Source organism: Mobula birostris, chromosome 10 (genome assembly GCF_030028105.1).
Source record: "Mobula birostris isolate sMobBir1 chromosome 10, sMobBir1.hap1, whole genome shotgun sequence".
NCBI classification, from domain to species: domain Eukaryota; kingdom Metazoa; phylum Chordata; class Chondrichthyes; order Myliobatiformes; family Myliobatidae; genus Mobula; species Mobula birostris.
In genome coordinates, this window is record NC_092379.1 from 5,195,911 (window position 1) to 5,267,999 (window position 72,089).

A 72,089-nucleotide genomic window follows, 5' to 3' on the forward strand; every position below is an offset into this window, starting at 1 on the left:
TCCTCACGGACCCCTGGCACACTGCTAGTGTCTTCCACGTGAAGGCAGATGCAAAGTATTCATTAAGTTCATCTGCCATTTCTTTGTCCCCCATTACTACCACACCAGCATCAATTTCCAGTGGCCCAATATCAATTCACACCCCCCTTTAACTCTTTATATAACTGAAAAAACTTTTGGTACCCTGCTTTATATTATTGGTTAGTCTGCCCTCATATTTCATCTTTTCCCTTCTTATAGCTTTTTATTTATCTTTTGTTGGAATTTAAAAGCTTCCAATCATCCAGATTCCCACACATTTTTGCTACCTTGGCTTTTCTGCAGCCTTTAACTTCCCTTGTCAGCCACAGTTGCCTTGCCCTGCCATTTGAGAACAACTTCTTCTGTGGGACATACCTATCCTGCACCTTGTGAACTATTCCCAGAAACTTCAGACAGCTCTGCTCTGCTGTCATCCCCACCAGTATTCCCCTCCAATCCACCTGAGCAACCCCCTCTCTCGTGCCTCTGTAATTCTCTTTTTTTTGTGTTTTTGTATTGGTGCGTGGACAAGTGGTTAAGGGGTTGGTCTAGTGATCTGAAGGTCGTGAGTTCGAGCCTCAGCTGAGGCAATGTGTTGTGTCCTTGAGCAAGGCACTTAACCACACATTGCTCTGCGACGACACCGGTGCCAAGCTGTATGGGTCCTGATGCCCTTCCCTTGGACAACATTGGTGTCGTGGAGAGGGGAAACTTGCAGCATGGGCAACTGCCGGTCTTCCATACAACCTTGCCCAGGCCTGCACCCTGGAAACCTTCCAAGGCGCAAATCCATGGTCTCACGAGACTGACGGATGCCTGGGGTCATGGATCGTAGACCCTGTTTGGTGGGGTCACCCATGCCAAACAGATCAAAGGGTAGAGGCCAGACTGAGAGTGGTCCACTGGTCCTCCAGGTTTGGGGGTTCAGCTCTGGGCTAACAACCCTGACTGGTCAAACAAAACTGTTATGGAGACAACAATGAAGAATCCTTCCACATCTGAGTGTGACGGTATTCCTGAGTCTCCACCCGGGACTTGCAGGACCAGTGGCAGTGAAAGCCGACAGGAAACTTCTGACATGATGAAGGAAGTCCTGAATGACACCGGAGATGGAGGACCTTCATCGCTGCCCGAAACGCGAGAGGCGCAGCAGGCAAAAAGTAAATAAGATAGTCATGTGGTTGTAAGGAAAAAAGAGAGTTACAGACTGTACAGGAGGGAAAGGCTGGATTCATCAGGGGCAGTAGGTTGGCACCACATCATGTACTGCTCTATGTTCTATGCACAGTCTCTTCAATTCATCCCTGCCATTCAGCCTGGTTAAAAAAAACTATCGGATAACACTGTCCGAGCACATTGAGCAGTACTTTAATTGAGAAGATTGGCACTAAGCCCACATAGCAGCTGTTCAACCAAGTAAGGTGTCATCATTCTCCTTGTCCCCACCTGGAAGATGGACCTTTATCTTCCAAGGGGATGATTCTGAATAGAGACTTGGGCTGAATTCCCCTTCCCAACATCTCCCCGGGTTTGTCGGCTCTGGGTATGTGGAAGATAGCTCTTCGATTGGTTGACATTGGTGGGGCAACTGGAGGACTGGTGTGAGAACAACAACCTGAGTCTGAATGTGGAGAAGACCGAGGAAATCATTGTGGACTTCAGGCAGGTTCAGATGAACCCTCCATCCTTGCACTTACATGGCTCCTCTGTAGAGAGAGTTCAGTGCACCAAGTTTCTGGGAGCTCCTGGTCCCTCAATATCACCTCCCTGAACAAGAAGGCACGGCAGTGCCTCCAGCTCTTAAGACGATTGAGACCAGCGAACTCCCCCCCCCCCACCACGTTAACTGAATTTTACAGGAGCACCATTGAGAGCGTCCTGACGAGCTGCATCTCCATCTGGTCTGGGAGCAGCCGAGCATCGGACTGGAGGTCCCTACAAAGGACGGTGAGAATGGCCGAGAGGATCATAGGGGTCTCCCTACCATCCATCGGGGACATTTATCAGGAGCCCTTGGTATTATCAAGGATCCCACCCATCCATCCAGCATCCTCTTTGACCTTGTACCATCAGGCAGGAGACTCCAATGCACAAAGACAAGAACGGTCAGGATGGGGAATAGCTTCTTTCCTCAGGCCATCAGGCTTCTGAACTCCCGGCCGCATCGCTTTCGAAGTGTCACCGGATAATTTGCACTGTATCCTACAATATTTAATTTATGCATTGTACTTTATCTATCTATGCGTAATTCATTTGTAGATTTAATTCTTAGTTTCCGAAGTTATCGTGTGTTAAGTGTACTATTGTGCTTTACACCCTGGTCTGGAGAAACGTTGTCTCGTTGGACGGCAAACATGTATATAATTAAATGACAATAAACTTGACTTGACTAAGACCTGTGCGGTCTATCTTTCAGTATAGTTAATTCCTTGGCTCTGGGTACGTGAAAGGTAACTCTTTGCCTTGTGACATTGGCGTCGTGGCAGCTACACTAACCTTGCATAAACCTGGGGTCGTTCTCTTTAGAACAGTGGAGGCTGAGGGGGAGATCTGATAGAGGTTTTTGACCTTACGAGAGGCATGGCTGGAGTAGACAGACAGTACCTTTTTCCATGGGTTGAAATGTCTAAGATCAGAGGGCATGAATTAGAGGCGAGAAGGAGTATGTTCTATGAGAATATGCGAGGGAAGTTCTTGATCCAGAGAGTGGCGGCTGCCTGGTGTGGTGGTAGGGGCAATTACATTAGAGGCTTTTAAGAGGCGTTTGGATAGGCACATGGACGATGAGGAAAATGGAAGGAGACAGACACTGTAGGCCGAAGGGCTTGTTCCTGTGCTGTAAAGTTCTATGTTCTTGTCTTTTGTGATGACCTTGACCCCATAAATTATGCCCTATTCTTGGTTGGTGCGGCTGTAACGAAACCAAATCCCCCTCGGGATTAATAAAGTTTATCTATCTATCTATCTAATTTGAACTCCTTTGACATTAGAGGGGCCACAAAGGGGGTTCCTGAAAATAATCTCCAGGAAGAGGTACAGTCGACGTTTCAGGCCGAGACCCTTTGTCCTGACGAACTGTCTCGGCCTGAAACGTCGACTGTACCTCTTCCTAGAGATGCTGCCTGGCCTGCTGCGTTCACCAGCAACTTTGATGTGTGTTGCTTGAATTTCCAGCATCTGCAGAATTCCTGTTGTCCCTGAAAATAATTCCAGGATTGAAAGGCTTGTCGTGTGAGGAGGCACCTGAAGGCTCTGGTACCTGTACTCACTGGAATAAGGAGTGACCTCATTGAAAACTATTGAATGTTGAAAGGCCTCGATAGACTGAATGTAGAGAATGTTTCCTATGGTGAGGGACACTAAAGGCTGATTTACACTTGTGCGTACGGGCTACGCTGTAGGCCTGATTTATACTTTTGCGTAGCCCTGCACCGTAGCGAGCATGTGTAGTTGTGTCTGCGTCGCTCTGCAATTCACCACCAAAACGCTAGTTGGCGGTGGGGTTTCTGTGCCACTGTGTTGAGTTTCTTTGTGAGAGACAAGGACGAGGAAATGCATTTCAAATATTCTTAGATGTCGGCAGGTAGATTTGATGGTTTGGTTCATCGTCTCCAACCATCTGTTTCGCATCAGCGTGCAGACATGGCGAAGAAAAGCAACCGGAAATGCGATGCTACCAAGCGGACCAATCACAGTTGTTACAGTCTGCGTCGCTGCGACGCGTGAGTTACATTTTTGGGGAGGTGCACGTCACCCTACGGCGTAGGGTATGCGGTGCCTATGGCGTACATTTGACGCAATAAGTATAAATCAGAGCACACAGTCTCAGGGTAGAACGGAGGTGAGGAAGAATTTCTTTAGCCGGATACTGGTGAATCTGTGGAACTTGTTGCTACAGGCAGCTGTGGGGGCCAAGTCATTGGGTGTATTTAAGGCAGAGGTTGATAGATTCAAAATTAGTCACAGCATGAAGGGATATGGGGAGAAGGTAGATTGGGGCTGAGAGGGAAAATGAATCGGCTATGATGAAATGGCGGAACAGACTCAACTAACCAAATGGCCTAATCCTGCTCCCATATCTTATGCTCTTATAATTTACTTAAAATTTGGCAGTCTTCATTCCCAGAAAGCTCCTGCTGCTTTTCTCTAAGCCATGTCCAGATAGATTTGCATTCATTGACATTTGAGAGGAGGTTTGCATTCTTTTCCGAGCTTCAAACAGAGCAAACAGACATAACTCAAAATTCATAATAGGAATACTAATGGAAAAAATGTCTTATCAATGTCACCTCCCTGGTGAACTGGTCTGGCTTTTCTCCTCTGGACTTCTCTCATTAACAAGGCATTAACAAGACTGGGATGTTTTTTGTTCTTCACACGATTCTCTGTAAACTCTAGTGTTGTGCATAAAAAAAATCCCAGATCAGCAGTTTCTGAGATACTCAAACCACCCCATCTGGCACCAACAATCATTCCATGGTCAAAGTCACTGAGATCACATTTCCTCCCCCATGCTGATGTTGGGTCTGAACAACTGAACCTCTTGACCATGTCTGCATGCTTTTATGCATTGAGTTGCTGCCACATGATGGGCTGATTAGATATTTGCATTAACAAGCAGGTGTACCTAATAAAGTGGCCACTGAGTCTATGTCCTATGTAATAAAGCATTTGCCTTTTGTCTCTTACCACCTCTCCCTCCACCCCTCCATCCCTCCTCTCTGTCTCCCCCGGCTGTTCCAAGTACAGAAGAACCTGGCGGAAATGCTGTCGCTGAAGGAGAAACGTCCTCAGGTCACACATCTGCCCCATTCTGATGTTTGGTCTGAACAACAGTTGAACCTCTTGACCATGCCTGCATGCTTTCCTGCATTGAGTTGCTGCATCTCGATTAGCTAATCAGATATTTGCATTAAGGAGCAGGTGTACCTAATAAAGTGCCCACTGAATGCATTTTCCACACAGTGGGGCCGAAGTTCCCTTGTAGGGAAGTCAGTTTAGTGAAGCTACTTCTCTGAAGATGTGGGCTTTTCCTTGTGTACACTGGGCACTTTAGAATCATTAGAAAATGATTCTAAAGAATGTGACAGTGTTTGCATCAGCTGGTACTTGATATGAGCATAAGGAAAAAGATTTCTTTAAAAATTTTCTCCTCTACTTCCTGAGGAGACTGAGGTCCTTTAATATCTGCCGGACGATGCTGAGGATGTTCTACGAGTCTGTGGTGGCCAGTGCGATCATGTTTGCTGTTGTGTGCTGGGGCAGCAGGCTGAGGGTAGCAGACACCAACAGAATCAACAAACTCATTCGTAAGGCCAGTGATGTTGTGGGGATGGAACTGGACTCTGACGGTGGTGTCTGAAAAGAGGATGCTGTCCAAGTTGCATGCCATCTTGGACAATGTCTCCCATCCACTACATAATGTACTGGGTGGGCACAGGAGTACATTCAGCCAGAGACTCATTCCACCGAGATGCAGCACAGAGCGTCATAGGAAGTCATTCCTGCCTGTGGCCATCAAACTTTACAACTCCTCCCTTGGAGGGTCAGACACCCTGAGCCAATAGGCTGGTCCTGGACTTATTTCATAATTTACATATTACTATTTAAGGTTCTATTACTATTTATTATTTATGGTGCAACTGTAATGAAAACTAATTTCCCCCGGGATCAATAAAGTATGACTATGACTATAAAATGACAGAAGACATTTTATTTTATTTATTTCAGTGTGCAGAAATGTATTTATTATTGAATGTTTTTGATGAGGATTTATTAACAAACATAAATTGCAAATCTCCTCACCACCTCACATGTCCATTTTCGACTTTGAGGGGCAGAATGGTATAATTAGAGCCCAACTAATTTTAATAGAGGCACACGCACACGCATACATACCCACGCGCATGCACACACGCACCATTCTGAACCGAGCACAAAAAGACAACATGATTCTCTGACAATCGCTCAAATCATATGACGCATTTGCCACGACGTGTAAATTTACAAAATACAAATGACAAATAAAGATTGAAAACAAATTTAGTGCTGTATTTTTAAAAAGTACACAAGACGTTACTGTACTCAATCAAACTGTGAAGAAAATATCACCTCCTTAAGTGAGGGAGAAGGGTCCCAGCATCAACGGAGGACTGTCCGAGTAGCCTGTGTGACTAGAGTCACACACGTATCAGCCACCGTTAACTCTCAAGCATCTTCATCAGGTTACAAGGACACTCGAGAGGGTGAGAGAGCAGCAGTAGTCAGAGCACTCCTTCCCAAACCGCCAAGGCCTCACAAATTTAAAACAGACAAATAAATCATGCAGCATGGATACAGGCTTCAAACGGTGGCCATTAACTTTAGACTTTGCACTCCTGGCCTACCCTGTACTTAGAGGGTATATATATATATATATGTATATATATATATATCTTGTATATCCTTATATCACAATACAATATCACTTGGCAACCTCTTGCCTCAACAATGACTTCAACACAATCAATTTCTACAGGACTATTACATCTTTAAACATATGGTTGCTGATTACGTATTTACCATTGCAATATAAACCTCTTCACTACCCAGTTTAGTGTTGGCCCACAGTTATTCCCTGTCACTGACTTTCCCCTTTCTTCGGCTCTCCCCGCACATTCAGCTATGAAACAATTTTACCTTTCCAACACTTTCTAGTCCTGACATTAGGTCGACAACCTGCAATGTCACTGCCGACGCATCCTTCACTGGCCTCGCCTCACCCACTGACCCCACCCCCTCCCCGAGTGTTCTGGCTTTAATGGCAACAACCAGGAGGCAGAGAGACGAGCTTCTCACCTCTGCTTCGTGTATTACATACAGTTCTCTAAGTAGACAACAGGCAGTGTTGTCAGTTGGGTTTGTGGGTACCTGTTTGGTGGTCCCTGTGTTGAAATTCCACAAACGTCAACTAAAAACGTCTTCTCTGTCTGCAGAGAGCAAGAACTTCAGGTTGTATACTGTACGATGGAACCAGCTGATATATATCCATGAAGGAATCTGGTTCTTTCAGCTAGACTTAAATAATCCAAACACCAGGAAATCTGCAGCTGCTGGAATTTCAAGCAACGCAGGTAAAAGTCGCTGGTGAACGCAGCAGGCCAGGCTGCATCCAATACCGTGTTACAAGAGCAAGAAAGGTTGCAACTTTCTCACTCATCACTTTCCTGTCCTTGATGGCAGATGACCATGTGTGTCTAACTAAAACTGTTGTTTGAGTTTTATTTATGATTACAGGCACAGTGACAGATCTGTGCTCCACCCACATATCATACAGCAAGACTCAAACCCACCTGTGTTATGACCCAGTGTTTTACATTCATCGATCCACGCCCCTAAAACTGAACTGCACATACACAATGGCAGTTTTAGTTAGAGGGTATATATATATATATATGTATATATATATATATCTTGTATATCCTTATATCACAATACAATATCACTTGGCAACCTCTTGCCTCAACACTATACCAAAGGAGCTGCAAGGCACTCCTTCCTTCCACCCTTGGGCAAGGTGATTGATGGGCATTGCGATGTGGGGAGGAAACCTCGCTGCCGATTGGTGCGTTGTGTTCAGGAACTTTGCCCACATTGGCTCAGATATAGGATCGAGGTTGACCGTGTTTCTTTACAGAATTGTTCCTGTAAAACTATCGACAAGCATTCAGGAACACCAACTGGCCGTAAAGCAGCATGGCCAACTCTCCTTAATCTCTATCCATGAAGATCGAGAGGGACACCATTCTGACCGGGTATTGGTGAAAGTCGTGGCACAGGCAAACACGCGGCATGCAAAAGAATTCCTAGAGGCGTGGCTTTCCGCAAACAATTCTGTAAACAGACACGTAGACCTCGATCCCGCTTATGAGCCGACGCGGGCAAAATTCCAGACCACAGCGCACAAAGTTCACCGCACAGCCAATCAGCCACGAGACTTCCTCCCTACATCTCAATTCAGTTTCCGTAATGATAACCAACCAGCGGGTTGAAAGGTGTATGAAGGCCAAGCATTCGGAGGACACACCACTGTTAGCAGTGCACTGATGATGTCTCCTTGTACGGAGAGGAAACGTCTGCAAGTAAATTGCCAAGATTGGAGAAGAACTCAACCTAACCAGTCCCTAATGTCTTGCAAAACCCTTCCTGTTCAGACAACAGACCATCTGAGTATCCACCATTTATCTGGCACCTTGTCTTTTATTCCTCAAGAGAAAGGCTGGAGCTTCTCTCTGGAAAATCTGTTTAGATTTTAAAGTCAGTCCGGTTATATTTCTATTTCTTGGAAGTTAAAAATGACAGAAACAATAATGCAAGTTCAATTGGTTGGAACCTCTTACCAACCATCTATTTACATTAGTAGCATTTTAAACTTCCGATGTGCTTATTGTCTCCAAAATTCCGCCACTTGCCTAAACATGAGAGGCGATTTACAGCAGCTAGTTACCCTACGAGCCCACAGGGCTTTGGGGTGTGGACGGAAATAGGAGCACACCTGGATGGGGGGAAGTTTCCATGTGCTTGCAGGGAGAACATGCAAACCCCACACAGACAGACAGTACCAGGAGGTAGGATTGAACTGGGATCATTAAGGCTGTGAGGCAGCAGCTCTATTAACTCTGGCAGGGACATCTTGGCCGGTGTTAACCACAGCCAATAAACTTCCACTTCCCTTAAATAATTCAGTGAGGGATGCTTCAAAGTGAAGAGATAAAGACATAAAATGCCCCCCCACCCCCAAACTCTCACGCCAGTGATAAAGAGCTGGACTGAGCTAAAACTTCAAAGATATAGACTACCCTAAGTATTAGAAAAAGTAAGGAAGTATTAGAAAAGCCAAAGAAAAACCATTCCACAGAATCTAGAAATCCGAGATTTTGAAAAATCAGAATGTTGCAAAAAGAAAACGTCAGGTCAGGCAGCATCTGTGGAGAGAAGAGGGTTAACATTTCTGAATTTTAATTGTTTCTCCGTCCACAGATGCTGACTGACCCGCTGTGTACTTCCGGCGTGATTAGCTTGTTCCAGCTACTAAGCCCGCCCCTGTTGGCTGCCCTGCCCCACAACCAGTGAGTTACACATTCAACGCAGCTGTGGTGACACGTACTACACGAGAAAGGGAGACGCCAAGAAAGCTGGGATGCAAGACTGGCAATCTCCCTCGCAGTTTTAACAAACTGCAGACCTTCTGGACACTCCAAGTACAGTCTGCTTTGGTTTTTTTTTTGGAGTCTGTAGAGATTAAAACCATCCTCAAGTCTTCTTTGTGCGCACACAAAGAGACAGCAAGTTCCATGCCTCAGCAGAATCCCCGGAGGCGAATGTGGAGATTGGGAGTCTCTGCTTTCTAGGCTGAGGGATGTGGATGAGGGACAGAGAGGAGCAGGAAGAGGGAGATAACATTGCATATTATCATTGGGTTCTCTCATGACCTTTATCACCCACTTCCTGTCTAAGTTTTAGTGGGAGTGTTCGCACATGTAGTCGGGAGAATCCATTGCATTTCCTTAGCACGAAGTTCTCAAGTATTTGTCCGGGATAGAAACTCTCTTTCACACATCGAAGCTTCACATCACTGACTCCTTCTCCAGCGAATCCTTGTGGCCTTCAAGGGACACCTTTACATCTTCCTTAATGAGGGGCGCCCCCTCCTCATCGGACTTCGCTGCCGCTGCCCCGTCCGCTTTCACTTCCGTGAGCTCCTCCACCTGAGGCCGTTTGGCCTTCTCCCTGTCAGCGTACGACTGCAGGAGGCCAGCCCCGAATGCGTCGCCTTCCACGTTGAGAACCGTGCAGGTGCGATCTCTGCATTGGTAAACGAAACCACAGAGGGTACAGGTCAGAGATGCCAATACAATAGAATAGTACAGCACAGTACAGGCCCTTCGGCCCACAATGTTGTGCCGACCCTCAAACCCTGCCTCCCATATAACCCCCCACCTTAAATTCCTGCATATACCTGTCTAGTAGTCTCTTAAACTTCACTAGTGTATCTGCCTCCACCACGGACTCAGGCAGTGCATTCCACGCACCAACCACTCTCTGAGTAAAAAACCTTTCTCTAATATCCCTCTTGAACCTCCCACCCCCTACCTTAAAGCCATGCCCTCTTGTATTGAGCAGTGGTGCCCTGGGGAAGAGGCGCTGGCTATCCACTCTATCTATTCCTCTTATTAGTTTGTACATCTCTATCATGTCTCCTCTCATCCTCCTTCTCTCCAAAGAGTAAAGCCCTAGCTCCCTTAACCTCTGATCATAATCCACTCCCTAAACCAGGCAGCATCCTAGTAAATCTCCTCTGTACCTTTTCCAATGCTTCCACATCCTTCCTATAGTGAGGCGACCAGAACTGGATACAGTACTCCAAGTGTGGCCTAACCAGATTTCTATAGAGCTGCATCATTACATCGCGACTCTTAAACTCTATCCCTTGACTTATGAAAGCTAACACCCCAAAAGCTTTCTTAACTACCCGCTCTATCTGTGAGGCTACTTTCAGGGATCTGTGGACATGTACCCCAAGATCCCTCTGCTCCTCCAAGGCGAGACTCGTAAGGCTCCCCTGGGACAACAGTGAACAACAACATCTGCCCCCGACCCGGCCCTCTGCATCTTCCTCCTGAACAGAGAGGAGACCGAAAGAAAGCAAGACAGAGAGGTAGCGGCGGAAACAAGAGAGGAGAGGGAGGGAAAAGGATGGGGGCAGAAAGCTTCCCCCATTGTTCCTGCACTGTGGTAGTCAGGGGATGCAAAATCTCTTCCCAGCTTCTATGTATTAATCAGATAACCTGACGGACCGATAGGTGATGTGATGACGTTGGGAAGAACATTATTTTTGTGTGGACTATGTCCCTCACCCTCCTTCAGCTTCCCACTGCAACACACACAAATTGGAGCCTACCCAGAATCCGAGGAGTTGCTGCTCCTTCTCCAAACGGAGGTGGGGGGGGCTCATCCTGGACTGCTCGACCTGTCCTAGACTGGTCGGGCTGAGGACAGTGTCGAAGACTGGCGAAGAATCCAGCGCAATATAAATCCTTTGTAGATATGGCAGATGGAGTTTAACCCAGTTAAGTGTGAGGCGTTGCACCTTGGTAGGGCAAATGCAAGGGGACGGGGCACTGTTAAGGGCAAGATCCGTAACTGTGCTGCTGAGCAGGGAGATGTTGGAATCCAAGTTTAGGGATACTTGAAAGTGGCTACACAGGTCAATAGGGTGGTTAAGAAGGCTTATGGAACACTCGTTTTTATTAGTCGAGGTATTGAGTAAAAAAGTGAAAATGTTGCAACTTTATAAAACTCTGGTTAGGCCACATCAGGAGTATTGCGTACAGTCCTGGTTGCCTCACTATAGGAAGGATGCTGAGGCTTTGAGGAGGGTGCAGAAGAGTTTTATCAAGACGCTGCCTGGATTAGAGGGTGTGTGCTATCACGAGAGGCTGGACAAACTTGGGTTGTTTTCTCTGGAGTGCCAGAAGCCAAGGGGAGATCTGATAGAGGTTTACAAGATTATGAGAGGCAGAGATAGAGTAGACAGGGAGTATCTGTCTCCCAGGGTTGAAATGTCTAACACCAGAGGGCATGCATTGAAGGTGAGAGGGGGCAGGTTCAAAGGGGATGTGAGGGGTAAGCTTATTTACTCAGAGAGTGGTGGATGCCTGGTATGATGATAGAGGCAAATAAATCATAGGCTTTTAAGAGACATTTAGATAGGCACATGGATATGAGGAAGATGGAGGGATGTGCAGGGAGGAGGGATTAGTGTTTGGGTGTTTTTGATTCACTTTTAGCTGGTTCAGCATGACACTGTGGGCTGAAGGGCCTTTTCTGTGCTGTACTGTCCTATAGATGTTCCCTGATGGGTTGAATTCCCAGTGACTGTCCCGGAGAGGGTGAAGAAAATAATCTCTAAAGTGGCTTCCGAGATTAAAGATTTGAGCTCGAGGTTTAGGAAGCTGTGGTTATTCTCAGGGCAAAGATAATATTAATGGAGCCATGTGAATGACTGATAAAAGAGAATTGAGGAAGTTGTTTCTATTAACAGGTGCTTGAAGGGGAAGGGAGGATATGATACTAAATTTGGGCAAGAAATGCAAGGGAGATAAAAGCAAATTTTTTTTTTAACTCTCTGATCAGTTAAGAACAGGGTGGAGTTAACTGAATCAGGACCTGCAGAGGGGAATTGAATGGTTACTTCTGAGAAAAGATGGTATTGGGGGGGCGGTTGCGGGGAGGGGGTGGGGGAGAACAGAAGGGGACTGATTGGCTTGTTCTACTATGACCCTTAGATGTACAACAGGGATGAGAAGAAGCTGTTTAAATATACTTGTGGGCACGTGGCCAAGTGGTTAAGGCATTGGACTAGCTACCTGATGGTCGTGAGTTTCAGCCAAGGGAACGTGTTGTGTCCTTGAGCAAGGCACTTAACCACACATTGCTCTGTGACGACACCGGTGCCAAGCTGTATGGGTCCTAATCCCCTTCCCTTGGACAACATTGGTGTTGTGGAGAGGGGAGACTTGCAGCATGGGCAACTGCTGGTCTTCCATACAACCTTGCCCAGGCCTGCACTCTGGAGAGTGAAGACTTTCCAGGCGCAGATCCATGGTCTCGCAAGACTAACTTTATATTTGAAGACACAAACAGATGAGATTATGGCATAGCAGGAGAATTAGGGCTGTGAGTAAAAAACAGGTAGTCCACAACCAGATAGTCTCCTCCCTGCATTGGAGAGGGTTCACGAGGAAGATCCCGGGAATCAAAGGGTTAACGTGTGAGGCGTGCTTGACGGGTCTGGGCCCGTACTCGCTGGAGTTTAGAAGAACGAGGGGCGAGGAGAACGAGGAAGAACGATGGGGGAGGTGGTGGGTCAATCTCATGGAAACCCAGTGAATATTGAAAGGCCTTGATAGCCTGGGAGAGAGGATATTTCCTATAGTGGGGGTGTCTGGGACCAGCGGGCACAGCCAGAAGGACGTCCCTTTAGAACAGAGATGAGGCAGAATTTGCCGGGGAGTGGTGAATCTGTGGAATTTATTGCCACAGATGGCTAAGGAGACCAAGTCATTGGGTATGTAGATTCTTGATTAGTAAGGATGTCAAAGGTTACGGGGAGAAGGCAGGAGAAAGGAGTTGAGATGGAAAATGAATCTGCCATGATAGAATGGCAGAACTGACTTGATGGGCCAAATGGCCTGATTCTGCTCCTATGTCTTATTGGTCTCCTGCATCTGTTTCATAGGTTCTTATCACCACCATCTGGATGGGTGGACAATGCCATTATCCAACAGGGCATTCGATGTGACGGCTGGACTTAAATGCCCGCGCAATCGTTCTTTGATGGAGTTGGAGACACGGGAAGGACAAACGACTTACACTATCCAGTCGACAGCAAGGATCAGCGAGATCTCGCTCGTGGGCAATCCCACCGCCTCCAAGATGATGGCGAGCGTCAGGACGCCTCCCGCCGGAATGCCAGCAGCCCCCACGCTCGAAGCGGTGGCGGTCACCCTGTGGAAGGAAGCAATCACCCACCCGCGTTAGAATGCACAGGCGCAAGACCCAAGTCATCAGCCCCAGGCTTCACCGCGCGTTCTCGCTCAAGCACCGGGAGTGACCCAACATAGACTGAGGTACAGCACCACCTCAAAATGATAGAAACACGCGGAGAAGGATTAGCAGGAGTCAGCCATTTGGCCCTTCAAATCTGCTACCCCATTCAATGAGATAATGGTCGATCCAGACCCAGGTCCACCCACCTGCCTCTTCCCCATAACCTTTAATTCCTCTACTAGGCAAAAATCCAGCAAACAGTGCCTCAAATATATTTTTATGAGGTATCTGCTACTACTTCCCTGGGAAGAGAATTCCACAGATACACTCAACATCATCATTTTGTGCCCTGTTGTATGACATGGGCAATCATGGTCTTTTTGGCCATGATTGTCCTTGGCAAATTTTTCTACATTAGAGGTTTGCCATTGTCTTCTTCTGGGCAGTGTCTTTACAAGGTGGGTGACCCCCCCCCAGCCATTATCAATACCCTTCAGAGGTTGTCCGCTTGGCGTCAGTGGTCGCATAACCAGGACTTGTGATCTGCACCGGCTGCTCATACGACCATCCACCACCTGCCCCCATGGCTTCACATGACCCTGATCAGGGGGCGAAGCAGGTGCCACACCTTGCCCAAGGGTGGCCTTGGGTAAGGCGTCTGATCGCCCTGGGCCCGTACTCATTGGAGTTTAGAAGATTGAAGTGGGATCTCATTGAAACCTATGGAATGTTGAAAAGGCCAGAGAGTGGACATGGAGAGGAAGTGCGGGACCAGAGGGCACAGCCTCAGAATAGAGATGAGAAAGAATTTCTTTAGCCAGAGGGTGGCGAATCTGTTCAATTCATCACCAAGGATGGCTGTGGAGGTTTATTTAAGGCAGAGGTGATAGGTTCCTGATTAGTCAAGGTTGCGGGGAGAAGGCGGGAGAATGGGGTTGAGAGGATTAATAAACAGTCACGATTGAATGGCGGAGCAGACGATGTGCTGAATGGCCTAACTCTGCTCCTGCATCGTGGCGCGAGCGTGCAAACTCCCTGCGAACCGTGGCAGGGCCCGACCTGGATGTTAAAGATGGCGGAGTGAAATGTCACCACCCCACCTGAGGCACTGAGACAACAACCCACTCCCCAAAGCGCGGCGCCAAGTGAATGCTACTCACAGTATGGTGATGATCTGCACAAAGTCGAGGGTGACGTTGTTGAGCTGGGCTATGAACACCGTGGCGACGCTCTGGAAGAGGGCCGCGCCGTCCATGTTCACGGTCGCGCCGATCGGCAGAATAAACCGGCTGATTTGTTTGCTCACGCCGTTGTTTTCTTCCACGCACTTCATCATGAGGGGCAGTGTGGCGGAACTGGGGGCAAAAGGGGAGAAAGGGCGTTGTTAGTGAGATGAAAACGTCAAAAGCTCTCACTGCTGCCACCAAAGAGGAGGTACAGGAGCTTGAAGAACCACACTTCATATGTCATGAACAGACTCTTCCCTTCTTCTGCCCATCAGCTTTCAGACTGGTCAACAAACCCATGAGCCCAGTCTCACTATTCCTCGTCTGCTCTGCTTATTATCCATCTTCTATATTGTAACTTATCGTTATTTGTTATGTCTGCCCTGTACAGTCGCCAGGAAACAACAAAGTTCACGGTGAATGTCGGTGACCGTAAACCTCATTCCGATCGTGACTTAATTCTGATTCTGAACAATTCCGTTGGTAGAACAACATTACAGTACCCGAAAGGCCATTCCACCCCCAGTGATCACAAGGTATAGGAGTAGCATTAGGCCATTTGGCCCATTGCATCATGGCTGATTTACTATCCCTAACCCTGTCTTAGGACCATAAGACACAGGAGCAGAATTGGACTGTTTTGACCCATTAAGTCAGCTCGGCCATTCCATCATCCATCTCAATCGCTTTCCCCTGCCTTCTCCCAGTAACCTTTGACACGCTGACCAATCAAGAACCTGTTCCCCTCTGTTTAAAATCTACACAATGACTTGGCCTCTGCATCCACCTGTGGCAATGAATTCCAGAGGGTCCCCACCAAGAAATTCCTCCTCAGTTCTGCTCTAAAGACGTCCTTCCATTCCGAGGCTGTGCCCTCCAGTCCAAGCCCCTCCCACTATCGGAATCGCCCTCTCCACGTCCACCCTATCCAGGACTTTCCTCACTCAATAGGTTTCCGAGGGAAGAAGTTAACCGCTTCCTCTGCCATCTCACTCCATACGCTGACCACTCTCCGGGTGAAAATCCTGCCCCTCAGGTCCGCATTAAATCTCTCCCCTCCCACCTTAAACCTGTACCCTATCATTTTAATCCCCTTTCCCCAGAAAAAAAAGACTTCGCCATTTCTCTGTTCCTCATGCTTTCTTCACCTCTTTAAGGTCACCCCCTCCGTCTCCTGTCTCCGAAGTCCCAGCCTGTCCAACGTCTCTCCATAAGGTCCCTTAGAATGTTGTACCAACCTGGATGACAACCTCTACTAAATAGCCTCTTCCTGTCGTCCAAATCCCTCTATTAGCTTCATATTTACATGTTTATCTAAAAAGCCCCAAACTGCCTGCTTCCACTGCTACCCCCGGCAACCCGTTCCTGAGCGGGCACGCCTTTGATAAGGCAAACCGAATCTTAGTTGAAGAGATTACTTTATTTTTATTGACATGCAGCGTGGAAGGTGCCCTTTGAGCTGTGCCCACCTCCAACCCCTTCCGATTTAATCCCAGCCTAATCACGGGACAATTTACAATGACCAATTAGCCTACTAACCGGTAGGTCTTTGGACTGTGGGAGGAAACCGGGGCGCCCGGGGGAAACCCACGCGGTCACGGGGAGAACGTACAAACTCCTTACAGCCAGCGGTGGGAATTGAACCCGTATCGCTGGCACTGTAAAGCGTTGAGTTAACCGCTAGGCTACCGCAATGTTCTACGTTCCTCGCTGTTGCCAGAGGCTTCCTGTGCGCATAAAAGCCCTGCTTTCCCACTGCAGAGGTTAGCTATGCTTCCAAAAGCTGGTACAAATGCCTCAGGCCTCCCAGACAAGACGAAAACAGGGCACGCTAGCTCAGCCTGCCTCTCCAACCTACCTGGACGCGGTTCCGAAGGCAGTGGCCAGGGCCGTGAAGATGCCCCAGAAGAACGAATAGGGATTCTTACGGGTGAAGACGAAGTAGATCAAGGGCAGCACGATTAACCCGTGAATCACATGCCCCATGATGCAGCTGCAGATGTACTTCCCAAGGCTGGTGAAGAGCAACAAGACATTCTCCATCTCCGCAATCTTGCCTGCAACCAGGAACATGATACCGAAAGGAGCATACCTGGACGAAGAGAGGGTTGCATTATCGATACCGTAACACGTGCAGAGGTACAGAGAAACGACAAAGTTCGCAGGCCAGCATATTACACCACGCCCATACTTTGGAGTGTTTGATCACTCTGAGCCTGTACTCACTGGAATTTAAAAGAATGAGGGGGCAATCTCATTGAAACCTTTTAAACATTGAAAGGCCGAGCTAGACTGGACATGGTGAAGATGGTCCCTATTGTGGGGGAGTCTAGGATCAGATGGCCCCGCCTCAGAATAGAAGAACGTCCCTTTAGAACAGAGATGAGGAGGGATTTCTTCAGCCAGAGGGCGGAGAGTCGGAGGAATTAATTGCCACGGACCCCTGTGGAGGCCAAGCCATTGGGCGTATTTAAAACGGAGGTCGACAGGCACTTGATTAGTCGGGGTATCAAAGGTTACGGGGAGGAGGGAGGAGAATGAGGTTTTGAGAGAGATGGTCAATCAACCGTGATGGAACGGCGGAGCAGACCTGATGGGCCGAATGGCGAAATTCTGCTCATATGTCTGATGGGCAGCGATTTCAAAGGGACAAGGGGATTTATGGTCAAGGTGCTGAGTGGGCAACCTGCTGGTGACGGACCCAAGGCTCCTGTACCCCCTCCCTAATGGCAGCTGCGGGAAGAGAGCGCGGCCAGGACGGTGGGGCTCCTTGATGATGGAGGCTGCTTTCTTATGGCAGCGCTCCTTATAGATGTGCTCAATGGTGGGGGGGGCTTTTCCTCTGATGCACTGGGCCGTGTCCACGACACCTGTTTAGGCTTTTCCATCCATGGACATTGGTACTTTCACACTGGGTTATGGTGCAACCAGTCAGGATACTCTCCACTGTGCATCTACAGACATCCGTCAAGGTGGGGGATGACATGCCGAAATTGCATGGGAGTTTTTTATTTTTACAAGATTGGATGAACTGATGGTCAAGTACTGCTCATATGTCTTAAGATAGTGATTTCAATGGGGGGGGGGGGTCCAAGATGCCAAGTGGGCAACTTCTGCTCGTACGGTTCTGTAGATCACACAGACATGCTGTCCTCCCTGCACAACGATACCAAAACCGGTGGGAAAACCATGACAGCCCACTCACCACATGATCCACGAGACCAGGATCATGGTGGCCTCGTTGAAGGAGCTGAAGAACTGGATCAGGTTCTCCCCCTCTGGCCCGAGCTTACGCAGGGCGATTCCGAAGAAGATGGCGAAGACCACCAGCCCCAGGATGTTCATTCCGTCTACCGTGGCGGGAACGGGAATCTGGGGCGAAGCCGCGACAGTGGAAGGAAGAGAGAAATAATGCATCTCATTAGTACGATCCACGTCCTCGGGAATTCCCAAAGCATTTCCCGCAGCGTGGTCACAGTAGGAAACATAACAGCACATTTACATACAGCAAGCTCCCGTTAACTGCAAAATGTTAATAACCAGATAACCGGTTTCACAAAACTAATACTTTATACTTGATAACAGAGACATATTCCCAAAGAAAGCGCTCAAACCATTCTAGTTCAAAGTTCAAAGTAAATTTATTGTCAAAGTACGTATACATCATCATATACAACCCTGGGATTCATTTTCTTGCGGGCATTCAGAGATATAACAGGATTAATGAAAAAAAACACCAACAATCAGTGTGCAAAAGAGCAAATGCACAAAAATAAATAAATAATGCTGAGAATATGAGTTGTAGAGACCTTGAGAGCAGCTCCATAGGTTGTGGAGTCAGTTCAGTGTTGGGGTGAGTGAAGTTACCCACACCGGTTCGGAAACCCGATGGCCGAGGGGTAATAACTGTTCCTGAACCTGTTGGTGTGGGACCTGAGACTCCTGGACCTCCTTCCCGATGGAATCAGGGAGAAGAGAGTACGACCTGGGTGGTGGGGGAACCCTGATGTTGGATGGCAGCACTCCATGTAGATGTGCTCAGCGGTGGAAAAGGATTTTCCTGTGATGGGCTGGGCTGCGGCCGCCACATCTTTCTAGGCTTTTCCATTCCTTGGCATTGGTGTTTCTGTACTGGGCCAATGTGCAGCCAATCAGGATACTCTCCACTGTGCATCTATAGAAGTTTGTCAAGGTGGTAGATGACGTGCCAAATTTTCTAAGAGAAATTGCAGGGCAATTTTTACTTTTACAAAATTTTTCCTTCCTTGGGTGTTTCTTGGGATGCAACAATTATGTGCTTCCATTCCAAGCAGTGGATTTGGAGACGGTTGAGGTGGCAAGGATTATCGGTAGACTACCCATACACTTGCCCCTCCAATAACCTTCAACCTCAGTTGCAGCAGGGTCTGAGATTCCCCACAGTTGGGGTGGGAGTTTCTTGGGGAGGCAAGTTTCGGGTATTTTATGCCGCCATTTTAGCTGGTCGGATCCCCAGAGTACAATTCAAGCCCCCCCCGCCCCCACCTAGAAAGCAGCAAATCTTGGTTTCTATTCTCTTCCCAAAGAGATGGATTGGACATGTGATGAGGCCAACGCCATCGTCAAGACAGCACCTCATTGGACCCCTGAAGGACGGAGGAAATGCAAAGGCAATTTGGCACCGTGCCACAGAGACAGAAACGAGGACTCTGAACCAGACCTGGAGCACAATAGAGAAGATGGCCAAGGACAGACACAGATGGCAGAACTTCGTCGCCACCCTACACGCCTATGGCGCCAACGGGCAGCAAGCAAGTAGTAACGTCTCTCTGCATCCACTGACCTGCCTATATCCTTTAGCGAAAGCAAGCTGAAATTATATTCGGTTAAAATGCTGGGACTCTGCGGGGAAGTGAAAGAGACTTCGGAATAAGCTGATCCAAGTTAAGAAAACAACAGTGCGTTCAAAAAGAAAGTTTGTTTCCGTGTGAGCTGTGGAAGGACAAAACCAGAGGAGGTGGCAACTTATTCCCAAGATAGTTATTATGTCAAAAAAAAGGCTGCTATCTTAGGGTGGTAGTTATACAGCACGGGAACAGGCCCTTCAGCCCAACTGGTGAATGATAGCCCCACCCAACCTAGTCCCATTTATTAAGGTTTGGTCCATAACCTTCCAAACATTTCCAATCCGGGTATCCGTCCAACTTTTTAAAAAGTCTATTATTTTGACTGCTTTATAATAGGCAAGATGCCGCCAGCGACCAATGTGACTAATGGCGACGCCCTGCAGACAGTTCCCAAAACAACTACTTCTCCTTCTTTTGAATATACATCTGCTACTAATCTGTACGCAATTGGAGCCCGTAATTTACATTTTGATCATGTGTTTTTGGGCTGACTGAGCGACCTGGTGCTTTTGCTCTCTCTAAGGGAACTCGGCATGGTCAACAGCGAGGTTGAGAGCAGGGGTGTGCAGCCTAATGGCAGAGCATGAACCCATGATCGACTCCAATTCCCAGCCAACTCGCCAATTAAAGCATTGAGTAAGATTGAACTCAACAAGGATGACAGCGGAAGGCGAGCGGGTGTTCAGCGCCATCGGCCTGCATTTAGCTCGTCTTCCTCTCCCTCTCTGCTGCTGGAGGAAGGGGTAGGAATCTTGGGTCTTGGGCGAGGTTTGATCAACATGGTTTGTGGATTGAACACTTCAGTTCACGTTATGTGTTTCTGGTTTCCCCTTTTATATCGTTACTTTGTGCGATTTTGATCGGGGCGGACTGGCTCTGCGGCCGGCAGTCAACGAATGACACAGCGCTCAACTGATCTGAACTGAACCCTCCTGGACTGTTTCAAGGACTCTGTGGTTTGATATTTAACATTCTGTACGTTATTCAACTCAATTTTTGCCATTTGCACAATATAGTCTTTTTTTTGCACATTGGGTGTTTAATATTTTCTTTGAATGTGTTCCATGGCGTTTCTTTGTTTCGTGACTGTCTGTGGGAAGACAAATCTCAGGATTGTCTACTGTGTACATATTTCGATAATAAATGTAAATTTGAATCTCTAACCTCTTCTTCTGGTCACTTATTCCACATACACACCACCATTTGTATAAAAGTAAAGTTGCCTCTGAAGTTCCTAGTAAATCATTTCCACCACACATCAGGCTTATGCCCCAGAGCTCTGATACCCCCTGGGAAAATGTTTCATTCACCTTGTCTATTCCCCTCATGCTTTTATACACCTCTATAAGATCACCTCTTGGTCTCCTACTCTCCAAGAAATAAAGTCCCAGTCTGCCCAACTTCTCCGGACATCCCTGCAAATCCTTCAATAGCAAACTGATGGGGTATAGACGGGGCTCGTCAACCATGGTTGGCAGTTCATCTAGGAGAAGGAAAGGTCTGATCTCAAACCTCCGCTGCCAGAAGTTCCCAACCTGGAGTCCACACAGTTGGCTCACGTAGTGGTAGGGGTCCATGGCAGAACAAAAAGGTTGGGATCCCTGGCTTGAGGTGAGAGGGGAACGATTTAAATCTTCTTTATGCAGAGGATGGTGCATAATGTATGTGGAACAAGCTGCCAGAGGCAGGTATGATAACGATGCTTAGAAGACGATTGGATGGGTACAGGAATAGGAAAGGTGTTGAGGGATGGTAGGGTGTATTCTGGAGTTAGGGTATATAGTAAATATTAATTTCAACAGCAACAAGTCTTCAAACTTGAATATGGATTGTAGATTAAATTTAAAATGGAGCTCGGTCTTCCTGGAGCTGCATTCTAGAGTAAATGGCAGACCAGGAAACACCAATTGACTGAGACGTCTGCGTATGCATGAATGCAAACAACATCCATTGCATGAATCTGACTCGAGAGTCAACAGACATCAGGAATATTATAATTAACTCAAAAGAAGTATGATGAAATCATCCTGTTAGCTTTGCTCTTTAACGTATAAAAATGTGTTGAAATGTTGGCTTGGGGAGCCTTTCTCTTGAGGAACTCCAATGGCTGTCAGCTTGTGTGTGTGTGTGTGTGTGTGTGTGTCCATCCTGAACAGTGACTTTTCTATCTACCAGCTGCATCTCTCTGGTGACTTCAGTCACAGTCACGACAAGGGATACGAGCCAAATGAGGGGAAACAGGACTAGCTTTGATGGTCATCTTGGCCAGCATGGACTAGGTGGGCCAAGGGTTTGCTTCCATGCTGTATGATTCTCTGACTCAATGAGGAAATGACAATATATTTCCAAGTCACAACGCGATGATGATAAATGGAGCTAACGTTTTGGCAGCAGCATGGTGTGTCAGTAAACTAGGCTGTTCTTCTCCTGGATGCCACTGAGGTTCCTGAGTGGTATTCAGGCTGCACTCACCCAGGGAAGTGGGGATTATTCCATCATAGCTCTGACTTCTGCCTTTCTGATGGTCGAAAGGACCAGAGAGTCAGATGACGAGTTACTTGCTGTGCGGTCGGGTCCCCAGCCTCCGATCTGCTCGCAAAGTGGAGACACTTGTGTAAAAGTCCAACTTAGATTTGGATCACAACTCAACAACTTAAGCCTGAAGGCATGTGTCTATACTGCAGGGACTCCACATGTAATTTCCATTACTCTATGACTCTATAACCTCTTGCACTTTTGCACTAGGCGGAGTATAAGATATTTTCCTTTTAGTCATTACCCGTACGTCAATACTTGACTGCAGGCTTAAGGAAGTGCCACACCTTGGGACTGCCGCATTTTGGACAGGCTGTTCCTCAAATGAAATATTATCTTTACTCACAGAAAAATGCAACACAGAAACAAGACCTTCGGCCCATCCTGTCTGTGCAGAAACATTTAAACTGCGTACTCCCATCGACCGGCACTGGGACCACAGCCCTTTATCATCCCACGTACCTATCCAAACATCTCTCAAAACGTTGAAATCGAGCTCGCATGCACCACTTGTGCTGGCAGCTCATTCCACACTCTCATGACCCTCTGAGTGAAAAAGTTTCCCCTCCGGTTCCCCTTAAGTTTTTCATCTTCCAACCTAGTAGTACCACTTAACCACAGTGGAAAAAGCCTGCTTGCATTTACCCTACCTATACCCCTGATAATTTTGTATACCTCTATCAAACCTCCCCTGAATCTTCTACATTCTGAGGAATAAAGTCCTAACCTATTTAATCTTTACTTATAACTCAGGTCCTCAAGTCTTGGCAACATTCTTGTAAATTTTCTCTCAACTCTTCCAACCTTATTCACATCTTTCCTGTATGGAGATGGCCAAAACTGCACACAATACTCTAAATTAGGCCTTACCAATGACTCACATAATGTCCCATCTCCTGTACTCAGTACACTGATTTACGAAGGCCAGTGCGTCAAAATCTTCCTTTACAACCCTATCCGCCTGTGACGCCACGGTCAATGGATTATGGACCTGTATTCTCAGATTCTTCATGGATGCACGTTGAACTTGCGAGGTTCTTTTCATCATGCGTACAGCTGAGAAGCAGCTATCATTCTGGGACGTCCAAACTAGGGAAAACGACCGACTTTGGTGTCTTCACCAACATTTCCCTCTACAAACAGCGACAAATAAATTCTTCATATCACACCACTCTGTGAGATCTTGCTGTGCAAATCTGCTGCCACATTTACCTTTTAACCCGGCGGTGATAATGCCTTAAGTTGTGGGTTGTAGGTGCTATATAAATGCAAAAAAGTTCTGCAGGTATATTGGCTCTGTTTTCCCCACTCACCTTTAACTCTTCGATGGTCACGTTAATTCTTCCAAACTCATCGGTGACATTCTTCATAATTGCTATAGTCCTGTAATTTGTGGCGTACTGGGGAAGAAAAAAAGAGGGTTCATGGACGAGGAACTAGATAAAAACATGTTCACATACAATAATCTTCACCACATTTGTTGTTAAATTTTTAACATGTTCAACATACAAGAAATATGTTCAATGTACAATAATCTTCATCATATTTGTTGTTAAATCTTTACTAGTTCCTAAACATTTGTAATGAAAGAAATTCTTTTGTTATCCTTACATTTGATTTCAGTCCCACAGTAGGATTGTCTCTTAACTATATCTAGAAATAGCCCAGGAACCTCTCCATTAAGGTAAAATTAAGGGAGTTAATAAATATTTCAAGACTTATCAGTGACAACTTCACTTCCACGAGCCAAACATTTACCTCAAAACCTCTCCAATAATCTGAATTTGGTGAGAACGCTTTACAGTGACCTGGGTTCAATTCCCGCCTCCGTCTGTAAGGAGTTGGTACATTCTCCCAGTGATTGCGTGGGTTTCCTCCGGGTGCTCCGGTTTCCTCCCACAGTCCAAAGACGTATTGGTCAGTAGGTTAATTAGTCATTGTAAATTGTCCTGTGGTTAGGCCAGGGTCAAATCGGTGAGCTGCTGGGTGACTCGGCAGGAAGGGCCTATTCTGTGCTGTTTTGGTGATAGATTTCTCCCATCGAAACCCACATCCCCCATCAAGTAACTCTCCAATGAAGAGATCTACATAAATCTGAGAATCAGTTGCTAATATTGTCACTGTTTTTCAGCCTTAGGAGTTGTTGGCTGGGGCCTGGCCAGACGGCTGAGCCAGACAAACTTGTCCCAAACCTGAATGTTTTCATGGAAGCATGCAGCCAGTTCCAAGACACACTGTTGAATCTCACTGGTGAAGTGAACTGCCTGTTACGCTGCTGGTATTTTGGGAACCAATGGAGGTCTTACAGCTCCTTCATCAGGTCAGTAGCTTCCTCTCAGTTTTCACTCCTCTCAGACGTGCAAGTCCAGAGTGGAGACTCAGAATACTGTCACACTCGGATGTAGAAGGAGTCTTCATTGCTGTTTCCGTAACAGTTTTGTTTGATCAGTCAGGGTTGTCAGCCCTGAGATGAAACCTTGAACCTGGAGGACTGGTGGACCACTCTGAGTCTGGCCTCTACCCTTTGACCTGTTTGACATGGGTGACCCTACCAAGAGCCAAAGCATAAAGCCCCGACTCCAACCAATATCGCTCTCTGGGTCATTGAGGCAAACCTCCAACCCCAATGACAAGGTCCTCTTGGAGGGAATTCCATTGGGTTTGGGCTTTATTTGTTTGTGGAGACGCATAGCGGAATAGGCTCTTCCATCTCCCCCCTCCCCCTTCGAGTCGTGCTGCCCAGCAATCCCCCCATTTAATCCTAGCCTTTTACAATGACCAACTGGGAACTGACCCCGGGTCGCCGGCACTGTAAAGCGCTGTGCTGACCACTACGCTACTGTGATGCCCAGTTGGGTGGTCTGCTTCTGAACTGAGAGACTGGCTGAGCCAGTTTAAAAGTCATTTGAAGGTCAGGCACTCTAAGAAACTAGGGAGACAAGTCACAGACATACAGCAGAGAAACAGGGCCTTCAGCCCATCAGTTCCCTGCTGAGCATCAATTCACACCCATTTACACTTAACCCATTTTTAGTCTCCTCACATTCCCTTCAACAGCCTCAGATTTTACCACTAAGATATTTTATTGTAATTTACAGTAAACTATCACCACAGTGAGCTGGGGTGTATAGAGTGTCCAGGGAGGGGTAGCACCTCTGGCGAAGGGGCTTGTTGTGTCCATTCTGGGGCAGCTCCCTCACCTTTGGTCCCCACCGGACACTCCGCTCTCACCTGTGGCTCCAAGTAGCCGTCTGCATGCGACAGCGGCCACCCCTCCGCCGGTGAACTGATTCAATAGACTGGCTAAACCGGGTGAGCGTAGCTGGCGAACTCACATCGCGGTGAGACAGGGACATGCCTGTCCGAGCATGTGAAGTCAGCTCAGGTGGATGAGACCTACAGTGAGATCCAACGGCCAGGAAGGCAGTACTGCGACGCTCCGTGGAGAGCGAAGGGCAGGACAAGGCACAGAAGACGTCACGGTCACCCACTGCAACCAAGGAAGACCCCAGCTCGTGATACTTGTTCGTACCACTGGACCCGGACTTCTGAAGTCAAAACAGTGGAACTACCCCAGTGCTTTAAAAACGGGTAACCTGTCATCATCGAACACAATGAACAACCACTTTTGGGCTTTGGGAGCAAACAAGAGCAGCCTGGGAAACCCAAAAGGTCGCAGAGAGAGACTGCAAACTCCACACAGACAGCACTGAAGTGAGGGTGGAATGCAGGTCACTGCAGGTGAGGAGCAGTGGCACCAATCTGTGTAGGCATGGCTGCCTACTTCACTAAAGTGGCAATCTGCTGATATAAACACAAGAGATTCTGCAGATGCTGCAAATCCAGAAAAAAAAAACACACACACACACACACAAAATGCTAGAGGGGCTCAGATCAGGCAGAACCTATGGAGAGGAAAAATTAGTCTATGTTTCAGGTCAAGACCCTTCATCAGGACTGGCAAGGAAGGGGGAAAGAGGCCAGTATAGGTAGAGGAGGGAGGCGTAAAAGGTGGCAGGTGGCAGGTGATAGGTGGAAGAGGTAAAGGGCTGCAGAGGAAGGATTCTGATCGGAGCGTGGACATGGGAGAAAGGGAATGATGAGGGGTACCAGGGGAAGGTGATAGGCAGCCCAGGGGGTAGGAGAGCCAGAACGGGGAACGGCAAAAAAGAAGAAGAGCAAAAAATTACCAGATGTTAGCGGATATACATAAACTAACAGACATGGAGACACTTCTACTCGTTCCAAAATCTTATTCCTATTGAACAGAATTGAATTCGTTTTCCACATCAAGTTGTGTGTGATGAAATAATTTTGCTACGAATGCAAACTTGACTCACCGATATAAATGCTGCCGAGACAAGGTTAGATGGGAAGATGTTCCTGAAGGAAAACGGGATGAAAAGCATTAAATGTCACTTCCCCAGGCAGTTAATCTGATCAACCATTCCAATTAGCCCCCCACCACCTCCTCTATCTATTACCCGTAACAGCACTGTGAAGATTTTGAACCACTTTTTATAATGTGTAAAACATGTTGGTATTTGTGTATTTATTCCATATTTTTTCCATATCCTTACTTTAAATAACCTTATTTTTATATATATATATTTTATTAATTATTGTCTGTTGTATTTGTTGAATGACACCCAACACACCATAGCAAATTCTTAATAATGAAGATTCCGGTTAATTGGGCAATCAGATAATCGGGCAGCTGCTTATTTGGGATAACTCAAATAAGAACAAAAACTAATCAAGAAAATAGCCTGGATTCCCTTCGTTTATTTGCGACACCCAGCCGCCTAAATGGGACAGGAGACTGTTGCCGAACAGTTTCTAATTAGTGTCAGTCACACGCACATTGTGTGTGGCCTTCAGACACTACACTGAGTTTTAATTAGCATCAGTTGCACGTGCTCGTGTTCAAAAAAGCAGTGATTTTTGCCGCTGATAGTTGGTGGGTAATAAACAGTAAGACAATTCAGCAGCATGTCGCTCACTGCAGTTTCAAGCATTCCCAAACAGCCAGGAGTGAAAATGAAATGATTTCACCTCTTCCAGAGGTTAGGTACTATGAAGAATTTAAAGGTGTCGACAATCACCTTGAATGTTATAATGAAAATGAAGATTTGGAGGATGCAATTGTTGAAAGCATTGTATGAAGGCAATCCATTATCTGCACCAGCTGACTACACTGCTTTTGTTCATTTACAGTCAATCACAATTTATAGCCAAGTGTACACTTGAAGAATTCCTCTGTCAATAACTATTAGGAACTAATACCGTTTTTTGGTAGCGCTCTAATTTATTCATAATTTCATTTACATAATTTATAACACATAATTTATTACTCAGTTAGTGAGTAACTTGTCTTTTTTTATATACCTTTTTAACGATTTTCATGAATCTTCCAGCTAATTTGTGCAGCCGCCTAATTGGGCCAAGACGTAGTGGTCCCAATGTGTCCCAATTAACCGGAATCCACCTCACACGTAAATGAATATGGCAGATAAATTTAATCTTTGACGAAGGGTTTGCCTTAGAAGCTCCTTAAATATGTGCTTTTGTGAACCACATCCCTCTAAAAAGCTGGTGTCAGTCTGGCAGTCTCATCTCAAGAGCAGAATTTGCTTTTCAGGTAGAAACATGGCCCCAGGACAACATCCCATACACCATCAATCATCAGGTCATGTCAATATGATCTTGCGATTGTATGTGATGGATCATAAATATAAGTGCCAGGTATGACTGTATGTAGTGTGTTTTTCACCTTGGCCCAGCGCAGGGTTCCCAACCTTTCCTTTTTGATGCTACAGAGCCTTACCAATAACCCAAGGGTCCGCGGACCCCAAGTTAGGAAACACTGCCCCAAAGGAAGGCTGTTTCGTATAGCTGAATGACAATAAACTTGAACTTAAACGTACAAGACTCACTCCACTGCAAACAATTTGTAGGTACACCGCCCCCCCCCCCCCCCGCCCACAGTTGGCTGTACTTTCAGGGTCCCGTCTTGAACCATAACTGGGGTTAATTTTTCCCAGTGCCCTAACCAGTATTTCAGATTCAGATTCGGCTTTACCGATCACAAGTACACTGAAACACACAGTGGAGTGTGTCGCTTGCGTTAACGGGGCCAACGCACCCAAGGAGGTGTTGAGTGGGGGGGGGGGGGAGGCAGGTCGCACTTTGGGGCCAACATAGCATACCCACAATGCATAGCAGAACACAAACAGCAGCAACAGAACAAGCTGGACATATGCTAAAAAACCAAAACACTTAAACTGAGATCTTCCGAATAGTTTATGATAGTATTTTACACCTGTCTTCTATCTGTATTGTATTCTCTGTTGTGCATTTATTATGGTAGTTAGTCACATGGGTGGGGGCATGGTAGTAGCAAAGGGAATAAGTTACGTATTCATGATTTTTTTTGTCAGTTTAGAGCTGGGGACTGCCGGCTGTCATATCTTTTGCTGACCGCTTTTAATACACTTGAAATCACTTAACTCTACTAACTTCACTTAAGTCTGTTTAATATCACTAGTTTTAGTCTAATCACTTCAAGATTGCATGTTTTGTGAGTTACTGACACTGGATCTCTGTTTAATTTCTGACCCTGAAGGTTCTTCCAGGAGTCAGGAATGTCGAGCAGTCTTAACCACAAGATTTCAGTTTATATCAGAGTACAAACAAACATGCAAACTCGAAGCAAACTAAATAGAGCTGGGAGTGGTGCTGAGAGCTGAAAGGGTACAAAAGACAGAAGGGATGAAGATGGCGCCTCTGAAAAAAAATTATCACTTTTATAGGTAAGAAATCCCTTAAAGATAAATTCGTTAATACATGGTTAAAACAATGACATCACATGGGTCATGTGTTAACATTTGGCCAATAAAAAATGAGAAAGGAGATGAACTTATTTTAGCTACTATACCGCTTTCTGCCAGTGTGTGTGAAAAATACGTGAGTTTGTTTAAAAATACAAATCTTATAAAAAGTATTATTTAAAAAACAGTGATTTCAAAAGATTGAATACACTTCTTTGACTTGTGAACATTATTATTGGAGTGAGCAGAGAACACGACATACAGGATAACTCCCGTGACTGGCGTCCAGCAGCAGCATTGATTTGTTCGAGTAAACACTACATACTGGCTGGACATTGTTTCATACTTCAATGCCAGTACTCGAAATGAACTTGAATCTGGGCTTGACTCTAATATTAAAGCAGATGGCGGAAATACTCGAAGAGCCAGGCAGATGAGACAGACGAGTATAAAACTGCAGCACACCATATTTTGATCAACAACGCACAGGGTCACAAAAGACTGCAGAGGGTTGCAAACTCAGCCGGCTCGCTCACAGGCACAACCCCGCTCCCCCACCCACCCAACAATCCTGGACGTCTTCGAGAGGCGGTGGGTGCCTCAGGAAGGTGGCAGCCAAAAGTAAGGACCCTTTGCACTCAGGAAGTGCCCTCTTCAAAGTTCAAAGTAAAATTTATTATCTGAGTACATGCACATCACCACATACAACCCCCGAGGTTCTTTTTCCTGTGGCCATAGTCAGCAAATCTATAGAACAGTAACTGTAAACAGGATCACTGAACAACAAACTGTGCAAATGCAAATATAAGTAAATAGCGATCAATAAACGAGAGCATGAGGTAACAAGGTAAAGAGTCAGGTGGGAACACCTGAAATAGGATGACTGTAGTTATCCCCTTTTCTTCGAGAGCCTCACTACTACCTGGTCCGTTAAGGGTGAAGCCCTCTCAAACATTGAGCACATCACTGAAGCTCAAAGGGAGGGCAGTGTCCATCCCCGAGGGGCCCCCACCAGCCAGGACATGATCGCTTCCCACGACTGCCATCCGGAAGAGGGCACAAGAGTCCTGGGACTCGCACCACCAGGTTTAGGAACGGTTAACACCCCTCAACCATCAGGCTCTCGAACCAGTGCAGATAACTTCACTCACCCCATCACCGAAGTGTTCCCACAACCTAGGAACTCGCTTTTGGGGACTCTTCATCCCATGTCCTCGATATCTACTGCTTATTGATTTATATTATTGTTTCTTCTTTTTGTATTTGCATAGTTTGTTGTCTTCTGCACTCTGGTTGAAACCTCTAGTTTGGTGGTTGTTCTCTGATTCTGCTGTAGTTACAATTCTATAGATTTATTGAGTATGCCCGCTAGAAAATGAATCTCAGGGTGGTATATGGTGACATATACATACTATGATAATAAAACTTACTTTCAACTTTAAATTGAACATCTTCAAGGTCCCTTGCCATCCAGGACATGCCCTCTTCTCATTGCTGCCATCAGGGAGGAGGTGCAGGAGCCTGAAGACACAAACTCAACAATTCAGGAACAGTTTCTTCACCTCTGCCATCAGATTTCTGAATGGACAATCACTTATTTATTTTTAAATCTATAGTAAGTTGGCGCTTTTGCTAACAAAAGCAACATATTTTCCGTGACATAAGATGTGTTAAGCATGTTATGAAATAGTTTCTCTGAAAATAGTAAAACATCAGATGCTGGAAACCTGGGGGGAAAAGCTTGGCAATTTAGCTGATGTACTAATTATTACCACATGTACCAAAATCCAGTGGAAAAGTTTACTTTGCAAGCCATCCATACAGATGTTTGCAACATTTAAATACATGGAAATAGTCATCATTATGAGTTGTGTCGTATGACATGTGTGATCACGGTCTTTCCATGACCATGATTGTTCTTGGCAAATTTTTCTACACAAGAGGTTTGCCATTGCCTTCTTCTGGACAGTGACTTTACAAGATGGGTGACCCCAGCCATGATCAATACTCTTCAGAGATTGTCTGCCTGGTGTCAGAGGTCGCATAACTAGGACTTGTGATCTGCACCGGCTGCTGGTACGACCATCCACCACCTGCTCCCATGGCTTCATGTGACCCTGATGGGAGGTGTGGGCGGAGGTGGCTGAGCAGGTGCGACACCCTGCCCGAGGGTGACCTGCAGAGGGAAGGAGTGCCTCACACCTCCTTTGGGAGGGATGCATCTCCACCCCGACACCCACATGGAAACAGTCCACAGGGAAAACCGACAGCAGAATATAAAGCATTGTTTTACTGCTACGGAAGGTGCAGGGAGGCAATAAGGTGGAGTGGTCAGTCTGGAAATGCTCACAGGTTCAGGGAGTATCAGTGGAAAGACAAACACTGTGTTTCAGGGTCAAAAACACTTTGTCAGAGCCAATGCACGTCCACTATCGGTTTCACATTGGATAGCTGTAATGCACTGGCATAAAAATTTTATTTGAATATAGTTCATTTAAGCTCAGAGAACTTATACAGTACACAACCTGAAATTCTTACTCTTCACAGACGTCTTCAAAACAGAGGAAAAATCCCAAAGAATGAATGACGGAAAAAAGACGCAAGAACCCAAAAGCCCCCTGCCCCCTCTCACAATCAAATAGCATCAGCCCTCTTATTCCACCAGAAAGCATCAGCCCTCCCATCACTCCTCATGCAAGCAACAGAAAAGCCCCAAAGGGAGAGAGACCATGGTCTACAGCTCATTAAAACCGACTCCTCATCCCAACAAATTGGCATCCCTCTGGCTCCTCCTCTCAGGAACAAGGGAGAGAGAGAGAGATACTTTATACTTTATTGTCGCCAAACAATTGATACTAGAATGTACAATCATCACAGCGATATTTGATTCTGCGCTTCCCGCTCCCCTATATCGGTCCTTCCTCAGCGAGAGGGGAGAGAAACAGTCGCCGTTCCTCCGTGACAGCCCGTAGCCCCACTTTTACTTCGAGCTCCCCCCCCCCCCGACTCAATAATCGGCAGCAAGCTCTCACTCACCATCGACAGAGAGAGAGAGGGCGGTCACACGAGTACAGCCGCACTCGCCGTCGCAGCGTTTGTTCTGGAATGTGGGCTTGTAGCACTGCGTGCGCCCAGATCCCTTCACGTAACCCATTCTCTCACTACGTAATAAATACAATTCCTATTCTGCACTGTACCTCAATAAATAAACACACAATAAATAAGTAAATACCGGCAGAAAATTGCATTGAGATACAGCGTGGAATAGGGCCTTTCGGCCCTGCTGCCCAGTAACCCCCAATTTAATCACAAACAAGACATAATCACAAACTGACATAAGAACATCAGAAACAGGAGCAGGAGTCGGCCATCTGGCCCGTCGAGCCTGTTCCACCATTCAATAAGGTCATGGCTGATCTGGCCATGGACTCATCTCCACCAACCTTCCTTTTCCCCATAAACCTTAATTCCCCCACTATGCAAAAATCTATCCAGCCTTATCTTAAATATACTTACTGAGGTAGCCTCCACTGCTTCGCTGGGCAGAGAATTCCATGTCATTGGAGTAACACACACAAGAGGCCTGCTGAGTTCCTCCAGCATCTTGTGTGTTAACCCCTGATTTAACCCTAGCCACAATGGCAGGACAGTATCAAAGACCAACTAACCCACCAACCGGTAGCTCTTTGGTCCGCGGGAAGCACGTCCTTACAGACAGCGGCGGGAATTGAACCCGGGTCAGTGGTACTGTAAAGCGTTGTGCTAACCACTACGCCACATCTTTCCACACCGTACTGCAACTGTTATGTTCTTGCCCGCTTACTGAAGGTTCAAAGTAAACTTATCAAAGCGTGTGTAGTATATACAACCTCGAGATTCGTCTTCTTGCAGACTGCCGCAGAATGAAGAAACACAACAGAATCCACGAGAAAACACACACCTCAAACATCCAGCGCGTAACACAAGAACAAATGTTGAAAGGCAGGGACAGAGTGGATGCGGCAAAGTTGTTTCCCATGATGGGGGAGTCTAGGACGAGAGGGCATAACTTAAGGATTGAAGGGCGCCCATTCAGAACAGAAGTGCGAAGAAATTTTTTTAGCCAGAGGGTGGTGAATCTGTGGAATTTGTTGCCACGGGCGGCAGTGGAGGCCAAGTCATTGGGTGTATTTAAGGCAGAGATTGATAGGTATCTGAGTAGCCAGGGCATCAAAGGTTATGGTGAGAAGGCCGGGGAGTGGGACTAAATGGGAGAATGGATCAGTTCATGATAAAATGGCGGAGCAGACTCGATGGGCCGAATGGCTGACTTCAGCTCCTTTGTCTTATGCTCTTATGGTCTTAATTGCCCAAACAATGCAAAAAGTAAACAAATAATTCACAGAACATGAACTGTAGAGTCTCTGAAGGAGCCCGTGGGCACAGAGTGGGTTCAGGAGCCGAATGGCCTGGTACTCAAACACCAATGCCTAAAAGATGTTCATAAATCCATGATAACTCTATGAAATAGAGGAAATTTGAGGAAAGACATCCTTGCCATAGAGGGAGTACAGAGAAGGTTCACCAGATTGATTCCTGGGATGGCAGGACTTTCATATGAAGAAAGAATGGATGAACTGGGCTTGTACTCGTTGGAATTTAGAAGATTGAGGGGGGATCTGATTGAAACGTATAAGATCCTAAAGGGATTGGACAGGCTAGATGCAGGAAGATTGTTCCCGATGTTGGGGTTGTCCAGAACGAGGGGTCACAGTTTGAGGATAAAGGGGAAGCCTTTTAGGACCGAGATTAGGAAAAACTTCTTCACACAGAGAGTGGTGAATCTGTGGAATTCTCTGCCACAGGAAGCAGTTGAGGCCAGTTCATTGGCTATATTTAAGAGGGAATTAGATATGGCCCTTGTGGCTACGGGGGTCAGGGGGTATGGAGGGAAGGCTGGGGCGGTGTTCTGAGTTGGATGATCAGCCATGATCATAATAAATGGCGGTGCAGGCTCGAAGGGCCGAATGGCCTACTCCTGCACCTATTTTCTATGTTTCTATGAAATTCACCTTGTATACAAAATTAATGAGGGGTACAGGGTATAGGTAGGGTAAATGTAAACAGGCTTTTTCCACTGAGGTTCTTAATGGTTAAAAATAGAGGTTAAAATGTTTAAGGGGAACTTCACTCAGAGGGTGATGAAGAGTGTGGAACAAGCTGCCAGCACAAGTGGTGGATATGGGTTTGATTTCAATATTAAGAAAATTTTGGATACAGTTGCGGGCTGATGGGATAGGCGGAATTCAAGAGTTTGGAATGAACTAAATGGGCTGAAGGTCTGTGCTTCAGTGCTCAAGATTCTACGAACTAATACCAGAATTATTAGTCATACCTGGAAGTAATGGGAAATTAATTCCTTTCACGCACAAAATGGAGGAACTCAGCAGGCCAGACAGCATCCATGGGAGAAAGTACAATTGATATTTCGGGTCAAGACCCTTTGGCAGGACTCACAAAGTCCTGCCAAAGGGTTTCGGCCCGCAACGTCGGCTGTACCTTTTCCATAGATGCTGCCTGGCCTGCTGAGTTCCTCCATTTTGTGCGTGTTGCTCGGACTTACAGCTTCTTCAGATCTACCCTGGTTTGAAATTCCTTTCACAATTTTGTCCTTAATGAACACATCCGGTGTGACTGAATAATTGTACGAACTGATAAAATCAGTGAAAACTCAACGTCTGTTCCAAAAATGTACATTTTTAAGACCACAATTCGCGATTTCAACATGCAATTTCAAAGTATTGTTGGACTGAAACTTGCCATTCAGCCCATTTTATAGATCACTAGCAGAATTAATCATATTCCAGTTTTCAGAATCAGAATCAGGTTTTGTACCAGAAGCATTATGTCTTTGCAGTAGCAGTACAATGCAATGCACAGTCATAGGGAAAAAATTGTGAATTACAGGTATATATGTAATAGTTAAATTAAACAAGTAGTGCAAAAATAGAAATAAAAAGGTAGTGAGGTGGTGTTCATGGGTTCAATGTCCATTTAGGAATCAGATGGCAGAGGGAAAGAAGCTGTTCCTGAATCACTGAGTGTGTGCCTTTGGGCTCCTGTACCTCCTACCTGATGGTAACAATGAGAAGAGGGCATGTTCAGGGTGATGGGGGTCTGTAATGATGGATGCTGCCTCTTTGAGGCATTGCACCTTGAAGATGCCCTGGGTACTCTGGAAGCTAGTGCCCAGGATGGAGCTGACTAAGTTTACAACTCTCTTCAACTTAATATAGCCACCCATACACCCCACTCCCCCATACCAGACAGCGATGCAGCCAGTTAGGATGCTCTCCACTGTACCTCTGTAGAAATTTGTGAGTGTTTTAGGTGACATAGTAAATCTCCTCAAACTCCTAATATAGCCACTGTCGTTCTTTGCAGCTGCATTGATATGTTGGGTCCAGACTAGATCCTCAGGGACTTGAAATTGCTCATTCTTTCCACTTCTGTTCCCTCTATGAGGACCAAACTATCAGAAATCCAATACCCCTCTAGAGGTTCCTATTAAAAATTAGCTTTACTTGTCATTTGTCACATGTGAAGTGTGTCGCTTGTGCCAACGAGGATCGGCTGGGGGCGCCACGCTTCTGGTGCTAACATGTGATGCCCACAAACTCACCAACCCTTGTGTCCTTGGAATGTGGGAGGAAACTGGAGCACCCGCGGGAAACCCATACAGTCACTGGAAGAGTAAACTCCAGGGGGAATTGAACCACAATTACCGCTGACGCGGTAAAGCATCGCACGAACTACAGCGCTACTGTACCACCCCAAAAGGAGCAACATTGAGAACATCTACACGAACGTTGTCGTGAGAGAGCAGTATCTATCATCTGGGACCCCCACCACCCAGGACATGCTCTCTTCTCACTGCAGCCATCAGGAAGAAAGTACAGGAGCCTCAGGACTCACACCACCAACTTCAGGAAAGTTACTACCCCTCAACCATCAGACTCTTGAACCAAAGGGGATAACTTCACCAGCCCAATCATTGAAATGTTCCCACAACCTACGAACTCACTCTCAAGGATCCTTCATCTCATGTACTTTGGTGATAAATTTACTTTGAACTTTCAGGCAATGAATCCCAAATCATAGTGGACATAATATTTTGGTGACAACACCTGTGGGTGTGTTGGTTGTTAAGACAAATGGTGCAGTTCACTCTGTGTTTTGATGTATACCTGATAAATAATCTTGAACTTGATCTAGAAATCACTGCATTAGCAAATCCACTTCCTCATGAAGCCTCTGATTATTTTGCCTATTCTTTGTTCCTAGCTTCCAAATGTCTACCCTGAGAAACACTTTCTCATTTTCCACTCCATAAAAACCTTTAATGACAGGGAAGACTTCTTTAAAAATCACAAACCGCCTTCGCTCCATAAAGTGCCTTCTTAACCTTATTTATTCTAAGGCGAAGAAACCCAGTTTGATCTTCCATCCAGATCAATTTAGCCACCCAGCTGGCTTCTTCCATCTTCCTTTCCGATCCTGACGAAGGCAACGTTGACTGTTTTTTTCCCCTCCATAGATGCTGACTGACCAGCTGAGCTCCCCGAGCAATTGGTGGGTCAAGGCTAGTGGTGCAGGTGCGAATGGTCCTGGGTTCGAATCTGGCCGGCCCTTCGCTTGCTTTCCGCCCGTGCTAGCAACCGGGCCTCGTGAAAAACAGACAAATGCTAAAGAAACGGTGAGCTCACCGCCTGATACGCGGAAATAAACAGCAGGGATGAAGAGATGGAGAAGGGGTAAGAGATTGGGTGGGGGAGGACAGAGGGGGTAGGGAGCAAGGGAGGGACAGAAGGGCACGTGGAAACATGAATACAAGAGAGAGAGGGTGGGGGGAGTCAGGTAGCACGTATGGAGGGGGATAAACAGTCTCAGGCTCCCCTCCATTACGCTGCCTGACTTTCCGAGTCCCCCCAGTGTTTTGTGCATGCAGCTGAAGATGGCCAACATCTGCAGAATCTCTTGCGTCGGTGGGTGGGGGGGGGGGATAAAGAAAGCAGTCAATCAGTAGATAGAGGCAGAGAGTGAGAGTAGAGATGTGGTGGGGCGGGGAAGAATAGATGGAGATGGGGTGAGGGAGAGTGGAATTAGGACATTGAGAACTGCAGATACATTCCAGTGCTTACGGAAAGGAGAGAATGGGAAACGCTGTAACAGACAGTCTTTCAATGCCACCCTCTCGTTCTGTAAATTACGAGACCTGCAGCCTGGGAAGTCTCCATTTGGAGATATCCCAGGGGTTGGAAGAGGCTGGGTTTCTGTACACCGCTTCCAGCCTGCCTGACTGTGTCAACCACCAAACAAAACCGCGCATTCAACAGCAGCCTCCCGAACTGAGCGCTCACCGGTCCCCCCTCCCCCACTGCCCAGAAACGGGCCGTGGAATGTAGGGCAGCCCATTCACCTTCCACTTCAAGATATGTGAACGTGCACTGTCATGGCTTGGTCCTTCGACCTTGTTGTCAAGAGGAACATTGTCTCTGGCTGCCAAGAAGGTCCGAGAACCCCTTCTCCCACCCCCCGCCCCGTGAAGTATCTGCAGCTTCAAAGCACACCTTCCTGCCTCGCCCACAGTGCTCGTGTTACTGGGACCTTGTCTGGGGAGCGGCTGCTGGGCGTGCATTGGATTGGGAGAAGGCCATTCATCCTCCACCGATCCTATCCCACCCCTCCAACAGCAGCGGGTTCGTGCGACCACATTTAGGGTACTGCGAGCAGTTGTGGGCCTCACCTCGAAGAGAGGATCTGCCGGCATGGGAGGGGATCCGGAGCAGGCTCCCGGGAATGATTCTGGGAATGAAGGCGGTAAGGTAGGAGGAATCTTTAGTGGCTCTGAGCCTCAATTTGCTGGGGGATGAGGAGGGATCTCATTGAAACTGACTGAGTCTAGGACCAGAGGGGGACAGCCTCAGATTGGCGGGTCCCCTCTTAGGAATAGTGATGAGGAGGAATTTCATTAGCTAAGGGCTGGCGAATCTGTGGAATTCATTGCCACAGGCAGCTACGGAGGGCAAGTCAAAGCGGAGGTTGATAAAAGTTCTTGATTAGTAAGGGCGTCAAAAGTTATGGGAAGAAGCCAGGAGTACGGGGGTTGAGAGGGAAGATAGACAGAATAGCAGAGCAGGCTCGATGGGCTGAATGGTCTTATTTTGCTCCTGTGATGCACGCAGAACCTTTAAGACAGGCACAGGGACGAAATCAAAATAAAGGCATATGTGAGCACAGCATTAGTCTTGGAGTAGGTAAAAGAAGATCGATCGGGGCTGCAGAGCCTGTACTGTGTGGTGCTGTTCTATGCAATCAAGCCCGCAAAAGTCACCTTCGATTCTTAAAGTCTGAATTTGCCAGGGAAACAAAGTTAAAACAATCCCCCCCACCCGCCCAAGACAAAATACAACCAGATAGATTAAGCAGAAACAACACACAGAATGCTGGAGGAAGTCAGCAAGTCAGGCAGCATCAAGTCCAAAAAGGCCCACGGCCCCGTGCTATATTTAAAAAAAGTATAATTTCTTTCCTATGGGTTTCTGAGAAAGCTGATGCAATCCTGTTTCTGGTTTCCTTCTGTTTCTCTTGCGAGATCTGGAGTTGGTCAGTGCCAACTTTCAATGCCAATTCCCGAATTGGTTTGTTCAGCCACTTTAGAGTCAGCAACTTTGCCGTGTCCGGAGCTGCAGACAAAATGGCAGATCTCCTTCACAGCGCACGCAACGTGCTGGGAGGAACTCAGCAGCTGAAGCAGCACTTATGGAGAGTTTGACGTGATGCTCTTCTGCGCACCACTGTTGTAGCGTGTAGTTATCTGAGTTACCGTCACCTTTCTGTCAGCTTGAACCGTTCTCCTCTGACCTCTCTCGTTAACACGTTTTTGCCCACAGAACTGCCACTCACAGGAATTTTTTTTTTTGTTTTTTGCACTATTCTCTGTAAGTGCTAGACTAGGGGCTCCCAAACTTTTTTATGCCATGGACCACTACCACTAAGCAAGGGGTCCATGGACCCCAGGTTGGGAACCCACGCTCTAGAGACTGTTGTGCGTGAAAATCCCAGAAGGGCAGTTTCCGAGATACTCCAACCACCCCATCTGGCACCAACAATCATTCCACAGTCAAAGCCACTTCGATCACACTTCTTCGCCCATTCTGATATTTGGTCTGAACAACAACTGAACCTCTTGACCACGTCTGCGTGCTTTTATGCTGCCACGTGATTGGCTGATTAAATGTTTGCATTAACGAGCCAGTGTACCGGTGTACCTAATAAAGTGGGCACTGAGTATATTCCATGTATAACTGCAGGGTGGGATTTGAACAGGTGCTCCGATTGATAATCAATACCTCTGGTCTACAAGTGTCAGGCGCAAACTGCAGTTCGTGAACACACCCTTTACCTCCTACCTGTGAGGATTACAGGAACTACAGTGAGGATATTTAGGGTTCAGCTCATAATTATAGTCAGTTAATGACTTTCACAATCTGAAAACTGTTCTTTGTCCTTGTCCACTTTCCTCCTCCTGAATCACTGTTGACATTATGCGATGATTACTTCCTGATTATTCTTGTACTAAAGTAGAATAAAGTTAGACGTGGGCCCTTTAAACAGAAACAGAGCAGACAGCAGTATCTTTTTCTGAAGATCGGGGTATCTAATTCTGGGGGACATGCGTTGCAAGGGAGAAAGGATATCTGCATCATCTCTTTCCATGATTAAGGAGATTGTTATCGTGGTTCTGCGTTACAGCTTACGGTTTTTAATGTGCTGTGTTTTTTTGCCCATTCCTTTCTGTTTTGCTGTGCGAGGGTAAGGGTTTGGGGGTCAAGTCAAGTCACTTTTTATTGTCGTTTCAACCATCACTGCTGGTACAGAACACAGTAAAAATGAGACAACGTTTTCCAGGGCCATGGTGCTACCTGAAACAATACAAAAACTACTCTGAACTACGTAAGAAAAAACACAAAAACTACACTAGACTACAGACCCGTCCAGGACTGCATAAAGTGCACAAAACAGTGCAGACACTAATAATAAATAATAAACAAGACAATAGGCACAGTGGAGGGCAGTAGGTTGGTGTCAGTCCAGGCTCTGGGTATAGAGGAGTCTGATGGCTTGTGGGAAGAAACTGTTACACAGTCTGGTCGTGAGAGCCCGAATGCTTCGGTGCCTTTTGCCAGATGGCAGGAGAGAGAAGAGTTTGTATGAGGGGTGTGTGGGGTCCTTCACAATGCTGTTTGCTTTGCGGATGCAGCGTGTGGTGTAAATGTCTGTAATGGCAGGAAGAGAGACCCTGACGATCTTCTCAGCTGACCTCACTATCCGCTGCAGGGTCTTGCGATCTGAGACAGTGCAATTTCCGAATGTCGATGTTCTTATTGAATTCTGTTAGGATTTTCTTTGTGCAGTGAGAAGGGGGTTTGGGGGTTGATGTTCTTGTCCTGCTTTGTGTGAGGAGAGGGTGGGGTGGGGTTTGCGGGTTGATGATTGGAATGCCGTTCTTTTTTGTGTAGGGGGTATGGGTTTGATATTTTTCTCTGAATGACATTCATATTCTTTCTTTGTTTTGTGGCTATCTGGAGAAGACGAGTTACAGAGTTGTATTATAGATACATACTTTGATATTAAATGTGCCTTTGAACTTCCTGAACCTTTGATATTTAAAAGAGATGTACGGGGCAAGCGTTGGTTTTGTACACAGCGGGTGCCTGGGGTGTGTTGCCAGGGTGACAGTGCAGGCAGATACAATATGTTTAAGAGGGTCTTAGATAGGCAGAGAGTGGAGTGAATATGGAAAGAGGTTCTGCCTCAGAATTGAGGGGTGACCTTTCCGAACAGAGGTAAGGAGGAATTTTCTTTTTAGCCAGAGAGAAGTGAATCTGTGGAGTGCTCTGCCACAGACTACAGAGGGGGCCAAGTCCGTGGGTTTATTTAGAGCAGAAGTTGATAGTTTCCTGATCGGTCAGGGCATCAAAAGATATGGTGGGAAGGCAGGTGTCTGGGGTTGAGTGAGATCCGGGATCAGCCATGATGGAACGGCAGGGCAAACTCGACGGGCTGAATGGCCTATCAACCTCTGCTTTAAATGACTTGGCCTCCACGGCAGTATGTGGTAACAAATTCCACAGATTCACCACCCCACTGGCTAAGGAAACTCCTCATTTCCATTTTAAAGGCTCAAAGGACACCTCATTGAAACTTACCATACACTGCATTCCTCCAGCAGGAATGAGACCAAGAGCAAGGGGTTTTAACTTTTTTTATGCCATGGACTCCTACCATCAACCGGGGATCTGAGGACCCCAGGTTAAGAACCCCTGTTCTAAAGCAATGCTTTGGAATTCTCTGCCAGTACCGTGACACCCATTTTTAAAAAAAGTTTTGCCCCCTCAGAATGAGGTATTTGGAAATTAAAGGACGAAAAACATGATCTTTGAATGAATTGTATCTTTTTACAGTCAATTTTAATCCACCTGGAAATCAAAAGCAACAAGAAAAAAAAAGTTACACACATCAAAGTTGCTGGTGAACGCAGCAGGCCAGGCAGCATCTCTAGGAAGGGGTACAGTCGACGTTCCGGGCAGAGACGCTTCGTCAGGACGGTTATTGGTTTTATTTCCCGCTTTGGGGATTTCTTTTTTAACCGAATCAAATAAATCTTCCTTTATTCCGTGTCGGAAGATACGGACGTCATCAGCGTTCTTCGCCGAAACGTCCCCGGGGGTGGGGGCGGAATTTAGATTCCACCACGTGTATAACGACACTAGCTGTAAACCACATGTCCTTTTCACATTTTTTAATCAGTTTAATGCTTTCTGATACCTTAATACCAGGGTCATTTAATAATTTGTATTTTAAATCAACCATCAGCCGCGGGATTCCAACTTACTCTACACGTGGCGGATTGCATCAGACAGACACATTGACCAGGATATAGCACAATTCCACTGTTGTAACCAACGTTAGGGAAGATTGCTGCCTTCTTTCCCCCGCCCCTCAATAAACTACTACTTTTTAAAAAGGTTTAAACACACATCAGCAAACATGGTTAATTTCACTTGTTCTGGAGCCCAACTGCTACATAAGTAGGGCCAAGTTTGTAAGAAGATGTAATTTTAAGTAAATATCGATTTTTTTAAGGCTTTATCTGCCGGCGTGAGCTGTGTAGATCCTGTTTAATCAAATGCCTATCAACTCGGCAGCTTTTCTATTTGAGTTACCTTACTAAATCCAGAAAGGAGTCGGTGACTTCTTTAGCCTCTGGGAGCGCTTCTTCCATGCCGGGAAGCTGCGGTTTGGCCTCGGCTCCCATCCCGGGCTTGATGATGTACGCCATGGTCACTCCAAGGGCCGAGGCCAGCAGTGTGGTGAGGAAGAAGAAGAGCATCGCCCAGCCTCCCAGCTTGCCCAGGGCTTTCGTGTCCAGACTGGCGGCGCCCGAGACCAGGCTGCAGACGACAAGCGGGATGATGATCATTTTCAGCAGCCGTATGAGCAGCTCGCCGGGGAAGGAGAAGTACATGATCTGAACCCTGCTGAGACCGAGGCTCCTCACCGACAGGCCGATCACCACGCCGATGATCACCCCGGTCACGGTGAGAATGACCAGCAGATTCCCCTTGATGCAGCCCCGGAGCTTGCCCATCTTGTCCGCCGGCTCTCGGCTCTCGCTCGCTACATTGTCGCCGCCGATCGATACATTGTTGCCGTTCGCGGGTTTCTCGCCCAGGTGGACGTCGCCGTTGGAGGTGTCCTTCAGAGCGTCAGTCGTCGTTTCAGCCATAACCTCTTACAAATTCGACTTTTTGGAGGGGAAAATGCTTGCTGAATAAATTAGTTTTATAAATATGTGTCTGAATATGGAGAATTCTTGTAGTGGAGTGCAGTTAGAAGCAGGCGGCCGCTCTGAACGCCGGCTTGTTCTTGTAGCTCACACGGCGTCAAACTGAGAGGAGCGGGTTGGTGCTCCCCAGCCTGATTAAGGGTGAGGCGGATGTGTCTGTGGGGGTGTGTGTGTGTTTTTATCATCCGCTGACTCACCGACACTTGCCTTTTTGCCCGCCCCAAAGCATTTTGCTTTACCCAAAAAGAGCGAGGACGGTAATCAATCCAGACAATAAAGATTTTGCTTCCTGAATTCTATCAGAATTAGGTTTATTATCACTGGCGTACGTCATAAAATTTGGCGGCAGTAATGCATGATAATAGAGAAAAAAATCTGTGAATTACAGTAAGTATACTTATATTAAATAAGTAGTGCAAAAATCGGACATTTAAATAAAAATGAAGTGTTCACGGGTTGAATGTCCATTCAGAAATCGGATGGCAGAGGGGAACGCAGCAGGCCAGGCAGCATCTCTAGGAAGCGGTACAGTCGACGTTTCGGGCCGAGACCCTTCGTCAGGGTTGAATTTCCAGCATCTGCGGAATTCCTCTTGTTTGCGGCAGAGGGGAAGAAGCTGTTCCCGAATCGTTGAGTGTGTGCCTTCAGGCTCCTGTACCTCCCCCCTGATAGTAGTAATGAGAAGAGGGCACGACCTGGTCGGCGGGGGTCGTTAATGATGGACGCCGCCTTTCCGAGGCATCATTCCTTGAAGATGTCTTGGATATTACGGAGGCTGGTGTCCATGATGGAGTTGACTAGTTTTGCAGCCTTCAATCCTATCTGGACCTGCCTCTCAGTTTTTTTTTTGCACTACCTTACTTTCCATTTTTCTATTTATGATTTATAATTTAAATTTGTAATATTTACTAAATTTTAATATTTTTAATATTTAATATTTGTAATCCAGGGAGTGGGAAGCGCAGAATCAAATATCGCTGTGATGATTGTACGTTCTGGTATCAATTGTTCGGCGACAATAAAGTATAAAGTAGCATGCACCCCGCCCCCACCAGACGGTGATGCAACCGGTCAAAATGCTTTCCACGCTACATATGTAGATGTTTTCGAGTGTTTTAGGTGACAAACCAAATCTGCTCACACTCCTGATGAAATCTAGCCCCTGTCTTGCTTCTTTATAACTACATCGATATGTTGGGACCAGGTTAGAGCCTCAGAGATATTGACACCTGGGAACTTGAAAGTGCCCACTCTCTCCACTTTTGATCCCCCACGAGGACTGGTGTGTGTTCCCTCGTCTTACCCTTCCTGAAGTCCACAATTATGGGAGTATCTTATGGATTTTCGGCTGCTGATTATGAAAAACAGCATGAAATTTCCCTATCACACACCATTTTTTAAAATCGCCAATATTTATTTTAGTTCATAATTCAAGTCACATTAAGGAAGGCATTTTTGTTGGTCCACAAATCAAACAGGTCATTAATGACAGACAATTCAACAAATTTCTAGTGAGACCGGAGAAAATCACATGGAAGTCATTTAAAAAAATTGTTGAAAATTTTCTTGGCAACTACAGAGCACCAAACTACATGCAGCTGGTTGACAACATGCTTCAAGCACACAAAACCATGAAGTGTAACATGTCACTAAAGATTCATTTTCTGCGTTCCCATTTAGACTTCTTCCCTGCAAATCTTGGCGCTGGCAATGACGAGCACGGTGAAAGGTTTCACCAAGATATTGCGGTCATGGAGAAACAGGGCAAATGGAATCCATCAATGCTGGCTGTTTATTGTTGGATGCTTAAGCAAGAAGCCTGAGACACTGAGTACAAACAAAAACCATCAACAAAACATATTTAGCTTAATTGAACTACTGCCAAGCAGCAGTAAAAAATCTGGAATTAAATTGATTATACTGTATTCAATAAAAGTTAATTTCTTGTTTCTCTGAACTCCTACGTGATACAAGTAGTCTGAAGTCATATTTTTGATTGGCTTCAGGCGGTCTATCGTAAACAGAAGAAAAATTCTGAGGAAGCAACACTTTCAAAGAAATTGGTTTTCCAGTGTAATAATATGAGAAAGTTTGCATTCTGCTTGACCTGCACATTTTGTGAGGGTTGCGTTGGGATTTCTAGCATCTGCAGACTCTCTCATGCTAGTAGTAATAATAAATTATTTATGGAGCATTTTCACAAAGACGTTGCAATTCGAAGTGCTTTACAATGGGATAGTGTGCAAACATAAAATAAAATAAAAAGTAAAAAGTAATACAAATAAGCATGAAAATGAAAGACAAATAAGCTTCCTTCAGTTAGTCCTGACGAAGGGTCTCAGCCTGAAACGTCGACTGTACCTCTTCCTAGAGATGCTGCTTGGCCTGCTGCGTTCACCAGCAACTTTGATGTATGTTGCTTGAATTTCCAGCATCTGCAGAATGCCTGTTGTTTGAGACAAATAAGATGTCAGTTTTAAAAAAAGGTTAAACAAATAGGAAAACAACACACACAAGATGCTGGAGGATCTCAGAATCATTCCTGAAGAAGGGACTCTGCCCCGAAATGTTGACTGTTTATTCATTTGCTGCCTGACCTGCTGAGTTCCTCCAGCATTTTGTGTGTGTAGCTTTGGATTTCCAGCATCTGCAGAATCTCGTGTGTTTGGAACTCAGTCAGGTTTAATATCACCGGCACAGAAGAAAGCCCGTAGCTCTGAGTGGAGTCATCGGGACGCTGTCATGATGGCATTTTTTTAAAGCAGGCTTTCTTATCTTTACGAGGTTGAGTTGCTAGCTCGACACTCAACCCTGCACGGATGGAAAGTGTGCAAGGGAGCCGGCTGGATTCGAACTCGGGACCCTTCACTCCGATGTCCGGCACTGATGCCACTACGCCACCAGCCGGCGAATATCTCCGGCACATGTCGTGAAATTTGTAGACTTTGCAGCTGCAGTACAATGAAGTACATAATAATAGAGAAAAACACAAAAAACAAAGTTTGCATATCTCTATATAATATTATATATTAGTTAAATTGAGTAAGTAGTGCAAAAACAGAAAATAAAAAAGTAGTGAGGTAGTGTTCAGGGGTTCAATCTCCATTCAGAAACCTGATGAGAGGGGAAGAAGCTGTTCCTGAATCATTGACTCTGTGACTTCAGGCTCCTGAACCTCCTTCCTGATGGTAACAATGAGAACAAGGCATGACCTTTGAGCCAATGTGCCCACCAGTTTGAATCCTAGCCTAATCACGGGGCAATCTACAATGACCAATCAACCTTCCAGCCGGCACTGTGGGAGGAAAACTGAAGCCCACGTGGTCGTGCGGAGAACGTACAAACTCATTGCGGGCAGTGGTGGGAATTGAACCTGGGTCGCCTGTACACTGTAAAGCGTTGTGCCAACCACTACGCTACCGTGCCGCCCCAGTTTAATGAGGGAGTAATGTGGGTGGAGCGTCAATTTGGTATGTCAACCAGCGGCTCTAGCAAACTTCTACACAGAGAGAGGAGAGCGTTCGAACTGGTTTGCCACCGTCTGCTATGGAGGCGGCGATACACTGGAGCAGAAGAAGCTGAGAGAGTTGCAGACTCAGCCCAGCTGCTGTGTGAGTAATAGTCTCCTCGCCATCGAAGACATCTTCAAAAAGCAATGCCTCAGGAAGGAGGCATCCATCATTAAGGACCCTCACTACCCAGGACCTTCCTTCTTCTCATCAGGGAGGAGGCACAGGAGCCTGGACATGCCCACTCAAAGTTTTTCAGGAACAGCTTCTTCCCCTCCGCCACCAGGTTCCTGAACAGTCCACAAACCCAAGAACACAACATCGCTCGTCCTCTTCCTTCAGTTAGTCCTGACGAAGGGTACCGGCCTGAAACGTCGACTGTACCTCTTCCTAGAGATGCTGCCTGGCCTGCTGCGTTCCACCAGCAACTTTGATGTGGGTTGCTTGAATTTCCAGCATCTGCAGAATTCCTCATGTTTGTTCTCTTGCACTGTTTGTTTAATTTTTGTAGCGTAAAGTGTTTTCCATGCCTTGCACTGCACTGGCGCCACAGAACAACAAATGTCGCAACCTATGTTCAGCGGTAACAAAACCTCATTCTGATTTGGATGCCCAGTCCTGATGAAGGGGCTCGACCCAAAGCATCGACTGTCCGTTTCAGAATCAGAACTAGGTTTAATATCACTGGTACGTGTCATAAAATTTGTTGTCTTGCAGCTGCAGCACATTGCAATACATAATAATTTTTTAAAAAATACTTTATAAATTACAATTAAACAGGACGTGATCAGAAAGCAGTGTCTCAAGAAGGGGGCATCCCTCTTTAAGTACCTTCACCGTCCAGGACCTTCCCACTTCTCATCAGGGAGGAGGTACAGGAGCCTGAAGACACACACTCAGTGATTCAGGAAAAGCTTCTTCCCCTCTGCCATCCAATTTATGAATGGTCCATGAACATTACCTTGCTATTTCCCCTCTCTTTCTGCACCATTTATTTATATGTTTACATAACTTTTTATATCTTGCACTGTACCACTACTATTGCAAAAGCAACAAATTTGATGAGATATGTCAGTGTTAATAAACCCGATTCTGGTTCTGATTCTGATTAGAGTAAATGAGCCGTTGGTGGTCAGCCTGGACCTGGTGGGCTGAATAGCCTGTTTCTCTCCCCCCCCCCCACCCCCGACTCCCTCACTGAGTGGGCTTTACCTCCACCAAGGGTCTGTTTCGTGCTGTACGTTTATGAGACTCGATGACTTAGCTGGTGTGATATCTCAGTAGCTCCCCCTGTTGGTTGAGGTGTTGCCTTGCGATCGCCTCCAGCTCATCAGAACACAAAGCCAGCATGGCGCGATCACCAAATGATCTGCTGGGAGAATTCATGGCGAGCAGAATCCGTGGGTAGAAAGGAATTGTTAACATTTCCAGTTGAAATCCAAAACATTGACAATTCTTTCCCCCCCACCGCCCACATACTGATATTGCCACTGTTGCCTCTAAGTTGCGTGGGTATGCCACCACGCAGTAGCTGAAATGCTCCCGTGCACATAGCCTTTGTTGCCATGCTGCTGGAATTTTCTTTTAAATAAGGTTAATGTAATTATGAAAATATGTCAATATAATTTAGAAATTTATGTTAATATAATTGTGAAATACAATGTAATTAATTATATGTTAATGAATATAATTCATAAATTTTCTGAATAATAAATACAGCACAACTTTGACTGAAACATTTTAGAGCTTCAATGTATTTACATTGTCAGTGTTTCAAGTTACAACACTGTTATAAATTGTAACAATAGACGTAGAATGGAAGTCGGTAGCTCATTGCCAATAAACTACCGGCCCACTGAAGGCTGATGCCATCTAGTTGAAACATTTCACTTTTGCCATTGTGCCTGTCAGTGTTTTGACCGCTTGACATCGTTCATTTGTTTTGTGAGTTGTGTTGTGGTTTATGTTTGTTTGATGTGCATAAACATATAAAAATCTGCAGTTTTCAGGCCATGTAAAAGTTTCCTGCTCAGAACAATGGTTGGTCCACTCAACTGCAAAAGAAATTAGAGCTCAACTTGCTGAGACTCTCCAGCAGATAGTTTGTTAATCCGGATTCCAGAAACTACATTCTCTTGCGTCCCCATGTACAATCATCAGTGCCAGAACCCCAAGCCATCGATGAAGCCAAGGTGGACTTCTACCATAACCCTGTGGAAACACAGCCCACGTTCAAAAAGGAGACGGACAAGTCTTCCTGAGTTAATTTATACTTGATGGCTCAGTAATTCATTGGGACTCAACTACTGGACCTGGAGACAATCCAGAATCCTCAATGTCTAGGGTGTGCTCGTTACATCATTAAAGACCCAGCCCATCTTGGTCACTGTCTGTTCAACCTCCTGCCATCTGGTAGGAGATACAGAAATATCTTCGCCAAGGCTGTAAGACTGAAAATTAGCTTCTTCCCGAGGACTGTTGTGCAGCTGAATAATACTACACCCCGGCTTGCCAATGGGCCTTTGAGTGTCATGGCCTGTCGATTCACTTGTTACCTGTAAATATCAGAATATTTTTAAAAATTAAGCTGTATCGCATGCATGATAAATATCTGTTTTGCATGGGCGGGAGCAGCACTGCAATCTCGCTGTCACTAAAGTTCTGTTCTGTTCTACAGAACCCTACTCCAGATAAAATACTTGGAACTTGCTCTAGGGCTCATAGAGTAATGAAGCACCGAAACAGGCTCTTTGACCCAACTTGGAGCGAAGGAGGGTGAGACCTGACTTGATAGGACTGTACAAGATAAGAGGCAGAGAGAAGTGGACAGCCAGAGACTTGCTCAGGGTGGAAATGGCAAAGATGAGGGTGCATCATTTTAAGGTGAGTGGGGGAATGTATGGTGGGGTGGGGGGGGGGTAGGTTTTTTTTTAAACACAGAGTGGTGGAGTGCACTTCAGGGGTGGTGGTAGACACACAAACTACAGGAAGGTTTACTCTGCTGTGGCGTTCTATATTCTTTTAACAGGGTTGCCACGGTAGCATAGCAGTTACCGTGATGCCATTACAGCTCGGGGGGGGGGGGGGGGGTGTTCCAGAGTCCTAAGCTCAATTCCGGCTCTGCCTGTACGTTCTCCCAACGGACCGCATGGGTTTCCTCCGGGTGCTCTGGTTTCCTCCCACAGTCCAAAGATGTACCAGTTGGTAAGTTAATTGGTCATTGTACATTGTCCTGTGATTGGACTAGGGTTCAATAGGAGGGTTGCTGCGTTGGTGTGATTCGTTGGGCTGGAATGGCCTGTTTATTACTTCACCTCTTAATAAATATTATATACACACACACACATAGAAACGTAGAAAACCTACAGCAAAATACAGGCCTTTTGGCCCACAATGCTTTGCCGAACATGTAGTTACTTTAGAAATTACCTCGGGTTACCACAGCCCTCTATTTTTCTAAACTCCATGTACCTATCCAGGAGTCTCTTAAAAGACCCCATTGTATCCACCTCTACCACCATCGCTGGCAGACCATTCCATGCACTCACCACTCTCTGCATAAAAGCTCACCCCTGACATCTCCTCTGTACCTTAAAACTGTGCCCTCTCGTGCTAGCCATTTAAGTCCTGGGAAAAAGCCTCTGACTATCCACATGATCAATGCCTCTCATCATCTTATACACCTCTATCAGGTCACCTCTCATCCTCCGTCACTCCAAGGAGAAAAGGCCGAGTTCACTCTAAGGCATGCTCCCCAATCCAGGCAACATCCTTGTAAATCTCCTCTGCACCAGAATTGAGCACAGTACTCCAAGTGGGGTCTGACCAGGGTCATGTATCAAGGCTGTAACATTACCTGTCGGCTCTTAAACTCAATCCCACGGTTGATGAAGGCCAATACCTGTATGCCTTCTTAACCACAGAGTCAACCTGCGCAGTAGCTTTGAGTGTCCTATGGACTCGGACCCCAAGATCCCTCTGACCGTTCACACTGCCAAGAGTCTTACCATTAATACTATATTCTGCCATCATATTTGACCTACCATAAATATATACATATGTACTGTAATTTTTTTAAAATGTATTTATTATAAATATAGATTCATGGGCCATTTGGGAATCTGATGGCAGAGGGGAAGAAGCTGTTCCTGAATCGTTGAGTTAGGCTCCTGTACCTCCTTCCTGATGATAGCAATGAGAAGAGGACCTTGTTTAAACCCAAGGACAATTCCCTTTCACAAGTGAATGTATAAATTGCTCTCCTGAAGAATGTGGTGTTTCTCTTCGTTCTGTCACGGTGTGCTTTTGAAGGACAGGGCTGGGCCCAAGAGCAGAGGAACAGCAGGTTCTCGGTCATGGGAAGTGCTGACAGCGACCGGAGCCCAGGAGTGAGGGATGGCAGGCTCGCGACTCGACCCTGGAGCAAGGGGTGACAGACTCCCTCTTCTAACAAGAGGTGAGACATAGGAATGCCAACCTCGGGGGAGTGACAGAGCTATACTGTGAGACAATTTGTTCTCTCCAATACAATGACTCTGCTAAGGCACTAGTTCTTTTTAAATTATCGAGGGAGGGAGGGGGAGGGAATGTCGACTCAGACCTTGAGAGGCCTGTGTCAGGCATTTTCATGCCTTACAAGGTGCAGACTGGAAGTCTGTTTGGGGCACCACTCCTCACACAGGCACTAGAGCAATGTGTGGTTAAGTGCCTTGGTCAAGGACACAAACACGCTGCCACAGCCAAGGCTCGAACTAGCGACCTTCAAATCACTAGACTGACGCCTTAACCACTTGGCCACGTGCCCAACACAATTGAAATCATTCCCAGTCACAACTAACTTGACAACATTCAACTGACAGCACAAGGGTTTAATGTTAAGATGACAATCAGTAAATAAAGGAGCTCAAGGAGACCAGGAGCTCAATGCTTTACGGCAAGCCACAGAACTCATGAAAACATGCAACATTTTTGATACAGATTTGGTAGGGTGAGGCAAACAGTAGTCAAGGTGGTTGTGGGAGTCAGCAGGCTTGGAGCATACGTTAGTGATCATTTTTATCTCCTGGGATGGACACAGAGACATCCCAAAAAGGAAGGGACTACCCACATGAAAGTCAGAACCGTTTGGAAATTGGCATGCTACCCTCTTGCCTCAGAAGTGCACTGGGGAAATATTACAAGGAAGCAGGTTCACCAGTTTGGTAAATGAGACAGACGACACTGATTACGAATAAGCACATAGTCATAGTCATACTTTATTGATCCCGGGGGAAATTGGTTTTCGTTACAGTTGCACCATAAATAATAAATAGTAATAGAACCATAAATAGTTAAATAGTAATATGTAAATTATGCCAGGAAATAAGTCCAGGACCAGCCTACTGGCTCAGGGTGTCACATAAACCTTTTATTTACAGACAAACAGTAAAACATTCGATCAAACATCTAAGCCACCCTAAGTTGCAAAAGTTACAACACTAAACATTCGGTACCGCTTCAAACTCAACATGTACCTCATTAAGTCTCCCCAGGTTACACAAACTAGAAAACTAAACATTCAACTGATACTTAGCAAAGTGAGCACGTGGGCCAATCCTAAACCTGCAGTGTACTTTCCCGACAGTTCTTCAGCACTGGTTGCGACCTCAATATGAGGATGAGCCCCTGGAGGCAAAGGAAAGAGCGCGAGTCTCTCGCACGCGCTATTCTCATACCCGAGGTGCCCAGCACTGGAAACTGGTGCGGTGGCAAACAAAACAACCGATGTGGAAAGAGCTGCTGCCTCCCTCGAACAGGTCAAAGACCAGCACTGTGACAGCGGCTTTCGACTGACAAGCCTACTAACCCCCCCCCCCACCACATTACTGGGAACGGAGGAGGTCCTGCACAAATCCTGTCTGATTCCTTGGCTCGTCTAAGGACAACAATGCCTGTATCCTTCACCTGAAGATTGAAGTGTCCGATATCCAAGGATATGGGTTTAAGGCGAAAGGGTTTCATTGGAAGGAGCTGCGAGTGGTGTGGTTTTTTTTTTTTTTTTTATATATATATATATACACAGTTGTGGGTCCCTGCGACGCACTGCCTGGGGTGGTAGTGGATGCAAATATGATAGAAGCCTTAAACAGGCAGAAAACGGAGGGATATGGACTTCATGTTATGATGTGTTCCTGGTGTCTGGTCTCTCCTTTTTTTGTTGCTGTATTTGTGCGACATTGACGGGGCGGATTGGCGCTGTGGCCTGCAGACGGTAAGCGAAACAGTGCTGAATTAGACTGAACTGAATATGCCAGGACCCTTTCAATGACTTTGTTATTTGGTGTTGTGAATTCTGCTGTTTGCTCGTTGTTTTTGCTGTTTGCGTGAATTGTTCTTCTTTTTGCAAGATGGGGGGGTTTTGATGTGGTTCTGTGGTTTTTCCTTGTTTCATGGCTGTCTGCAGGGAAAATGAACCTCAGGTTCTATACTCCTGCGGTCCACAACAGCCAAACTGGCACATGTTGCGGAATTGGGAAGATGGTGTCGAAGAAGCTTTGAGAGGGAAAAAGACCAAATACTCTGAACTGGCAACTGAAGCTGCCCAGAATAGCTGGAAGACCAACATTTTGGTTGAAGTGGGACGCAGGGGATTCGTTGCTACATCTACGACCAGTCTATTGAGGAAGGTGTGGGTGAGGGGTCACTCCCTCCAAAAAGCAATCAAGTCCTTGTCAAATGCAGCAGAAGAAAGCAGCAATTGGATTTGGATTAAAAGAAAAGACAACAACTGGGCTGCAAGATGAAGACAGGAGGGTATGGAACTGAGGGGGGTGTATCTGAGACGCCAGGTAGCACCGTTGAGCCCTCTGGAGACGTTGTGGGCTTATCAATGAAACGTCAAAGAAGGAGGGTGCCCACCTGACAACCCCGATGACGTTCTTACCCTCCCTCCTTGTCACCACTCCAAACCCCCTGCCAACATCGAGAGTGCCGACTTACCACAGGGATTGAAACATCAAGTCTGTGGTGGCCAGTGCTATTATGTTTGCTGTTGTGTGCTGGGGCAGCAGGCTGAGGGTAGCAGACACCAACAGAATCAACAAACTCATTCGTAAGGCCAGTGATGTTGTGGGGATGGAACTGGACTCTCTGACAGTGGTGTCTGAAAAGAGGATGCTGTCCAAGTTGCATGCCATCTTGGACAATGTCTCCCATCCACTACATAACGTACTGGTTGGGCACAGGAGTACATTCAGCCAGAGACTCATTCCACCGAGATGCAACACAGAGCGTCATAGGAAGTCATTCCTGCCTGTGGCCATCAAACTTTACAACTCCTCCCTTGGAGGGTCAGACACCCTGAGCCAATAGGCTGGTCCTGGACTTATTTCCTGGCATAATTACATATTACTATATAATTATTTATGGTTTTATTACTATTTATTATTTATGGTGCAACTGTAACGAAAACCAATTTCCCCCGGGATCAATAAAGTATGACTATGACTAAGTCCTAGTAGCTCTACTGTATACATCGATAACAAATGTACTTCGAATCTTTGAGTAGGCAGAAGGGACTAGCTTAGCAGGCTTGTAATTAGTTTGACACATCACCGTGGTCTGAAGGGTGTTTTCCTGTGCTGTGTTCTGCAACCTGATTTCCCTTACCTGCGAACACGGAAGGAAACTGGGTGGATAACAGATCTTTCTCCAGGAGAGATTGTTCGTGGTTCCCAGTTGCTGCACAGTTTAGTGGTCACAGCGAGTCATAATATTTGTTGCACAACCTGGCTTATTAAGGAACCAAAGATGATAAGATCGTCAGGTGCCAGAAATCCAGAGCAACAGATGCAAAATGCTGGAAGAACTCAGCAGGGCAGGCAGCCTCTATGGGAAAGAGTAAACAGTCGACATGTTGGGCCAAGACCCTTCAACAGGACTAGAAAAAAATTAGGATGAGAAGGTAGGCTTCCAGTAATTGCCTTGCACATTATTGGGATTAATTTGGGGGATTGCTGGGTGGTGTGACTCAAGGACCCAGCAGGGCCTACTCTACACTGTATCTCAATAAATAACAGTAATTAAATAAAGTACATCTCAGGCAACTATTTAGTTCTTATAACCGAGGAAAAAGCTGTCCTTGAGCCTGGTGGTACGTACCTTTGGGTTTTTTTATCTTCTGCCTAATCGGAGAGGGGAGAGGAGGGAATGTCAGGGGTGGGTGGGGTCTTTGATTGTGCTGGCTGCTTTACAGAGGCAGACAGAGTCCATGAATGCCGATCTCATTTACTACAACTTTGTCCATACCCTCTATGCTTTGGTCATCCTAGTGCTAATCCAGATACTGTTGTGAGAGTGCCCTCCTCTGCCACCCACATAAGATGTGCTCGTCCTCTGGGTGAAAAGGTTCCTCTGTAATACGTGGCAACGCACACAAAATGCTGGAGGAGCTCAGCAGGACAGGCAGCCTCTGTGCAAATGATTGTCAACAGTCAAGGTTCAATCTTCAGGACTGGAAAGGAAGGGGGAGGATGCCAGAATAGAAAGGTGGGGTTAGGGGGAAGGAGGAGAGCTGGATCCAGGGGTCAGTGTGGACATGGTGGAGGATTACAAATACTTGGGGATACGAATTGACAATAAACTGGTCAAAGAACACTGAGGCTGTCTACAAGGAGGGTCAGAGCCGTCTCTATTTCCTGAGGAGACTGAGGTCCTTTAACATCTGCCAGACGATGCTGAGGATGTTCTACGAGTCTGTGGTGGCCAGTGCGATTATGTTTGCTGTTGTGTGCTGGGGCAGCAGGCTGAGGGTAGCAGACATCAACAGAATCAACAAACTCATTCGTAAGGCCAGTGATGTTGTGGGGATGGAACTGGACTCTCTGACGGTGGTGTCTGAAAAGAGGATGCTGTCCAAGTTGCATGCCATCTTGGACAATGTCTCACATCCACTACATAATGTACTGGGTGGGCACAGGGGTACATTCAGCCAGAGACTCATTCCACCGAGATGCAACACAGAGCGTCATAGGAAGTCATTCCTGCCTGTGGCCATCAAACTTTACAACTCCTCCCTTGGAGGGTCAGACACCCTGAGCCGATAGGCTGGTCCTGGACATTTCCTGGCATAATTTACATAATACTATTTAACTATTTATGGTTTTATTACTATTTAATTATTTATGGTGCAACTGTAGCAAAAACCAATTTCCCCCGAGATCAATAAAGTATGACTATGACTATAAATTCCATTGTATTTATTTATTTTCTTCTTAATGCCTGCAAGAAAATGAACCTCCACGTAGTATCTAGAGACCCATAGACACATCCTTTGATAATAAAATTACTTTGACTTTAACTTTTCAATCCTCTTGGATTGTCTGTTGTGCTTCTAAGCCAGGGATTCCCTAAATTTTATGCCATGGACCCCCTACCATTAACTGAGAGAGTCTATGGACACTAGGTTGGAAGCCCCTGTCAATGGTAGATGACAGTACCATCGGGCAGGAGGAGCAGGAGGTTAAAATTCCACACTACCAGATTCTGGAACAGTTATTACCCTGCATTCCTAAAGGGATTTAGATGATCTAATTCCCCTTAGACCAGGGGTTCCCAACCAGGTGTCAATGGAACCATTGCTTAATGGTATTGGTCCATGGTATAAAAAAGGTTGGAAAACCCTTCCTTAGCTGGTCTAATAAATCCACACAGCACTCCTACCAAGATAAACATATTTTCCTTAGATAAAGAGATCAAAACCACAACACATTACCACTGTCAAACATGTCTTCACCTCACCCCCTCTCTGCTTCCCACGGGGATCGCTCCCCCCACAATTTCCTTGTCCATTCATCCCTCCTGGCACTTGTCCCTGCAAGAGACCAAGGTGGTACATCTGCCCATTCACCTCCTCCCCCACCTCCATTCAGGGCCCCAAACGCACCTTCCAGGTGAGGCAACACTTCGCCTGTGATTCTGCTGGGGTCATCTATTGCGTCCCGTGCGCCAGATGCGGCCTCCTCTGCTTTGGTGAGACCCATCATAAATTGGGGCACCACGTTGATGACCACCCCTGCTCCACCCGTCTCAAGCAGAACTTCCCGGTGGCCAAACACTTTAATTCCCATTCCTGTTCAGGCATGTTGGTCCGTGGCCTCCTTCTATGCCAAGATGAGGTCACCCTTAGAGTGGAGGAGCAGCATCTTACATTCCATCTGGGTAGCCTCCAAACTGATGGCATGAACATCGACTTTCTCCTTCCAGTAAAAAACTTCCCTCCCTCCCACCCCCCACTTCCCCCTTCCCACTCTGGCCTTTTACCTATACTCACCTGCCCCTGGGTCCCCTCCTCCTTCCCTTTCTCCTCTCCTATCAGCTTCCTTCCACTCCAACCCTTTATCTTTCCATAGTCACAGTCATAGTCATATTTTATTGATCCCGGGGGGGTAGATTTGGTTTTTGCTACAGTTGCACCATAAATAATTAAATAGTAATAAAACCATAAATAGTTAAATAGCAATATGTAAATTATGAAATAAGTCCAGGACCAGCCTATTGGCTCAGGGTGTCAGATCCTCCAAGGGAGGAGTTGTAAAGTTTGATGGCCACAGGCAGGAATGAATTCCTATGACGCTCTGTGTTGCATCTCGGTGGAATAAGTCTCTGGCTGAATGTACTCCTGTGCCCACCCAGTACATTATGTAGTGGATGGGAGACATTGTCCAAGATGGCATGCAACTTAGACAGCATCCTCTTTTCAGACACCACCGTCAGAGAGTCCAGTTCCATCCCCACAACATCACTGGCCATACGAGTGAGTTTGTTGATTCTGTTGGTGTCTGCTACCCTCAGCCTGCTGTCCCAGCACACAACAGCAAACATGATAGCACTGGCCACCACAGACTCGTAGAACATCTTCAGCATCATCTGGCAGATGTTAAAGGACCTCAGTCTCCTCAGGAAATAGAGACGGCTCTGACCCTTCTTGTAGACAGCCTCAGTGTTCTTTGACCAGTCCAGTTTATTGTCAATTCGTATCCCCAGGTATTTGTAATCCTCCACCATGTCCACACTGAACACCCTGGATGGAAACAGGGGTCACCGGTACCTTAGCTCTCCTCAAGTCTACCACCAGCTCCATAGTCTTTTTCACATTAAGCTGCAGATAATTCTGTTCACACCATGTGACAAAGTTTCCTACCGTAGCCCTGTACTCAGCCTCATCTCCCTTGCTGATGCATCCAACTATGGCAGTCATCAGAAAACTTCTGAAGATGACAAGACTCTGTGCAGTAGTTGAAGTCCGAGGTGTAAATGGTGAAGAGAAAGGGAGACAAGACAGTCCCCTGTGGAGCCCCAGTGCTGCTGATCACTCTGTCGGACACTGTTGCAAGCACATGTACTGTGGTCTGCCAGTCAGGTGATCAAGAATCCATGACACCAGGAAAGCATCCACCTGCATCCCTGTCAGCTTCTCCCCCAGCAGAGCAGGACGGATGGTGTTGAACGCAGTGGAGAAGTCAAAAAACATGACCCTCACAGTACTCGCTGGCTTGTCCATGATAAACTATACATTAAAAAATGACAAATAACCCATGTGCTAAAGAATGAAAACTGTGCAAATAGAAATGAAAATATCGGAATCATGAGTTGTCGAGTCCCTGAAAGTGAGTCTGTAGGTTGTGGAATCAGTTCAGAGTTGGGGTGAGTGAAGTTATCCACACTGGTTCAGGAGCCTGATGGTTGTAGGGTAATAACTGCTCCTGAACTTGTTGGTGAGGGACCCAAGTCTCCTGTACTGTGAGGGTCACTAGCAAGATCAAGTGCAGGAATCACAGAGAATTCAGCAACTCTAACAAAACTGAAGATTTATTACAGAAATTAACTAGAAAAACTAACGAGAGCTCATGCAAACATTGCAGAATCTTGACAAACTGAAATCACGCAGGACACACAGAAGAACTTGGTCTGATCTAGTGCTTTCCTGGCATTTGTGAAAAAAGTACTGGTTAAAATTAACCACAAGCCCGCAAGGAAGCTCAAATCCCAGTTTATGCAGGTCAAAGGTGACCTGGGACTCAGGAAGGCTGGTGCTTACAGGATTCCCTGTGAAGGTGGAGCAGCGTATATTGGCCAGACGGTGGAAACTCACCTTAAGAAGCATGGCAGGTGTATCCGTTTGGGTTACCCGGAGAAATCGGCGGTAGCAGAACATTGCATTCATAATGACCACCGGATTGACTTTGACAGCACAGAACTACAAGTTGCATGCCATCTTGGTCAATGTCTCCCATCCACTATATAATGTACTGGTTGGGCACAGGAGTACATTCAGTTAGAGACTCATTCCACCAAAATGCAACACAGAGCGTCATAGGAAGTCATTCCTGCCTGTGGCCATTAAACTTTACAACTCCTCCCTTGGAGAGTCAGACACCCTGAGCCAATAGGCTGGTCCTGGACTTATTTCCTGGCATAATTTACATATTACTATTTAACTATTTATGGTTCTATTACTATTTATTATTTATGGTGCAACTGTAAAGAAAACCAATTTCCCCTGGGATCAATAAAGTATGACTATGACTGTGCCATACAAATGACTTTTGGAACTGCCTGGTGAAGGAAGCAATTGAAATAAGACTAGAGAATATGAGTTTCAACGAAGATGAAGGTTTTGCTCAAAGTAAGAACTGGAAAGAGATTTTAAACAAGTTGGGGCAGTGGAAAACCTGATTGGTTGAGGACTTACCAATCAAGAGGGATGGACAATGGGGTATAAATACCACCAGACGAGACATGCCTAGGCATCATCCCTGATGAAGATGGTGGAGTTTGTCATTGAAACGTTGGTTAAATTCAATACCTGTACTCAGCTGGAAGCTCAAGGAGATTTTAAGAGAAGAACTCGGTCTGACTTTACCAGACAAAGAACCACGACAACCCAGCAAAGAAGGGTTGGGAAGCCCCCTGAAATGCGCCCTGGAGCACGTCAGAATTCAGTCCAATCTGACAATTTAGGTGTCCAGACGAAGCAATAATTCCCAAGGACAACAAATTCAATGCAACACATTGGAAATCCTGTGCTAATTCAATTACCCCAAATTGAATAAAAGTCATAGATACAAAGAGAGTTTAACAATCCCCGTGATCACAAATGAGACCCCTGCAACACAAAATGAAAACCTAGAGCTGGCGTGCAAACAAGCAATTCGACACAAAAGGTAAACAAGCCAAGGAACATTGCATACCCATGAGGTGACACCAAGAAAATACAATCCACATACTAGCTTGAAAAATAAGTCTCATTTTTAAAAAATGGCATCTGGTTGTGACATGTACCTCTTGCCCGATGGTAATATCATCTACCACCGTTTAGAAGTATGACAGAGAATCTTACGGAGATGTCCAAGACTCTGGGTGGGGTTGACAGGGTGGATCCCAAGTGCCTAATTCATCTTGTTGTGAGAAGCACATGGCAGATTCTCAGAAACTTTTATTTTTGCCTCAAGGTTGTCAGAGGTTACAATGGAATATTGGTAGGATGCAGAACTAGGATGAGAAGTGGCAGATGGAGTTCAACCCAGATAAGTGTGAAGTGGTTCATTTTGGTATGTCCAATTTGAAGACAGAATATAGTATAAATGGTAAGACTCTTGGCAGTGTAGAGGATTGAGAGATCTTGGAGTCCATATCCATAGGACACTCAAAGCTGCTGCACAGGTTGACAGTGTTGTTGAGAAGGCGTATGGTGTGTTGGCCTTCATCAGCCATGGGACTGAGTTCAAGAGTCAAAAGGTAACGTTACAGGTGTGTAAGACCTTGGTCAGACCCCACTTGGAGTACTGTGCTCAGTTCTGGTCACCTCACTACAGGAAGGATGGGGATACTACAGATAGAGAGAGCGCAGAGGAGATTTACAAGGATGTTGCCTGGATTTGGGAGCATGCCTTATGAGAATGGGTTGAGTGTACTTGGCCTTTTCTCCTCGGAGTGACGAAGGATGCGAGGTGACCCGAGTCAAGGATGATATCAATGGATTCTGGACACAGGGATAAGAAAAGTCATCGAGGCAGCAACACTTTAATTCTCCATCCAACTTCCACTGTGATCTCTCTCCCTCTCCCCCCACCCCCCCCAAATCCTCCCTGGTGTAAGATCAAGGATCTCATTGTCTAGTTGTGCTACAGCTCTTAACACTGACTTCCAGAATTTCAAATAACCAGCCTTTCCAGTTTGGGTCAGAACTGCCTAGTTCTGATGAGAGGTAGTGTAACGTTAACTTTGCTTTTTATTCTCTCTCCCCCCAAGTATTCCATAACATCCCAGTAGTTTTTTTTGTTGTTTTCAACACATTAGCAGATGGAACTAACTTAGGTGGGACATCTTGGTTGGCATAGACCAGATGGGCTGAAGGGCCTAATTCTGAGCTGAATGACTATGTGCTGACTGCCTCACTACAAGAAGGATGTTGTGGCTTTGGAGAGGGTGCAGGAGGGGTTTACCAGGATGCTGCCTGGTTTAGAGGGCATGAGCTATCATGAGAGGCTGGATAAACTTGGGTTTTCTCTGGAGCTTCGGAGGCTGAGGGGGGATCTGATAGAGGTTTAAAGGATTATGAGAATCAGAGATAGAGTAGACAGGGGGTATCTGTTTCCCAGGGTAGAAATGTCTAAGATCAAAGGGAATGCATTGAAGGTGAGGGGGGTAGGTTCAAGGGGAGTGTGAGGGGTAAGTTTTTCACTCAGAGTGGTGGATGACTCGAATGTGCTGCCTGGTATGGTGGAAGAGGCAAATATACTGGAGGCTTTTAAGAGACGTTAGGATAGGCACATGGATATGAGGAACATTGAGGGATTATGGACATTGTGTAGGTAGGAGGGATTAGTTTTTGGGATTTTAAAAAATTTACTTTTTAGCTGGTTCGACACAACATTTTGGCCAAGGGGCCGATTCCTGTGCTGTAGTCTTCTGTGCCCTATGCTCTACGATTACTAACACTGGATGTCGTTTCAAATTTATTTATCACGTTTGCATGGGAACATACAGTGAAATGCGCCATTTGCATCAGCAACCGACACAGCTTGAGAGCGTGCTGGAGGGCAGCCCGCAAGAGTCACCACTCATTCCGGCACCAGCGTAGCGTGCTCACAAGGCTGAGCAAAACAAATACAGGACATAAACTACAAAACAACAACAGCAAAACAACCCCTCCTCCACCCTCACACCACAATACTGAGTAAGGTCCAAAATCTGCTGCAAAGACCACAGACTGCGTTGACTGAAGAGAATTTGTGAACGGAATATTTACTTTAACAACATAGGTAAGGTTACATATGCAATATCACAAGTAGCAAATATTTATTTGTTTAATGCTTAAATTTAAATTCCTCAGTGTTCAAAAATTCAGAGCAAACTTTATTATCAGAGGGCATACACGTCACCACATATAACCTTGAGATTCATTTTCCTGCAGGCACCCTCAGCTAATCTATAGAATAGTAACTGTAAACAGGATCAGTGAAAGATCAACCAGAGTGCAGAAGACAGCAAACTGTGCTGGTGCAATATAAATAAATAGCAATAAATAACGAGAACCTGAGATAACAGGATAAAGAGACCTTAAGTGAGATCGTTGTTTGTGGGAACATCTCAATGGATGGGTGTAGTTATTCTCTTTCATTCAAGAGCCTGATAGTTGAGGGGTAGTAACTGTTCCTGAAGCTGGTGGTGCGAGTCCTGAGGCTCTTGTACCTTCTACCTGATGGCAGCAGCGAGAAAAGAGCATGGCCTGGGTGGTGGGGATCTCTGACGACAGATGCTGCTTTCCTGTGACAGTGTTTCATGTGGATGTGCTCGATGGTTGGGAGGGCTTTACCCGTGATGTACTGGGTGAATCCACTACCTTTTGTAGGATTTTCTGTTCAAAGACGTTGGTGGTCCCATACAGGCCGTGATGCAGCCAGTCAATACACTCCAAGTTATGACAGTGGGGTTTGGGCTGTGGACTCTAGATTTCTGAACTGCCAGACTAGAAAACCAAGGACTATTCTCGGCATTAAGTGAACAAACCTACCTTAGTTCCTCCCTCTAATAACCTCCTTTGAGCTATAAGTTTTCTCCTGAATCATTCATTCATGAATTCTTTTGCTTATTTCGGATGGTGGTGAATATTGATAGCTTGGGTTGAAGCATTTGCTGTTCTGGTGTCCTCTGAGTTTGGCAATTAGCTTGTCTCAAGAACTAAGGTAGCAGTAAAGACAACCGAGAAAAGCAGTGTGGCGACTGCAATCAACGACTACGTCGGCCAGGCAGGATGTAAACTCTCACGGGAACACAGACTGGGGTATGAGGACATGATCCATTGTCGCTGATCTCGGTCCGTGAAGATCGAGGACACCCCTTTAACTGGGACACCGCCGAGGACCCGGCCCAGGCAAACACAAAGCAGGCACGAGAATTTTTAGAAAAGTGGCTTTCTTCTGATAACTTTGTAAACAAATGTATCAAAATTAATGTCATCTCTGAACCCCTGAGAGCCAAAGAATCGTGAACCAATAGAATTCAAAGGTCAACTGAATGGGTTGTCAATCAGGACTGAGGCAAGTGAATGGGGGCCTATATGAATATGAACACTTCCTGAGAGAAACACCAACAACTGAGGAGGTCGCCTCGACTGGTGATGAAACGTTTGCAACTAATTGCCAAGCTCAGTTGACACTGAACATCCCTATAGATGCACAGTGCAGAGTGCAGCACAGCCTGGTATGCCTTTGATTAGATTAGATTCAACTTTATTGTCAATCGTTGTGCTGAGTACAGATACAAAGCCAATGAAATGCATTTAGCATCTGACCAGAAATGCAAAGAATAGTGTTATTTACAAAATAACTGCGAATAAAAAGTAAGTGTTACAGCACACAAATATAAAAGTACTGAGACAGTACAATTTGGGTGCAATACTGCTTAGCGCTGTGATGAGAGGTTCAGCAGGGTCACAGCCTCAGGGAAGAAACTCTTCCTGTGCCTGCTGGTGCAGGAGCGGAGGCCCCTGTAGCGCCTACCGGATGGGAGGAGAGTAAAATGTCTATGGTTAGGGTGAGATGCATCCTTGAAAATGCTTTCCGCCCTGCCCAGGCAGCGTTTATGGTAGATGTTCTTAATGGTGGCCAATTGGGTGCCGATAATCCACTGGGCAGTTTTCACTACACGCTGGAGTGCTTTGTGGTCCGATACAGGACAATTGCCATACCACACTGAGATGCAGTTGGTGAGTATGCTCTCAATGGTACAGCGGTAACAGAACTGAAACGCCTACAAAAAGTAGTGGGTACTGCAGGGAACATCACAGGAAAATCCCTTCCCAGTATTGAGCACATTTAATTTACAAGGAGCACTGCCTTAAGAAAGCAGCATCCATTATCAAGGGTCCCCCACCACCCAGGACATGCTCTCCTCTCCTCCTGTCAAGGAGACACAGAAGCCTTAGGTCCCACACCACCAAGCTCAGAAACAGTTGTTACCCAACAACCATCAGGCTCCTGAACCAGTGTGGATAACTTCCGTCACCCCAACTCTGAACTGATTCAACACATCAGACTCCTGAACCAGTGTGGATAACGTCACTCACCCCAACTCTGAACTGATTCCACACATCAGACTCCTGAACCAGTGTGGATAACTTCACTCACCCCAACTCTGAACTGATTCCACACATCAGGCTCCTGAACCAGTGTGGATAACTTCACTCACCCCAACTCTGAACTGATTCCACACATCAGGCTCCTGAACCAGTGTGGATAACTTCACTCACCCCAACTCTGAACTGATTCCACACATCAGGCTCCTGAACCGGTGTGGATAACTTCACTCACCCCAACTCTGAACTGATTCCACAACCTACAGACTCACAGTCAAACCCTCCACAACTCGTGTTCTCAGTATTATTATGTTTTGCATAGTTTGTCTTCATTTGCATATTGTTTGTTTGCCTTTCTTTACGCAGAGCTTTTCATAAATTCTACTGAATTTCTTTATTTTCCTGTAAACGCCTGCAACCAGATGAATCCAAGGTACCATGTTGATAATAAACTTACTTCGACATTGACTTTGACTATTGGCTTCACAACATCAGAGAGCCTTTTCACTTCCCAGTCCCAGTAAATCTCCTTTGACAGCACACACAAAATGCTGGAGGAACTCAGCAGTCAGGTAGCGTCTATCATGAGCCGTGTCGTAGGACGTGGGCGGTCACGGTCTTTCTATGACCGTGATTGTCCTTGGCAAATTTTTCCTACAGAAGTGGTTTGCCATTGCCTTCTTCTTTACAAGACGGGTGACCCCCCCCACCCCCACCCCCCAACCATTATCAATACTCTTCAGAGATTGTCTGCCTGATGTCTATGGTCACATAACCAGGACTTGTGACCTGCACCGGCTGCTCATACAAGCAAAAACCACCTCCTCCCATGGCTTAACATGACCATGATCAGTCGGGGTGGTTACTAAGCAGGTACTACACCTCGCCCATGTTAGTGGAGTGAAGGGACGTCTTAAACCTCCTCTGGTAGAGACGTATCTCCACCCCACCACCCACGCAGCATCTAAGGAGAGGAATAAAGACAATATGCTGGAGGAACTCAGTCCTGAGGAAGGATCCTGGCCCAAAATGTCTGACTATTTACTCTTGTCCATAGATGCCGCCTGACCTGCTGAGTTCCTCCAGCATTTTGTCTGTGTTGCTTTGGATTTCCAGCATCTGCAGATTTTCTTGTGTTTGTAGAGAAATAAAGAGTCGTTTTGGGCTGAGACAAGCACACACACACAAAACGCTCGAGGAACTCAGCAGATCAGGCAGCATCTATGGAGAGGAATAAAATGTTGCTTTGGGCCAAGACCAACACACACAGAACACTGGAGAAACTAAGCAGGTCAGGCAGCTTATATGGAGAAGAACAAAAGAGTCAACGTTCCTGCCAAGACCCTCAAATGCTGGAACCTGGAACATCAAACAAGATGCAGGGGGAGCTCAGTGAGTTGGGCAGCATCCCTAGAAGGAAATTGACAATTGAGGATTTATACACCTGAAATGCTGACTGCCCATTTCCCTCCGAGATAATCTTCTGAGTTCCTCCAGCCTCTTGTGTCACAATGAGGGGGCATTGATGGCGGACCCAAATGAAAGACACAGACACTGAAGTACAAGGAACAGGACTTGACTAGAGTAGGGACGTGACAAGATACAGACAAGGAGCAGGGACAAGAACGCAGACTTGGGCTAGAACATGGACAAGACAGGGAACCCAGACAAGGAACTATGAACTAGGAGCCTGGGCTTGGGCTCCGAGCCAGAGACTGGACGAGGACCCAGAAACTGGGTCTAGCCTCGGGCTCGGGCCCCAGAACCAGGCAAGGACATGACATGACTCCAGGACAGGACGTGGCTGGGGTCTAGAGGCTTGGGTCTGCAGGCTGGGGTCTTGGTCTTGAGGCTTGAGGCCGATAACTCAGAGGCTGAAGCTTGGAGACAGACTGGGAACTGTACATCAACATAGAGTCAGGACTTATCCTTCAAAAAGCCAGGACTCATCTTTAGCACAACACCAACATGAGACAGGATAGTACATAGACATAGAGCCGGGACTTATACTTAGACAAGCCGGGACTCAACTTCTTCTCCACACCAAGGTGGGATAGGACCATCCATCGGGTAACAGTAGAACAGCTGGACTTACCCAACAGAGGCAAAGACAAGACAAGCCAGGTCCCCCCGCAGGGCAACAGCAGAATGGCCTGACTTACCCCACAGAGGCATGGACAAGAAGGGACAAACACCAAAGAACAACAGACAGTTCCATCTCTGTATCAGGGTTGCTCCAAGTCTCAGTTCAGCCAGCAACCTCAGCTGGCTTCAGAAAGATCCCTACCTAGCTTGGAGTGGCTGACAGCCCCTCAGCTGGCCCGAGAAACAGCCAAATTCATACCATAAAGACAGCTCCAAATACCGACAGCAAGGCTCCATGAAGCAATGGTTCTCCAACACAGCCTAAAGATGACAAGAGGCCACCCCAGCCTTCCACCAGCAGGTTGCACCCACAAAATCTTGACAGACAAACCAGCAGCCCACAGTTGTCCCCAAGGCTACTTATATTCCAAGCCCCAAGATGGGAATCAGGTGCCTATGATTAACTCAACCAAAACAAGGGCCAGCTGGAAGACCCGGACCAGACCAGGAACTGGAATGCGGACTTCACGGACCGGACCATGACATCTTGTTTGCTGAATATGCTAACATTAGTTATGGTCCTGATGAAGGGTCTCAACCTGAAATGTTGATTAATTTCCATGGATGCTGCCTGACCTGATGAGTTCCTCCAGCAGTTTGTGTGTGTTGTTCTGGATTTCCAGCTTCTGCAGAGTCTCTTGTGTTGAGTGGAAAATCCTACATGAGGTAGTGAATTTGGTCCAGTACACCACGGGGAAAACCCTCCCAACCATCGAGCACGTCTACATGAAACATTGCCCCAGAAAATCAGCATCCATCATCGGGGACCCCCACCACCCAGGCCATGCTCTTTTCCTGCCGCGACCATCAGGAAGACCTCGGCTTATGTACATCGAAAGCCTAGCCAGGTGGCTACACATTGAGGAAATGGAAGTCATCCAAAGAACGAAGGATAGATCTGTATGGAAAGCCATGGTCACCAACGTCCGCATCGGATACGTACCTAGACAGACTGACAGACCATCAGGTAGAAGGTACAGGAGCCTCAGGACTCGCACCACCAGGTTCAAGAACAGTTACTACCCCTCAAACATCAGGCTCTTGAACAGAAGGGAATGGCTACGCTCATTTAAGCACTCTGTTATATTGTTATTTCATGCTCGTTAATTATTGATATTTATTTATATCTGCATTTGCACAGTTGGTTTACAATTTACAGTTCCTGTTTGCAGTTACTGTTCTATAGATTTTCAAAGTTTGCCCGCAGACAATGAATCTCAGGATTCATGTGGTGACATGTACGTACTCTGATAATAAACTTTACTTTGAACTTTGAACTCTCCTTTGATATTGTTTCTCTTCCTCGGTTTTAACTATGTTTTAAAACTGACGTTACATATGTAGTTTACATTCTGCCTGGTCCTTTTCCTGGGTAAAGGCGGAGGATGTTGTAAGACGTGAAACGGAGACAATATGTACAAGTGGATTGTTACAGAGAAGCAGACTTCAGCCACAGTTGAACTATTTGCTTTTCTTCTGGGACAGTTTGAACTCCTTCCTCCATCGACAAACAGCCATGAACGAGCGCCATGTCAATGGCTGCCTCCTGATCCCAGTGTCTGCCAACTCCTCAGCGAATTCATTATGCTGTAACTATGAACTATTAATGAGGCTAATGTGACATGGAGAGGATAAAGTGATGAATCGTAACTTAGAAGCATGAATTTGCGATTATAGTTCCAGAGCGTGGAGCAGAATGCTATTTTTGCCAGTTCCCTTCTGGGATCTTAAGCAATTTAAAGCCAAATACAAGCTACTGTAGATCTAATTCCACTATTAAACTATAAGAAAATACCCGTGCTTTTCTACATTTTTAAGAATTGATTTTAATAATAAACACTGCGAAAACAGTAATGTGCAAAAGTCTTAAGCACACGTATATATAGCTAAGATGCCTAAGACTTCTGCACAGGACTGTATCTGTCAACGTGGAGTGGAGAGTAAGCTTGTTAATCTGGCGGGAGCAAAGGACATTGGGAATGGTGAGGGTGGAGCGCCACGGGAGGGGTGTGGGACAGAAGCAGAGCCGGGGCGGGGGCTTGGTGTGGGTGTAGACACACCCAGCCCTGAGACACCAGGCAAGGTCATTTGATTCCAAACAATTGGTTTATTGATCATTACAGAATGTCTCTCTGGTGCTTCCCTCTCCCTTCCCCTTTTCCCAACCGTGATTCCCCTTTCCCTGCCCCCTTCCCACTCTCAGTCCACAATAGAGACCCAGATCAGAATCAGGTTTATCATCACTCACATCTGGAAGGAATTTTTTTTTGTGGCAGCAGTACAGTGCAATTCATAAAATTACTACAGTACTGAGCAGGAGTCTGAGAAGCCCTCGCTGTATATATGTGCCTGAGACTTTTGAACAGTACTGCCCATTGTGCAGTGTTAGTTAGATTTATTAATGTGTTTTTTTTGGTATTGGTTTATTATTGTCACGGGATACAATGATCCTTTTGTTCGCTGCCAGGAAAGAGTGGAGTCTGTGAGTGGACTGTCACTGTGCGGCTGACTGCGGCAGCCCGATAGGCCTCTGGCTGGTGGGCTACTGCGTTTATAGTCTGTGGCCTTTTCCAGACTTGGTTTTTATACCCTGTGCTTTTATCGCCCGCTCCTTTTCCGTTTTTGTTCCACGGGCAGAGGGGGTTTGTGGGGGGGATATTTCATTGTGTTCAATTAGTCTGTTTGAGTTGGATTTATTTAAATCTTACATCCGTCCCACAACGTGAGGGGGTAAAAATCTTTGCGTTATGACTCTGTCGCAGTGTTTGTGCGGGGCAGGGCTCATTTGACGATCGGCGTTCTTCCAATTCGTGCAAATAGAGGGGTGTTTTGGGGGCTGGTGATCGGGATGCTGTTCTTTTTTTGTCTGGGGGGGTGTGGGCTTGAGGTTTCTCCCTGAATGACTTTCTTGTTCTTTTTTTTTTGTTTCGTGGCTATCTGGAGAAGATGAGTTTCAGAGTTGTATATGGATACATGCTTTGATAATAAGTGGACCTTTGAACCTTTGAAAAGGTTGTCTTGCTTACTGTTTATACAGATTAAACTGAACCTGATTCTGACAGGTCTCTGTTGTGGACTGGGAGCGGGAAGGGGGCAGGGAGAGGGGAATCATGGTTGGGAAAAGGGGAAGGGAGAGGGGAGGGAGCGGGAAGCACCAGAGAGACATTCTGTAATGATCAATAAACCAATTGTTTGGAATCAAATGACCTTGCCTGGTGTTTCAGGGCTGGGTGTGTCAATCCCCACCCTGATACAGTGCATTGAGATAGAATAAGGTCAAACAAGAACAATGCAGAGCGAAGTGTAAACGCTACTGATAAAGTTCAAGATCATAATGAGGGTTGTTGAATATCCTGCCTGTTTTACTGAGACAGTGGGCAGTGGGTAGGGACTTCCCCAACCCACGGCAGGAGGACTAGCAGACGTGGCCCAGAGCTTGAGAGATCTCAGGCTGTTCTCGATGGCAGTGGAGATGACAGTGGAGAAGTTATCGAAGTATAGGAAGAGTCTATGGAGAGGAGGCTGGTCCCTGTGAAGTGCAGGACTGTGCCCACAGCCCTTAGTAACTTCTTGCAGTCATGTGCAGAATTGCTGTACCAAGCAGTTGTGCACCTGGGGGACGCCGGGGGGTGGGGGGTGGATCTCAGCAGGCCAGTCAGCATCTGTGGAGAGGAATAAACAGTCGACATCTTGGGCTGATGAACGCGGATGCAAGGAGATTCTGCTGGTGATCTGCTAACCCTGAGACGGTTCTCCGATAAGGAGCTGTTTTATCGTCTGAAACGGCAGGCCTGCAGAAGGGACAGCCTGGGTCCCCGGCGCCTGGCTGACCTGGTTGGATTCGTTTGAGCTGAGCAGTCTGAGTCGGAAGGAACGAAAGAAGTCACCTGGGGCGCAAGGCTGAGGGGAGCGCCATGAGGCATACCGCTCATTGGGTCACATCCAATGAGAAGCTGACGCAGGTCAGTCAGGTGACTTTGAGCCAATGAAATTGAAGCATCAAAGACTGATCTGATAAGGAAAGGAATAAGAATGGAGGATTCTGGGAGCACAGTCTCTGCAGACCAACCATCACGGACGTGGACGACACCACATTGGAAACGTTGAGGATTACACTGGGATCAAGAGGGACGCCTGGCTGGAGTTGACCCATTTTCCCAGATGTTACCTTTCCTGTTCTTTGACCGCTCATGGAGGACTCAAAGTAGATTTATTTACATTTCAAGATTCAAAGTACATTTATTATCAAAGCATGTATACATTATGCACCTTGAGATTTGTCTGCTTACAGGCAGCCATGAAGCAGTTAACCTGAAAAGCCCAATTTTGAAAAAGAAGGTTACACACACAAGATGCAGGAGGAACTCAAACAGGTCAGGCAGCATCTAAGGAAAAGAGCAAAGATAAGATAAACCTTTATTTATCCGGAAGGAAATTATTGTTGCAAGGTTGTTCAGTCAGATAGTAAAAGTTTCTTCAAGTACGTTAAAAATAAAAGAGAAATGAGAATGGATATAGGACCACTAGAAAATGAAGCAGGAAAAATAATAACGGGGGCCAAGGAGGTGGCAGATGAACTAAATGAGTATTTTGTATCAGTCTTCACTGTGGAAGCCATTAGCAGTATGTCTGATGTTGTAGTGTGTGAAGGAAGAGAAGTGGGTGCAGTTACTATTACAAGAGAGGAGGAGCTAAAAAAGCTGAAAGACCTAAAGGTACATAAGTCACCTGGACCAGAGGAACTGCATCCAAGGGTTCTGAAAGAGGTAGCGTTCGAGATAGTGGTGGCATTAGAAAAGATCTTTGAAAAATCATTGGACTCTGGCATGGTGCCAGAGGACTGGAAAATTGCAAATGTCACTTCACTCTTTAAGAAAGGAGGAAGGCAGCAGAAAGGAAATTATAGACCAGTTAGCCTGACCTCAGTGGTTGGGAAGATGTTGGAGTCTATTGTTAAGGAGGAGGTTATGGAGTACTTGGTGACACAGGATGAGATAGGACAAGGTCAGCATGGTTTCCTTAAGGGAAAATATTGCCTGATGATTCTGTTGGAATCTTTTGAGGAGATTACAGGTAGGATAGATAAAGGGGGTGCAGTGGATGTTGTTATTTGGACTTTCAGAAGGCCTTTGACAAGGTGCCACACATGAGGCTACTTACCAAGTTAAGAGCCTATGGTATTACAGGAAAGTTACTAACATGGTTAGATCATTGACTGATTGGTAGGAGGCAGCGAGTGGGAATAAAAGGATCCTTTTCTGGTTAGCTGCCAGTGATTAGTGGTATTCCACAGGGGTCGATGTTGGGACCACTTCTTTTTATGCTGTACATAAATAATTTAGATGATGGAATCAACTTTGTTGCCAAGTTTGCAGATGATACAAAGATTGGTGGAGGGGCAGGTGGGATGTAGAGGGATTTAGACAGGTTAGGAGAATGGACAAGAAAGTGGCAAATGAAATACAGTGTTGGAAAATGCATGATCATGCACTTTGATAGTAGAAATAAATGTGCAGACTATTTTCTAAACGGGGAGAAAATCCAGGAATCTGAGATGCAGGGGGACTTGGGAGTCCTTGTGCAGAACACCCTGAAGGTTAACTTGCAGGTGGAGTTGGTGGTGAGGAAGGTAAATTCAATGTTAGCATTCATTTCAAGAGATCTAGAATACAAGAGCAGGGATGTGATGCTGAGGCTTTATAAGGCACTGGTGAGGCCTCACCTTGAGTATTGTGAACAGTTTTGGGCCTCTCATCTTAGAAAAGATGTGCTGGCATTGGGGAGGGTCCAGAGGAGGTTCACAAGGATGATTCCAGGAATGAAAGGGTTATCGTATGAG

The 72,089-nt window shown here is 46.2% G+C and overlaps 1 protein-coding gene and 1 long non-coding RNA gene across 3 annotated transcripts; one reads left to right on the plus strand and one right to left on the minus strand.

Annotated features, from left to right (window-relative positions):
• Window positions 1–5,719: 5,719 nt before the first annotated feature.
• slc1a5 (solute carrier family 1 member 5) lies at window positions 5,720–43,133 on the minus strand. Of its 2 annotated transcripts, XM_072269851.1 has the most exons (8): window positions 42,357–43,133; window positions 26,599–26,641; window positions 23,572–23,658; window positions 18,043–18,209; window positions 16,696–16,929; window positions 14,772–14,966; window positions 13,435–13,569; window positions 5,720–9,864 (listed from the first exon to the last, which is right to left on the minus strand). In XM_072269851.1, the coding sequence occupies exons 1-8, from the start codon at window positions 42,917–42,919 to the stop codon at window positions 9,627–9,629; spliced, it is 1,662 nt and encodes a 553-aa protein (XP_072125952.1). In that variant the 5' UTR covers window positions 42,920–43,133; the 3' UTR covers window positions 5,720–9,626. The 2 variants fall into 2 exon arrangements, with proteins under 2 accessions (XP_072125952.1, XP_072125953.1); XM_072269852.1 differs by lacking the exon at window positions 26,599–26,641 and having other exon boundaries at window positions 42,357–42,444.
• A 5,837-nt stretch (window positions 43,134–48,970) lies between these two features.
• Window positions 48,971–50,938, plus strand: LOC140204428 (uncharacterized). Its single transcript, XR_011887607.1, has 3 exons — window positions 48,971–49,045; window positions 49,166–49,371; window positions 50,589–50,938. It is a non-coding gene; the product is annotated as an uncharacterized lncRNA (long non-coding RNA).
• Window positions 50,939–72,089: the final 21,151 nt, after the last annotated feature.

Bases quoted from the DNA above. Each gene is read 5' to 3' on its own strand.
- slc1a5 (XM_072269851.1), bottom strand. From the start codon at position 42,919: ATGGCTGAAACGACGACTGACGCTCTGAAGGACACCTCCAACGGCGAC. The intron at 16,930-18,042 runs GTGAGTGGGCTG...CTCTTCGTCCAG, and splicing joins CTGGTCTCGTGGATCATGTG to GTATGCTCCTTTCGGTATCA. The intron at 14,967-16,695 runs GTAGGTTGGAGA...TTTTGCCCCCAG, and splicing joins GCCTTCGGAACCGCGTCCAG to TTCCGCCACACTGCCCCTCA.